The 72,089-nt window shown below is 37.8% G+C and overlaps 3 non-coding genes across 3 annotated transcripts; all 3 read right to left on the bottom strand.

The window, feature by feature from the left end:
- Window positions 1-42,077: 42,077 nt before the first annotated feature.
- Window positions 42,078-42,150, bottom strand: TRNAK-CUU (transfer RNA lysine (anticodon CUU)). The gene has a single exon. It is a non-coding gene; the product is annotated as a tRNA-Lys (tRNA).
- Window positions 42,151-42,517: 367 nt separating this feature from the next.
- TRNAI-GAU (transfer RNA isoleucine (anticodon GAU)) lies at window positions 42,518-42,590 on the bottom strand. Its single transcript has one exon. It is a non-coding gene; the product is annotated as a tRNA-Ile (tRNA).
- A 221-nt stretch (window positions 42,591-42,811) lies between these two features.
- TRNAK-CUU (transfer RNA lysine (anticodon CUU)) lies at window positions 42,812-42,884 on the bottom strand. The gene has a single exon. It is a non-coding gene; the product is annotated as a tRNA-Lys (tRNA).
- Between the last annotated feature and the right edge of the window lie 29,205 nt (window positions 42,885-72,089).

Here is a 72,089-nt window from a genome sequence, read left to right as displayed (position 1 = left end):
TTTGGGCTTCCGTGGCGCAATGGTTAGCGCGCTCGGCTGTTAACCAATAGGTTGGTGGTTCGAGCCCACCCGGGAGCGGTGTTGTGTGATCTCAAATGTAACGTAGAAAGCCAAAGTTTTTCCACAATACCTGACGACCATTTAATTTTTGGGCTTCCGTGGCGCAATGGTTAGCGCGTTCAGCTGCTATTCAAAAGACTGGTGGTTTGAGCTCTCCCGGGAGCGGTGTTGTGACGTCTCAAATGTAACATAAAATGTCAGAGTTTTTCCACAACACCTGTCGAACATTGAATTTTTGGGCTTCCGTGGCGCAATGGTTAGCGCGTTCAGCTGTTAATCGAGAGGTTGGTGGTTCGACCCCATCCGGGAGCGGTGTTGTGAGGTCTCAGATGTGACGTAAAAAGTCAAGGTTTTTACATAATACCTGACGAGCATTTAACTTTTGGGCTTCCGTGGCGCAATGGTTAGCGCGTTCGGCTGTTAACCAATAGGTTGGTGGTTCGAGCCCATCCGGGAGCGGTGTTGTGTGATCCCAAATGTAACGTAGAAAGCCAAAGTTTTTCCACAATACCTGACGACCATTTAATTTTTGGGCTTCCGTGGCGCAATGATTAGCGCGTTCAGCTGTTAATCGAAAGGTTGAAGGTTCGAGCCCACCCGGGAGAGGTGTTGTGGGGTCTCAGATGTAGCGTAAAAAGTCAAAACTTTTCCACAATACGTGACAACCATTTAATTTCTGAGCTTCCGTGGCTCAATGGTTAGCGCTTTCAGCTGTTAACCAATAGGTTGGTGGTTCGAGCCCATCCGGGAGCGGTGTTGTGGGGTCTCAGATGTGACGTAAAAAGTCAAGGTTTTTCCACAATACCTGACGAGCATTTAATTTTTGGGCTTCCGTGGCGCAATGGTTAGCGCGTTCAGCAGTTAACAAATAGGTTAGTGGTTCGAGCCCACCCGGGAGCGGCGTTGTGGGATCTCAAACGTAACGTAGAAAGCCAAAGTTTTTCCACAATACCTGACGACCATTTAATTTTTGGGCTTCCGTGGCGCAATGGTTAACGCGTTCGGCTGCTATTCAAAAGACTGGTGGTTTGAGCCCTTCCGGGAGCGGTGTTGTGACGTCTCAGATGTAACATAAAATGTCAGAGTTTTTCCACAATACCTGACGAATATTGAACTTTTGGGCTTCCGTGGCGCAATGGTTAGCGCGTTCGGCTGTTAACCAGTAGGTTGGTGGTTCGCGCCCATCCGGGAGCGGTGTTGTGAGGTCTCAGATGTGACGTAGAAAGCCAAAGTTTTTCCACAATACCTGACGACCATTTAATTTATGGGCTTCCGTGGCGCAATGGTTAGCGCGTTCAGCTGCTATTCAAAAGACTGGTGGTTTGAGCTCTCCCGGGAGCGGTGTTGTGACGTCTCAAATGTAACATAAAATGTCAGAGTTTTTCCACAACACCTGTCGAACATTGAATTTTTGGGCTTCCGTGGCGCAATGGTTAGCGCGTTCAGCTGTTAATCGAGAGGTTGGTGGTACGAGCCCACCCGGGAGAGGTGTTGTGGGGTCTCAGAGGTAGCGTAAAAAGTCAAAACTTTTCCACAATACGTGACAACCATTTAATTTCTGGGCTTCCGTGGCTCAATGATTAGCGCGTTCGGCTGTTAACCAATAGGTTTGTGGTTCGAGCCCACCCGGGATGCGGTGTTGTGAGGTCTCAGATGTAACGTAAAATGTCTGAGTTTTTCACAATACCTGACGAACATTTAATTTTTGGGCTTCCGTGGCGCAATGATTAGCGCGTTCAGCTGTTAATCGAAAGGTTGAAGGTTCGAGCCCACCCGGGAGAGGTGTTGTGGGGTCTCATATGTAGCGTAAAAAGTCAAAACTTATCCACAATACGTGACAATCATTTAATTTCTGAGCTTCCGTGGCTCAATGGTTAGCGCGTTCGGCTGTTAACCAATAGGTTGGTGGTTCGAGCTCATCCGGGAGCGGTGTTGTGAGGTCTCAGATGTGACGTAGAAAGCCAAAGTTTTTCCACAATACCTGACGACCATTTAATTTTTGGGCTTCCGTGGCGCAATGGTTAGCGCGTTCGGCTGTTAACCAATAGGTTGGTGGTTCGAGCCCATCCGGGAGCGGTGTTGTGAGGTCTCAGATGTGACGTAAAAAGTCAAGGTTTTTACACAATACCTGACGAGCATTTAATTTTTGGGATTCCGTGGCGCAATGGTTAGCGCGTTCAGCTGTTAATCGAAAGGTTGGTGGTTCGAGCCCACCCGGGAGAGGTGTTGTGGGGTCTCAAATGTAACGTAGAAAGCCAAAGTTTTTCCACAACACCTGACAACCATTTAATTTCTGAGCTTCCGTGGCTCAATGGTTAGCGCGTTCGGCTGTTAACCAATAGGTTGGTGGTTCGAGCCCATCCGGGAGCGGTGTTGTGAGGTTTCAGATGTGACGTAAAAAGTCAAGGTTTTTACACAATACCTGACAAGCATTTAACTTTTGGGCTTCCGTGGCGCAATGGTTAGCGCGTTCGGCTGTTAGCCAATAGGTTGGTGGTTCGAGCCCATCCGGGAGCGGTGTTGTGAGGTCTCAGATGTGACGTAAAAAGTCAAGTTTTTTGCACAATACCTGACGAGCATTTAGGTTTTGGGCTTCCGTGGCGCAATGGTTAGCGCGTTCGGCTGTTAAGCAATAGGTTGGTGGTTCGAGCCCATCCGGGAGCGGTGTTGTGAGGTCTCAGATGTGACGTAAAAAGTCAAGGTTTTCCACAATACCTGACAACCATTTAATTTCTGAGCTCTGTGGCTCAATGGTTAGCGCGTTCGGCTGTTAACCAATAGGTTGGTGGTTCGAGCCCACCCGGGAGCGGTGTTGTGGGATCTGAAATGTAACGTAGAAAGCCAAAGTTTTTGCACAATAAATGACGACCGTTTAATTTTTGGGCTTCCGTGGCGCAATGGTTAGCGCGTTCGGCTGTTAACCAATAGGTTGGTGGTTCGACCCCATCCGGGAGCGGTGTTGTGAGGTCTCAGATGTGACGTAAAAAGTCAAGGTTTTTACATAATACCTGACGAGCATTTAACTTTTGGGCTTCCGTGGCGCAATGGTTAGCGCGTTCGGCTGTTAACCAATAGGTTGGTGGTTCGAGCCCATCCGGGAGCGGTGTTGTGTGATCCCAAATGTAACGTAGAAAGCCAAAGTTTTTCCACAATACCTGACGACCATTTAATTTTTGGGCTTCCGTGGCGCAATGATTAGCGCGTTCAGCTGCTATTCAAAAGACTGGTGGTTTGAGCTCTCCCGGGAGCGGTGTTGTGACGTCTCAAATGTAACATAAAATGTCAGAGTTTTTCCACAACACCTGTCGAACATTGAATTTTTGGGCTTCCGTGGCGCAATGGTTACCGCGTTCAGCTGTTAATCGAGAGGTTGGTGGTTCGACCCCATCCGGGAGCGGTGTTGTGAGGTCTCAGATGTGACGTAAAAAGTCAAGGTTTTTACATAATACCTGACGAGCATTTAACTTTTGGGCTTCCGTGGCGCAATGGTTAGCGCGTTCGGCTGTTAACCAATAGGTTGGTGGTTCGAGCCCATCCGGGACCGGTGTTGTGTGATCCCAAATGTAACGTAGAAAGCCAAAGTTTTTCCACAATACCTGACGACCATTTAATTTTTGGGCTTCCGTGGCGCAATGATTAGCGCGTTCAGCTGTTAATCGAAAGGTTGAAGGTTCGAGCCCACCCGGGAGAGGTGTTGTGGGGTCTCAGATGTAGCGTAAAAAGTCAAAACTTTTCCACAATACGTGACAACCATTTAATTTCTGAGCTTCCGTGGCTCAATGGTTAGCGCTTTCAGCTGTTAACCAATAGGTTGGTGGTTCGAGCCCATCCGGGAGCGGTGTTGTGGGGTCTCAGATGTGACGTAAAAGGTCAAGGTTTTTCCACAATACCTGACGAGCATTTAATTTTTGGGCTTCCGTGGCGCAATGGTTAGCGCGTTCAGCAGTTAACAAATAGGTTAGTGGTTCGAGCCCACCCGGGAGCGGCGTTGTGGGATCTCAAACGTAACGTAGAAAGCCAAAGTTTTTCCACAATACCTGACGACCATTTAATTTTTGGGCTTCCGTGGCGCAATGGTTAACGCGTTCGGCTGCTATTCAAAAGACTGGTGGTTTGAGCCCTTCCGGGAGCGGTGTTGTGACGTCTCAGATGTAACATAAAATGTCAGAGTTTTTCCACAATACCTGACGAATATTGAACTTTTGGGCTTCCGTGGCGCAATGGTTAGCGCGTTCGGCTGTTAACCAGTAGGTTGGTGGTTCGCGCCCATCCGGGAGCGGTGTTGTGAGGTCTCAGATGTGACGTAGAAAGCCAAAGTTTTTCCACAATACCTGACGACCATTTAATTTTTGGGCTTCCGTGGCGCAATGGTTAGCGCGTTCAGCTGCTATTCAAAAGACTGGTGGTTTGAGCTCTCCCGGGAGCGGTGTTGTGACGTCTCAAATGTAACATAAAATGTCAGAGTTTTTCCACAACACCTGTCGAACATTGAATTTTTGGGCTTCCGTGGCGCAATGGTTAGCGCGTTCAGCTGTTAATCGAGAGGTTGGTGGTACGAGCCCACCCGGGAGAGGTGTTGTGGGGTCTCAGATGTAGCGTAAAAAGTCAAAACTTTTCCACAATACGTGACAACCATTTAATTTCTGGGCTTCCGTGGCTCAATGATTAGCGCGTTCGGCTGTTAACCAATAGGTTTGTGGTTCGAGCCCATCCGGGATGCGGTGTTGTGAGGTCTCAGATGTAACGTAAAATGTCTGAGTTTTTCACAATACCTGACGAACATTTAATTTTTGGGCTTCCGTGGCGCAATGATTAGCGCGTTCAGCTGTTAATCGAAAGGTTGAAGGTTCGAGCCCACCCGGGAGAGGTGTTGTGGGGTCTCATATGTAGCGTAAAAAGTCAAAACTTATCCACAATACGTGACAATCATTTAATTTCTGAGCTTCCGTGGCTCAATGGTTAGCGCGTTCGGCTGTTAACCAATAGGTTGGTGGTTCGAGCTCATCCGGGAGCGGTGTTGTGAGGTCTCAGATGTGACGTAGAAAGCCAAAGTTTTTCCACAATACCTGACGACCATTTAATTTTTGGGCTTCCGTGGCGCAATGGTTAGCGCGTTCGGCTGTTAACCAATAGGTTGGTGGTTCGAGCCCATCCGGGAGCGGTGTTGTGAGGTCTCAGATGTGACGTAAAAAGTCAAGGTTTTTACACAATACCTGACGAGCATTTAATTTTTGGGATTCCGTGGCGCAATGGTTAGCGCGTTCAGCTGTTAATCGAAAGGTTGGTGGTTCGAGCCCACCCGGGAGAGGTGTTGTGGGGTCTCAAATGTAACGTAGAAAGCCAAAGTTTTTCCACAACACCTGACAACCATTTAATTTCTGAGCTTCCGTGGCTCAATGGTTAGCGCGTTCGGCTGTTAACCAATAGGTTGGTGGTTCGAGCCCATCCGGGAGCGGCGTTGTGAGGTCTCAGATGTGACGTAAAAAGTCAAGGTTTTTACACAATACCTGACAAGCATTTAACTTTTGGGCTTCCGTGGCGCAATGGTTAGCGCGTTCGGCTGTTAACCAATAGGTTGGTGGTTCGAGCCCATCCGGGAGCGGTGTTGTGAGGTCTCAGATGTGACGTAAAAAGTCAAGTTTTTTGCACAATACCTGACGAGCATTTAGGTTTTGGGCTTCCGTGGCGCAATGGTTAGCGCGTTCGGCTGTTAAGCAATAGGTTGGTGGTTCGAGCCCATCCGGGAGCGGTGTTGTGAGGTCTCAGATGTGACGTAAAAAGTCAAGGTTTTCCACAATACCTGACAACCATTTAATTTCTGAGCTCTGTGGCTCAATGGTTAGCGCGTTCGGCTGTTAACCAATAGGTTGGTGGTTCGAGCCCACCCGGGAGCGGTGTTGTGGGATCTGAAATGTAACGTAGAAAGCCAAAGTTTTTGCACAATAAATGACGACCATTTAATTTTTGGGCTTCCGTGGCGCAATGGTTAGCGCGTTCGGCTGTTAACCAATAGGTTGGTGGTTCGACCCCATCCGGGAGCGGTGTTGTGAGGTCTCAGATGTGACGTAAAAAGTCAAGGTTTTTACATAATACCTGACGAGCATTTAACTTTTGGGCTTCCGTGGCGCAATGGTTAGCGCGTTCGGCTGTTAACCAATAGGTTGGTGGTTCGAGCCCATCCGGGAGCGGTGTTGTGTGATCCCAAATGTAACGTAGAAAGCCAAAGTTTTTCCACAATACCTGACGACCATTTAATTTTTGGGCTTCCGTGGCGCAATGATTAGCGCGTTCAGCTGTTAATCGAAAGGTTGAAGGTTCGAGCCCACCCGGGAGAGGTGTTGTGGGGTCTCAGATGTAGCGTAAAAAGTCAAAACTTTTCCACAATACGTGACAACCATTTAATTTCTGAGCTTCCGTGGCTCAATGGTTAGCGCTTTCAGCTGTTAACCAATAGGTTGGTGGTTCGAGCCCATCCGGGAGCGGTGTTGTGGGGTCTCAGATGTGACGTAAAAAGTCAAGGTTTTTCCACAATACCTGACGAGCATTTAATTTTTGGGCTTCCGTGGCGCAATGGTTAGCGCGTTCAGCAGTTAACAAATAGGTTAGTGGTTCGAGCCCACCCGGGAGCGGCGTTGTGGGATCTCAAACGTAACGTAGAAAGCCAAAGTTTTTCCACAATACCTGACGACCATTTAATTTTTGGGCTTCCGTGGCGCAATGGTTAACGCGTTCGGCTGCTATTCAAAAGACTGGTGGTTTGAGCCCTTCCGGGAGCGGTGTTGTGACGTCTCAGATGTAACATAAAATGTCAGAGTTTTTCCACAATACCTGACGAATATTGAACTTTTGGGCTTCCGTGGCGCAATGGTTAGCGCGTTCTGCTGTTAACCAGTAGGTTGGTGGTTCGCGCCCATCCGGGAGCGGTGTTGTGAGGTCTCAGATGTGACGTAAAAAGTCAAGGTTTTTCCACAATACCTGACGAGCATTTAATTTTTGGGCTTCCGTGGCGCAATGGTTAGCGCGTTCAGCAGTTAACAAATAGGTTAGTGGTTCGAGCCCACCCGGGAGCGGCGTTGTGGGATCTCAAACGTAACGTAGAAAGCCAAAGTTTTTCCACAATACCTGACGAACATTTAATTTTTGGGCTTCCATGGCGCAATGGTTAGCGCGTTCGGCTGTTAACCGAAAGGTTGGTGGTTCGAGCCCACCCGGGAGAGGTGTTGTGGGGTCTCAGATGTAGCGTTAAAAGTCAAAACGTTTCCACAATACGTGACAACCATTTAATTTCTGAGCCTCCGTGGCTCAATGGTTAGCGCGTTCGGCTGTTAACCAATAGGTTAGTGGTTCGAGCCCACCCGGGAGCGGCGTTGTGGGATCTCAAATGTAACGTAGAAAGCCAAAGTTTTTCCACAATACCTGACGATCATTTAATTTTTGGGCTTCCGTGGCGCAATGGTTAGGGCGTTCGGCTGTTAACCATTAGGTTGGTGGTTCGAGCCCACCCGGGCGCGGTGTTGTGGGATCTCAAACGTAACGTAGAAAGCCAATGTTTTTCCACAATACCTGACGACCATTTAATTTTTGGGCTTCCGTGGGGCAATGATTAGCGCGTTCAGCTGTTAATCGAAAGGTTGAAGATTCGAGCCCACCCGAGAGAGTTGTTGTGGGGTCTCAGATGTAGCGTAAAAAGTCAAAACTTTTCCGCAATACGTGAAAACTATTTAATTTCTGAGCTTCCGTGGCCCAATGGTTAGCGCGTTCGGCTGTTAACCAATAGGTTGGTGGTTCGAGCCCATCCGGGAGCGGTGTTGTGACGTCTCAGATGTGACGTAAAAAGTCCAGGTTTTTCCACAATACCGGACGACCATTTAATTTTGGGGCTTCCGTGGCGCAATCGTTAGCGCGTTCGTCTGTTAACAGAAAGGTTGGTGGTTCGAGCACACCCGGGAGCGGTGCTATGAGGTCTCAGATGTTACATAAAAAGTCCAGGTTTTTCCACAATACCGGACGACCATTTAATTTTTGGGCTTCCATGGCGCAATGGTTAGCGCGTTCAGCTGCTATTCAAAAGACTGGTGGTTTGAGCCCTTCCGGGAGCGGTGTTGTGACGTCTCAGATGTAACATAAAATGTCAGAGTTTTTCCACAATACCTGACGAATATTGAACTTTTGGGCTTCCGTGGCGCAATGGTTAGCAAGTTCGGCTGTTAACCAGTAGGTTGGTGGTTCGCGCCCATCCGGGAGCGGTGTTGTGAGGTCTCAGATGTGACGTAAAAAGTCAAGGTTTTTCCACAATACCTGACGACCATTTAATTTTTGGGCTTCCGTGGCGCAATGGTTAGGGCGTTCGGCTGTTAACCATTAGGTTGGTGGTTCGAGCCCACCCGGGAGCGGTGTTGTGAGGTCTCAGAAGTGACGTAAAAAGTCAAGGTTTTTACACAATACCTGACGAGCATTTAATTTTTGGGCTTCCGTGGCGCAATGGTTAGCGCGTTCAGCAGTTAACAAATAGGTTAGTGGTTCGAGCCCACCCGGGAGCGGCGTTGTGGGATCTCAAACGTAACGTAGAAAGCCAAAGTTTTTCCACAATACCTGACGACCATTTAATTTTTGGGCTTCCGTGGCGCAATGGTTAACGCGTTCGGCTGTTAACAAATAGGTTGGTGGTTCGAGCCCACCCGGGAGCGGTGTTGTGGGATCTCAAATGTAACGTAGAAAGCCAAAGTTTTTCCACAATACGTGACAACCATTTAATTTCTGAGCTTCCGTGGCTGAATGGTTAGCGCGTTCAGCTTTTAACCAATAGGGTGGGGGTTCGAGCCTACCCGGGAGCGGTGTTGTGGGATCTCAAATGTAACGTAGAAAGACAAAGTTTTTCCACAATACCTGACGACCATTTATTTTTTGGGCTTCCTTGGCGCAATGGTTAGCGCGTTCGGCTGTTAACCGAAAGGTTGGTGGTTCGAGCCAAACCGAGAGAGGTGTTGTAGGGTCTCAGATGTAACGTAATAAGTCATAACTTATCCACAACACCTGACAACCATTTAATCTCTGAGCTTCCGTGGCTCAATGGTTAGCGCGTTCAGCTGTTAACCAATAGGTTGGTGGTTCGAGCCCATCCGGGAGCGGTGTTGTGAGGTCTCAGATGTAACGTAAAATGTCAGAGTTTTTCCACAATACCTGACGAACATTTAATTTTTGGACTTCCGTGTCTCAAAGGTTAGCGCGTTCGGCTGTTAACTAATAGGTGTGTGGTTCGAGCCCATCCGGGAGCGGTGTTGTGACGTCTCAGATGTGATGTAAAAAGTCAAGGTTTTTTCCACAACACCTGACGACCATTTAAATTTTGGGCTTCCGTGGCGCAATGGTTAGCGCGTTCGGATGTTAACCAATAGGTTGGTGGTTCGAGCCCATCCGGGAGCGGTGTTGTGAGGTCTCAGATGTAACGTAAAATGTCAGAGTTTTTCCACAATACCTGACGAACATTTAATTTTTGGGCTTCCGTGGCGCAATGATTAGCGCGTTCAGCTGTTAATCGAAAGGTTGAAGGTTCGAGCCCACCCGGGAGAGGTGTTGTAGGGTCTCAGATGTAACGTAAAAAGTCTTAACTTATCTACAATACCTGACAACCATTTAATTTCTGAGCTTCCGTGGCTCAAAGGTTAGCGCGTTCGGCTGTTAACCAATAGGTGTGTGGTTCGAGCCCATCCGGGAGCGGTGTTGTGACGTATCAGATGTGAAGTAAAAAGTCAAGGTTTTTTCCACAACACCTGACGACCATTTAAATTCTGAGCTTCCGTTGCTCAATGGTTAGCGAATTCGGCTGTTAACAAATAGGTTGGTGGTTCGAGCCCACCCGGGAGCGGTGTTTTGGGATCTCAAATGTAACGTTGAAAGCCAAAATTTTTTCACAATACCTGACGACCATTTAATTTTTGGGCTTCCGTGGCGCAATGGTCTGCGCGTTCAGCTGTTAACCGAAAGGTTAATGTTCGAGCCCATCCGGGAGCGGTGTTGTGACGTCTCAGATGTAACGTAAAATGTCAGAGTTTTTCCACAATACCTGACGAACATTTAATTTTTGGGCTTCCTTGGCGCAATTATTAGCGCGTTCAACTGTTAATCGAAAGGCTGGTGGTTCAAGCGCACCCGGAAGAGGTGTTGTGGGGTCTCAGATGTAGCGTAAAAAGTCAAAACTTATCCACAATACGTGACAACCATTTAATTTCTGAGCTTCAGTGGCGCAATGGTCAGCGCGTTCAGCTGTTAACCGAAAGGTTGGTGGTTCGAGCCCTCCCGGGAGCGGTGTTGTGACGTCTCAGATGTAACGTAAAATGTCAGAGTTTTTCCACAATACCTGACGAACATTTAATTTTTGGCCTTCCGTGGCGCAATAATTAGCGCGTCGAGCACTTAATCGAAAGGTTGGTGGTTCGAGCCCACCGGAAGAGGTGTTGTGGGGTCTCAGATGTAACGTAAAATGTCAGAGTTTTTCCACAATACCTGACGAACATTTAATTTTTGGGCTTCCGTGGCGCAATGGTTAGCGCGTTCAGCTGTTAATCGAAAGGTTGGTGGTTCGAGCCCATCCGGAAGAGGTGATGTGGGGTCTCAGATGTAGCGTAAAAAGTCAAAACTTTTCCACAATACGTGACAACCATTTAATTTCTGAGCTTCCGAGGCTCAATGGTTAGCGCGTTCGGCTGTTAATCGAAAGGTTGGTGGTTCGAGCCCATCCGGGAGCGGTGTTGTGAGGTCTCGGATGTGAAGTAAAAAGTCAAAGAATTACCTCAATACCTGACGAGCATTTATTTTTTGGGCTTCCGTGGCGCAATGGTTAGCGCGTTCAGCTGTTAATCGAAAGGTTGGTGGTTCACGCTACATCTGAGACCCCACAAATCCTCTCTCGTTTGGGCTCGAACCACCAACCTTTCGGTTAACAGCTGAACGCACTAACCATTGCGCCACGGAAGCCCAAAAATTAAATGGTCGTCAGGTATTGTAGAAAAACTTTGGCTATTTACGTTACATTTGAGATCCAAAAACACCGCTCCCGGGTGGGCTCGAACCACCAAGCTATTGGTTAACAGCCGAACGCGCTAAGCATTGAGCCACGAAAGCTCAGAAATTAAATGGTTGTCACGTATTGTGGATAAGTTATGACTTATTAAGTTACATCTGAGACCCTACAACACCTCTCTCGGTTGGGCTCGAACCACCAACCTTTCGGTTAACAGCCGAACGCGCTAACCATTGCGCCAAGGAAGCCCAAAAAATAAATGGTCGTCAGGTATTGTGGAAAAACTTTGGCTTTCTACGTTACATTTGAGATCCCACAACACCGCTCCCGGGTGGGCTCGAACCACCAACCTATTGGCTAACAGCCGAACGCGCTAAGCATTGAGCCACGAAAGCTCAGAAATTAAATGGTTGTTACGTATTGTGGAAAAGTTTTGACATTTTACGCTACATCTGAGACCCCACAAAACCTCTCCCGGGTGGGCTCGAACCACCAACCTTTCGATTAACAGCTGAACGCGCTAAATATTGCGCCACGGAAGCCCAAAAAATTAAATGTTCGTCAGGTATTGTGGAAAAACTCTGACATTTTACGTTACATTCGAGACGTCACAACACCGCTCCCGGGAGGGCTCAAACCACCAGTCTTTTGAATAGCAGCTGAACGCGCTAACCATTTCGCCACGGAAGCCTAAATATTAAATGGTCGTCATGTATTGTGAAAAACTCTGACTTTTTACGTTACATCTGAGACCTCACAAAACGCTCCCGGATGGGCTCGAAAAACCAAAATTTCGGTTAAAAGCCGAAAGCGCTAGCCATTGAGCCACGGAAGCTCTGAAATTAAATGGTCGTCCGGTATTGTGGAAAAACTTTGACTTTTTACGTAACATACTTTTTGCTTTAATTCAAGCAATGTAACGATATTCATTCAAAAAACTGTTAAAATTCAATTTTAAATAAGTAATCGTTGTCACGGATTTTGTATCTTGAAGAAAAAAAAACATGCGATTTTTTCGGTACACTTTTGAATGCATTTTTTTCTGGAGAAATGTTTGACCGAATTCAGCTTAATTTCCTATAAAACACTCATTGAAAGTGATTTCATCTCGATTGAACAATAATTAAAAATTTACCTCGATTTTTAATAACATTTTCAAAATCGACGTTTCACGGCCAAAGAAGCTTACTTTGAGTATTTCTTCACTATTTTCAAATATGTTCACTGAAACCATTATTTTTATGCTTTTTGCTTTAATTCAAGCAAATGTAACGATATTCAATCAAAAAACTGTTAAAATTCAATTTTCAGTAAGAAATCGTATTCACGGATTTTGTGTCTTGAAAAAAAAAACATGCGATTTTTTCGGTACTTTTTTGAATGCATTTTTTTCTGGAGAAATTTTTGACCGAATTCAGCTTAATTCCCTATAAAACACTCAATAAAAGTGATTTCATCTCGATTGAACAATAAATAAAAATGTACCTCGATTTTTAATAACATTTTCACAATCGACGTAACTCGGCCTAAGAAAAACATTTTGAGTATTTGTTCACTATTTTCAAATATGTTCACTGAAACCATTATTTTTATGCTTTTTGCTTTAATCCAAGCAAATGTAACGATATTCAATCAAAAAACTGTTAAAATTCAATTTTAAATAAGAAATCGTTGTCACGGATTTTGTATCTTGAAGAAGAAAAACATGCGATTTTTTCGGTACTTTTTTGAAGGCATTTTTTTCTGGAGAAATTTTTGACCGAATTCAGCTTAATTCCCTATAAAACACTCATTAAAAGTGATTTCATCTCGATTGAACAATAAATAAAAATGTACCTCGATTTTTAATAACATTTTCAAAATCGACGTTTCACGGCCAAAGAAGCTTACTTTGAGTATTTCTTCACTATTTTCAAATATGTTCACTGAAACCATTATTTTTATGCTTTTTGCTTTAATTCAAGCAAATGTAACGATATTCAATCAAAAAACTGTTAAAATTCAATTTTAAATAAGAAATCGTTGTCACGGATTTTGTATCTTGAAGAAGAAAAACATGCGATTTTTTCGGTACTTTTTTGAATGCATTTTTTTCTGGAGAAATTTTTGACCGAATTCAGCTTAATTCCCTATAAAACACTCATTAAAAGTGATTTCATCTCGATTGAACAGTAAATAAAAATGTACCTCGATTTTTAATAACATTTTCAAAATCGACGTTTCACGGCCAAAGAAGCATATTTTGAGTATTTCTTCACTATTTTCAAAAATAACCACTGAAACCATTATTTTTATACTTTTTGCTTTAATTCAAGCAAATGTAACGATATTCATTTAACAAACTGTTAAAATTCAATTTTAAATAAGAAATCGTTGTCACGGATTTTGTATCTTGAAAAAAAAAACATGCGATTTTTTCGGTACTTTTTTGAATGCATTTTTTTCTGGAGAAATTTTTGACCGAATTCAGCTTAATTCCCTATAAAACACTCAATAAAAGTGATTTCATCTCGATTGAACAATAAATAAAAATGTACCTCGATTTTTAATAACATTTTCACAATCAACGTAACTCGGCCTAAGAAAAACATTTTGAGTATTTGTTCACTATTTTCAAATATGTTCACTGAAACCATTATTTTTATGCTTTTTGCTTTAATCCAAGCAAATGTAACGATATTCAATCAAAAAACTGTTAAAATTCAATTTTAAATAAGAAATCGTTGTCACGGATTTTGTATCTTGAAGAAGAAAAACATGCGATTTTTTCGGTACTTTTTTGAAGGCATTTTTTTCTGGAGAAATTTTTGACCGAATTCAGCTTAATTCCCTATAAAACACTCATTAAAAGTGATTTCATCTCGATTGAACAATAAATAAAAATGTACCTCGATTTTTAATAACATTTTCAAAATCGACGTTTCACGGCCAAAGAAGCTTACTTTGAGTATTTCTTCACTATTTTCAAATATGTTCACTGAAACCATTATTTTTATGCTTTTTGCTTTAATTCAAGCAAATGTAACGATATTCAATCAAAAAACTGTTAAAATTCAATTTTCAGTAAGAAATCGTATTCACGGATTTTGTGTCTTGAAAAAAAAAACATGCGATTTTTTCGGTACTTTTTTGAATGCATTTTTTTCTGGAGAAATTTTTGACCGAATTCAGCTTAATTCCCTATAAAACACTCAATAAAAGTGATTTCATCTCGATTGAACAATAAATAAAAATGTACCTCGATTTTTAATAACATTTTCACAATCGACGTAACTCGGCCTAAGAAAAACATTTTGAGTATTTGTTCACTATTTTCAAATATGTTCACTGAAACCATTATTTTTATGCTTTTTGCTTTAATCCAAGCAAATGTAACGATATTCAATCAAAAAACTGTTAAAATTCAATTTTAAATAAGAAATCGTTGTCACGGATTTTGTATCTTGAAGAAGAAAAACATGCGATTTTTTCGGTACTTTTTTGAAGGCATTTTTTTCTGGAGAAATTTTTGACCGAATTCAGCTTAATTCCCTATAAAACACTCATTAAAAGTGATTTCATCTCGATTGAACAATAAATAAAAATGTACCTCGATTTTTAATAACATTTTCAAAATCGACGTTTCACGGCCAAAGAAGCTTACTTTGAGTATTTCTTCACTATTTTCAAATATGTTCACTGAAACCATTATTTTTATGCTTTTTGCTTTAATTCAAGCAAATGTAACGATATTCAATCAAAAAACTGTTAAAATTCAATTTTAAATAAGAAATCGCTGTCACGGATTTTGTATCTTGAAGAAGAAAAACATGCGATTTTTTCGGTACTTTTTTGAATGCATTTTTTTCTGGAGAAATTTTTGACCGAATTCAGCTTAATTCCCTATAAAACACTCATTAAAAGTGATTTCATCTCGATTGAACAATAAATAAAAATGTACCTCGATTTTTAATAACATTTTCAAAATCGACGTTTCACGGCCAAAGAAGCATATTTTGAGTATTTCTTCACTATTTTCAAAAATAACCACTGAAACCATTATTTTTATACTTTTTGCTTTAATTCAAGCAAATGTAACGATATTCATTTAACAAACTGTTAAAATTCAATTTTAAATAAGAAATCGTTGTCACGGATTTTGTATCTTGAAAAAAAAAACATGCGATTTTTTCGGTACTTTTTTGAATGCATTTTTTTCTGGAGAAATTTTTGACCGAATTCAGCTTAATTCCCTATAAAACACTCAATAAAAGTGATTTCATCTCGATTGAACAATAAATAAAAATGTACCTCGATTTTTAATAACATTTTCACAATCAACGTAACTCGGCCTAAGAAAAACATTTTGAGTATTTGTTCACTATTTTCAAATATGTTCACTGAAACCATTATTTTTATGCTTTTTGCTTTAATCCAAGCAAATGTAACGATATTCAATCAAAAAACTGTTAAAATTCAATTTTAAATAAGAAATCGTTGTCACGGATTTTGTATCTTGAAGAAGAAAAACATGCGATTTTTTCGGTACTTTTTTGAAGGCATTTTTTTCTGGAGAAATGTTTGACCGAATTCAGCTTAATTTCCTATAAAACACTCATTGAAAGTGATTTCATCTCGATTGAACAATAATTAAAAATTTACCTCGATTTTTAATAACATTTTCAAAATCGACGTTTCACGGCCAAAGAAGCTTACTTTGAGTATTTCTTCACTATTTTCAAATATGTTCACTGAAACCATTATTTTTATGCTTTTTGCTTTAATTCAAGCAAATGTAACGATATTCAATCAAAAAACTGTTAAAATTCAATTTTCAGTAAGAAATCGTATTCACGGATTTTGTGTCTTGAAAAAAAAAACATGCGATTTTTTCGGTACTTTTTTGAATGCATTTTTTTCTGGAGAAATTTTTGACCGAATTCAGCTTAATTCCCTATAAAATACTCAATAAAAGTGATTTCATCTCGATTGAACAATAAATAAAAATGTACCTCGATTTTTAATAACATTTTCACAATCGACGTAACTCGGCCTAAGAAAAACATTTTGAGTATTTGTTCACTATTTTCAAATATGTTCACTGAAACCATTATTTTTATGCTTTTTGCTTTAATCCAAGCAAATGTAACGATATTCAATCAAAAAACTGTTAAAATTCAATTTTAAATAAGAAATCGTTGTCACGGATTTTGTATCTTGAAGAAGAAAAACATGCGATTTTTTCGGTACTTTTTTGAAGGCATTTTTTTCTGGAGAAATTTTTGACCGAATTCAGCTTAATTCCCTATAAAACACTCATTAAAAGTGATTTCATCTCGATTGAACAATAAATAAAAATGTACCTCGATTTTTAATAACATTTTCAAAATCGACGTTTCACGGCCAAAGAAGCTTACTTTGAGTATTTCTTCACTATTTTCAAATATGTTCACTGAAACCATTATTTTTATGCTTTTTGCTTTAATTCAAGCAAATGTAACGATATTCAATCAAAAAACTGTTAAAATTCAATTTTAAATAAGAAATCGTTGTCACGGATTTTGTATCTTGAAGAAGAAAAACATGCGATTTTTTCGGTACTTTTTTGAATGCATTTTTTTCTGGAGAAATTTTTGACCGAATTCAGCTTAATTCCCTATAAAACACTCATTAAAAGTGATTTCATCTCGATTGAACAGTAAATAAAAATGTACCTCGATTTTTAATAACATTTTCAAAATCGACGTTTCACGGCCAAAGAAGCATATTTTGAGTATTTCTTCACTATTTTCAAAAATAACCACTGAAACCATTATTTTTATACTTTTTGCTTTAATTCAAGCAAATGTAACGATATTCATTTAACAAACTGTTAAAATTCAATTTTAAATAAGAAATCGTTGTCACGGATTTTGTATCTTGAAAAAAAAAACATGCGATTTTTTCGGTACTTTTTTGAATGCATTTTTTTCTGGAGAAATTTTTGACCGAATTCAGCTTAATTCCCTATAAAACACTCAATAAAAGTGATTTCATCTCGATTGAACAATAAATAAAAATGTACCTCGATTTTTAATAACATTTTCACAATCAACGTAACTCGGCCTAAGAAAAACATTTTGAGTATTTGTTCACTATTTTCAAATATGTTCACTGAAACCATTATTTTTATGCTTTTTGCTTTAATCCAAGCAAATGTAACGATATTCAATCAAAAAACTGTTAAAATTCAATTTTAAATAAGAAATCGTTGTCACGGATTTTGTATCTTGAAGAAGAAAAACATGCGATTTTTTCGGTACTTTTTTGAAGGCATTTTTTTCTGGAGAAATTTTTGACCGAATTCAGCTTAATTCCCTATAAAACACTCATTAAAAGTGATTTCATCTCGATTGAACAATAAATAAAAATGTACCTCGATTTTTAATAACATTTTCAAAATCGACGTTTCACGGCCAAAGAAGCTTACTTTGAGTATTTCTTCACTATTTTCAAATATGTTCACTGAAACCATTATTTTTATGCTTTTTGCTTTAATTCAAGCAAATGTAACGATATTCAATCAAAAAACTGTTAAAATTCAATTTTCAGTAAGAAATCGTATTCACGGATTTTGTGTCTTGAAAAAAAAAACATGCGATTTTTTCGGTACTTTTTTGAATGCATTTTTTTCTGGAGAAATTTTTGACCGAATTCAGCTTAATTCCCTATAAAACACTCAATAAAAGTGATTTCATCTCGATTGAACAATAAATAAAAATGTACCTCGATTTTTAATAACATTTTCACAATCGACGTAACTCGGCCTAAGAAAAACATTTTGAGTATTTGTTCACTATTTTCAAATATGTTCACTGAAACCATTATTTTTATGCTTTTTGCTTTAATCCAAGCAAATGTAACGATATTCAATCAAAAAACTGTTAAAATTCAATTTTAAATAAGAAATCGTTGTCACGGATTTTGTATCTTGAAGAAGAAAAACATGCGATTTTTTCGGTACTTTTTTGAAGGCATTTTTTTCTGGAGAAATGTTTGACCGAATTCAGCTTAATTCCCTATAAAACACTCATTAAAAGTGATTTCATCTCGATTGAACAATAAATAAAAATGTACCTCGATTTTTAATAACATTTTCAAAATCGACGTTTCACGGCCAAAGAAGCTTACTTTGAGTATTTCTTCACTATTTTCAAATATGTTCACTGAAACCATTATTTTTATGCTTTTTGCTTTAATTCAAGCAAATGTAACGATATTCAATCAAAAAACTGTTAAAATTCAATTTTAAATAAGAAATCGCTGTCACGGATTTTGTATCTTGAAGAAGAAAAACATGCGATTTTTTCGGTACTTTTTTGAATGCATTTTTTTCTGGAGAAATTTTTGACCGAATTCAGCTTAATTCCCTATAAAACACTCATTAAAAGTGATTTCATCTCGATTGAACAATAAATAAAAATGTACCTCGATTTTTAATAACATTTTCAAAATCGACGTTTCACGGCCAAAGAAGCATATTTTGAGTATTTCTTCACTATTTTCAAAAATAACCACTGAAACCATTATTTTTATACTTTTTGCTTTAATTCAAGCAAATGTAACGATATTCATTTAACAAACTGTTAAAATTCAATTTTAAATAAGAAATCGTTGTCACGGATTTTGTATCTTGAAAAAAAAAACATGCGATTTTTTCGGTACTTTTTTGAATGCATTTTTTTCTGGAGAAATTTTTGACCGAATTCAGCTTAATTCCCTATAAAACACTCAATAAAAGTGATTTCATCTCGATTGAACAATAAATAAAAATGTACCTCGATTTTTAATAACATTTTCACAATCAACGTAACTCGGCCTAAGAAAAACATTTTGAGTATTTGTTCACTATTTTCAAATATGTTCACTGAAACCATTATTTTTATGCTTTTTGCTTTAATCCAAGCAAATGTAACGATATTCAATCAAAAAACTGTTAAAATTCAATTTTAAATAAGAAATCGTTGTCACGGATTTTGTATCTTGAAGAAGAAAAACATGCGATTTTTTCGGTACTTTTTTGAAGGCATTTTTTTCTGGAGAAATTTTTGACCGAATTCAGCTTAATTCCCTATAAAACACTCATTAAAAGTGATTTCATCTCGATTGAACAATAAATAAAAATGTACCTCGATTTTTAATAACATTTTCAAAATCGACGTTTCACGGCCAAAGAAGCTTACTTTGAGTATTTCTTCACTATTTTCAAATATGTTCACTGAAACCATTATTTTTATGCTTTTTGCTTTAATTCAAGCAAATGTAACGATATTCAATCAAAAAACTGTTAAAATTCAATTTTCAGTAAGAAATCGTATTCACGGATTTTGTGTCTTGAAAAAAAAAACATGCGATTTTTTCGGTACTTTTTTGAATGCATTTTTTTCTGGAGAAATTTTTGACCGAATTCAGCTTAATTCCCTATAAAACACTCAATAAAAGTGATTTCATCTCGATTGAACAATAAATAAAAATGTACCTCGATTTTTAATAACATTTTCACAATCGACGTAACTCGGCCTAAGAAAAACATTTTGAGTATTTGTTCACTATTTTCAAATATGTTCACTGAAACCATTATTTTTATGCTTTTTGCTTTAATCCAAGCAAATGTAACGATATTCAATCAAAAAACTGTTAAAATTCAATTTTAAATAAGAAATCGTTGTCACGGATTTTGTATCTTGAAGAAGAAAAACATGCGATTTTTTCGGTACTTTTTTGAAGGCATTTTTTTCTGGAGAAATTTTTGACCGAATTCAGCTTAATTCCCTATAAAACACTCATTAAAAGTGATTTCATCTCGATTGAACAATAAATAAAAATGTACCTCGATTTTTAATAACATTTTCAAAATCGACGTTTCACGGCCAAAGAAGCTTACTTTGAGTATTTCTTCACTATTTTCAAATATGTTCACTGAAACCATTATTTTTATGCTTTTTGCTTTAATTCAAGCAAATGTAACGATATTCAATCAAAAAACTGTTAAAATTCAATTTTAAATAAGAAATCGTTGTCACGGATTTTGTATCTTGAAGAAGAAAAACATGCGTTTTTTTCGGTACTTTTTTGAATGCATTTTTTTCTGGAGAAATTTTTGACCGAATTCAGCTTAATTCCCTATAAAACACTCATTAAAAGTGATTTCATCTCGATTGAACAATAAATAAAAATGTACCTCGATTTTTAATAACATTTTCAAAATCGACGTTTCACGGCCAAAGAAGCATATTTTGAGTATTTCTTCACTATTTTCAAAAATAACCACTGAAACCATTATTTTTATACTTTTTGCTTTAATTCAAGCAAATGTAACGATATTCATTTAACAAACTGTTAAAATTCAATTTTAAATAAGAAATCGTTGTCACGGATTTTGTATCTTGAAAAAAAAAACATGCGATTTTTTCGGTACTTTTTTGAATGCATTTTTTTCTGGAGAAATTTTTGACCGAATTCAGCTTAATTCCCTATAAAACACTCAATAAAAGTGATTTCATCTCGATTGAACAATAAATAAAAATGTACCTCGATTTTTAATAACATTTTCACAATCAACGTAACTCGGCCTAAGAAAAACATTTTGAGTATTTGTTCACTATTTTCAAATATGATCACTGAAACCATTATTTTTATGCTTTTTGCTTTAATCCAAGCAAATGTAACGATATTCAATCAAAAAACTGTTAAAATTCAATTTTAAATAAGAAATCGTTGTCACGGATTTTGTATCTTGAAGAAGAAAAACATGCGATTTTTTCGGTACTTTTTTGAAGGCATTTTTTTCTGGAGAGATTTTTGACCGAATTCAGCTTAATTCCCTATAAAACACTCATTAAAAGTGATTTCATCTCGATTGAACAATAAATAAAAATGTACCTCGATTTTTAATAACATTTTCAAAATCGACGTTTCACGGCCAAAGAAGCTTACTTTGAGTATTTCTTCACTATTTTCAAATATGTTCACTGAAACCATTATTTTTATGCTTTTTGCTTTAATTCAAGCAAATGTAACGATATTCAATCAAAAAACTGTTAAAATTCAATTTTAAATAAGAAATCGTTGTCACGGATTTTGTATCTTGAAGAAGAAAAACATGCGATTTTTTCGGTACTTTTTTGAATGCATTTTTTTCTGGAGAAATTTTTGACCGAATTCAGCTTAATTCCCTATAAAACACTCATTGAAAGTGATTTCATCTCGATTGAACAATAAATAAAAATGTACCTCGATTTTTAATAACATTTTCAAAATCGACGTAACTCGGCCTAAGAAAAACATTTTGAGTATTTGTTCACTGTTTTCAAATATAACCACTGAAACCATTATTTTTGTAATTTTTGCGTTAATTCAAGCAAATGTAACGATATTCATTCAACAAACTGTTAAAATTCAATTTTAAATAAGAAATCGTTGTCACGGATTTTGTATCTTGAAGAAAAAAAACATGCGATTTTTTCGGTACACTTTTGAATGCATTTTTTTCTGGAGAAATGTTTGACCGAATTCAGCCTAATTCCCTATAAAACACTCATTGAAAGTGATTTCATCTCGATTGAACAATAATTAAAAATTTACCTCGATTTTTAATAACATTTTCAAAATCGACGTTTCACGGCCAAAGAAGCTTACTTTGAGTATTTCTTCACTATTTTCAAATATGTTCACTGAAACCATTATTTTTATGCTTTTTGCTTTAATTCAAGCAAATGTAACGATATTCAATCAAAAAACTGTTAAAATTCAATTTTAAATAAGAAATCGTTGTCACGGATTTTGTATCTTGAAGAAGAAAAACATGCGATTTTTTCGGTACTTTTTTGAATGCATTTTTTTCTGGAGAAATTTTTGACCGAATTCAGCTTAATTCCCTATAAAACACTCATTAAAAGTGATTTCATCTCGATTGAACAATAAATAAAAATGTACCTCGATTTTTAATAACATTTTCAAAATCGACGTTTCACGGCCAAAGAAGCATATTTTGAGTATTTCTTCACTATTTTCAAAAATAACCACTGAAACCATTATTTTTATACTTTTTGCTTTAATTCAAGCAAATGTAACGATATTCATTTAACAAACTGTTAAAATTCAATTTTAAATAAGAAATCGTTGTCACGGATTTTGTATCTTGAAGAAGAAAAACATGCGATTTTTTCGGTACTTTTTTGAATGCATTTTTTTCTGGAGAAATTTTTGACCGAATTCAGCTTAATTCCCTATAAAACACTCATTGAAAGTGATTTCATCTCGATTGAACAATAAATAAAAATGTACCTCGATTTTTAATAACATTTTCAAAATCGACGTAACTCGGCCTAAGAAAAACATTTTGAGTATTTGTTCACTGTTTTCAAATATAACCACTGAAACCATTATTTTTGTAATTTTTGCGTTAATTCAAGCAAATGTAACGATATTCAATCAAAAAACTGTTAAAATTCAATTTTAAATAAGAAATCGTTGTCACGGATTTTGTATCTTGAAGAAGAAAAACATGCGATTTTTTCGGTACTTTTTTGAATGCATTTTTTTCTGGAGAAATTTTTGACCGAATTCAGCTTAATTCCCTATAAAACACTCATTGAAAGTGATTTCATCTCGATTGAACAATAAATAAAAATGTACCTCGATTTTTTATAACATTTTCAAAATCGACGTAACTCGGCCTAAGAAAAACATTTTGAGTATTTGTTCACTGTTTTCAAATATAACCACTGAAACCATTATTTTTGTAATTTTTGCCTTAATTCAAGCAAATGTAACGATATTCATTCAACAAACTGTTAAAATTCAATTTTAAATAAGAAATCGTTGTCACGGATTTTGTATCTTGAAGAAAAAAAACATGCGATTTTTTCGGTACACTTTTGAATGCATTTTTTTCTGGAGAAATGTTTGACCGAATTCAGCCTAATTCCCTATAAAACACTCATTGAAAGTGATTTCATCTCGATTGAACAATAATTAAAAATTTACCTCGATTTTTAATAACATTTTCAAAATCGACGTTTCACGGCCAAAGAAGCTTACTTTGAGTATTTCTTCACTATTTTCAAATATGTTCACTGAAACCATTATTTTTATCCTTTTTGCTTTAATTCAAGCAAATGTAACGATATTCAATCAAAAAACTGTTAAAATTAAATTTTTCAATAAGAAATCGTTGTCACGGATTTTGTATCTTGAAGAAGAAAAACATGCGATTTTTTCGGTACTTTTTTGAATGCATTTTTTTCAGGAGAAATTTTTGAACGAATTCAGCTTAATTCCCTATAAAACACTCAATAAAAGTGATTTCATCTCGATTGAACAATAAATAAAAATGTACCTCGATTTTTAATAACATTTTCAAAATCGACTTTTCACGGCCAAAGAAGCATATTTTGAGTATTTCTTCACTATTTTCAAAAATAACCACTGAAACCATTATTTTTATACTTTTTGCTTTAATGCAAGCAAATGTAACGATATTCATTCAACAAACTGTTAAAATTCAATTTTAAATAAGAAATCGTTGTCACGGATTTTGTATCTTGAAGATAAAAAACATGCGATTTTTTCGGTACTTTTTTGAATGCATTTTTTTCTGGAGAAATTTTTGACCGAATTCAGCTTAATTCCCAATAAAACACTCATTAAAAGTGATTTCATCTCGATTGAACAATAAATAAAAATGTACCTCGATTTTTAATAACATTTTCAAAATCGACGTAACTCGGCCTAAGAAAAACATTTTGAGTATTTGTTCACTATTTACAAATATATTCACTGAAACCATTATTTTTATACTTTTTGCTTTAATTCAAGCAAATGTAACGATATTCATTCAAAAAACTGTTAAAATTCAATTTTTCAATAAGAAATCGTTGTCACGGATTTTGTATCTTGAAGAAGAAAAAACATGCGATTTTTTCGGTACACTTTTGAATGCATTTTTTCTGGAGAAATGTTTGACTGAATTCAGCTTAATTGCCTATAAAACACTCATTGAAAGTGATTTCATCTCGATTGAACAATAATTAAAAATTAACTCGATTTTTAATAACATTTTCAAAATCGACGTTTCACGGCCAAAGAAGCATACTTTGAGTATTTCTTCACTATTTTCAAATATATTCATTGAAACCATTATTTTTATACTTTTTGCTTTAATTCAAGCAATGTAACGATATTCATTCAAAAAACTGTTAAAATTCAATTTTCAATAAGAAATCGTATTCACGGATTTTGTGTCTTGAAGAAGAAAAACCTGCGATTTTTTCGGTACTTTTTTGAATGAATTTTTTTCTGGAGAAATTTTTGACCGAATTCAGCTTAATTCCCTATAAAACACTCATTAAAAGTGATTTCATCTCGATTGAACAATAAATAAAAATGTACCTCGATTTTTAATAACATTTTCAAAATCGACGTTTCACGGCCAAAGAAGCATATTTTGAGTATTTCTTCACTATTTTCAAAAATAACCACTGAAACCATTATTTTTATACTTTTTGCTTTAATTCAAGCAAATGTAACGATATTCATTTAACAAACTGTTAAAATTCAATTTTAAATAAGAAATCGTTGTCACGGATTTTGTATCTTGAAAAAAAACATGCGATTTTTTCGGTACTTTTTTGAATGCATTTTTTTCTGGAAAAATTTTTGACCGAATTCAGCTTAATTCCCTATAAAACACTCAATAAAAGTGATTTCATCTCGATTGAACAATAAATAAAAATGTACCTCGATTTTTAATAACATTTTCACAATCAACGTAACTCGGCCTAAGAAAAACATTTTGAGTATTTGTTCACTATTTTCAAATATGTTCACTGAAACCATTATTTTTATGCTTTTTGCTTTAATCCAAGCAAATGTAACGATATTCAATCAAAAAACTGTTAAAATTCAATTTTAAATAAGAAATCGTTGTCACGGATTTTGTATCTTGAAGAAGAAAAACATGCGATTTTTTCGGTACTTTTTTGAAGGCATTTTTTTCTGGAGAAATTTTTGACCGAATTCAGCTTAATTCCCTATAAAACACTCATTAAAAGTGATTTCATCTCGATTGAACAATAATTAAAAATTTACCTCGATTTTTAATAACATTTTCAAAATCGACGTTTCACGGCCAAAGAAGCTTACTTTGAGTATTTCTTCACTATTTTCAAATATGTTCACTGAAACCATTATTTTTATCCTTTTTGCTTTAATTCAAGCAAATGTAACGATATTCAATCAAAAAACTGTTAAAATTAAATTTTTCAATAAGAAATCGTTGTCACGGATTTTGTATCTTGAAGAAGAAAAACATGCGATTTTTTCGGTACTTTTTTGAATGCATTTTTTTCAGGAGAAATTTTTGAACGAATTCAGCTTAATTCCCTATAAAACACTCAATAAAAGTGATTTCATCTCGATTGAACAATAAATAAAAATGTACCTCGATTTTTAATAACATTTTCAAAATCGACTTTTCACGGCCAAAGAAGCATATTTTGAGTATTTCTTCACTATTTTCAAAAATAACCACTGAAACCATTATTTTTATACTTTTTGCTTTAATGCAAGCAAATGTAACGATATTCATTCAACAAACTGTTAAAATTCAATTTTAAATAAGAAATCGTTGTCACGGATTTTGTATCTTGAAGATAAAAAACATGCGATTTTTTCGGTACTTTTTTGAATGCATTTTTTTCTGGAGAAATTTTTGACCGAATTCAGCTTAATTCCCAATAAAACACTCATTAAAAGTGATTTCATCTCGATTGAACAATAAATAAAAATGTACCTCGATTTTTAATAACATTTTCAAAATCGACGTAACTCGGCCTAAGAAAAACATTTTGAGTATTTGTTCACTATTTACAAATATATTCACTGAAACCATTATTTTTATACTTTTTGCTTTAATTCAAGCAAATGTAACGATATTCATTCAAAAAACTGTTAAAATTCAATTTTTCAATAAGAAATCGTTGTCACGGATTTTGTATCTTGAAGAAGAAAAAACATGCGATTTTTTCGGTACACTTTTGAATGCATTTTTTCTGGAGAAATGTTTGACTGAATTCAGCTTAATTGCCTATAAAACACTCATTGAAAGTGATTTCATCTCGATTGAACAATAATTAAAAATTAACTCGATTTTTAATAACATTTTCAAAATCGACGTTTCACGGCCAAAGAAGCATACTTTGAGTATTTCTTCACTATTTTCAAATATATTCATTGAAACCATTATTTTTATACTTTTTGCTTTAATTCAAGCAATGTAACGATATTCATTCAAAAAACTGTTAAAATTCAATTTTCAATAAGAAATCGTATTCACGGATTTTGTGTCTTGAAGAAGAAAAACCTGCGATTTTTTCGGTACTTTTTTGAATGAATTTTTTTCTGGAGAAATTTTTGACCGAATTCAGCTTAATTCCCTATAAAACACTCATTAAAAGTGATTTCATCTCGATTGAACAATAAATAAAAATGTACCTCGATTTTTAATAACATTTTCAAAATCGACGTTTCACGGCCAAAGAAGCATATTTTGAGTATTTCTTCACTATTTTCAAAAATAACCACTGAAACCATTATTTTTATACTTTTTGCTTTAATTCAAGCAAATGTAACGATATTCATTTAACAAACTGTTAAAATTCAATTTTAAATAAGAAATCGTTGTCACGGATTTTGTATCTTGAAAAAAAACATGCGATTTTTTCGGTACTTTTTTGAATGCATTTTTTTCTGGAAAAATTTTTGACCGAATTCAGCTTAATTCCCTATAAAACACTCAATAAAAGTGATTTCATCTCGATTGAACAATAAATAAAAATGTACCTCGATTTTTAATAACATTTTCACAATCAACGTAACTCGGCCTAAGAAAAACATTTTGAGTATTTGTTCACTATTTTCAAATATGTTCACTGAAACCATTATTTTTATGCTTTTTGCTTTAATCCAAGCAAATGTAACGATATTCAATCAAAAAACTGTTAAAATTCAATTTTAAATAAGAAATCGTTGTCACGGATTTTGTATCTTGAAGAAGAAAAACATGCGATTTTTTCGGTACTTTTTTGAAGGCATTTTTTTCTGGAGAAATTTTTGACCGAATTCAGCTTAATTCCCTATAAAACACTCATTAAAAGTGATTTCATCTCGATTGAACAATAAATAAAAATGTACCTCGATTTTTAATAACATTTTCAAAATCGACGTTTCACGGCCAAAGAAGCTTACTTTGAGTATTTCTTCACTATTTTCAAATATGTTCACTGAAACCATTATTTTTATGCTTTTTGCTTTAATTCAAGCAAATGTAACGATATTCAATCAAAAAACTGTTAAAATTCAATTTTAAATAAGAAATCGTTGTCACGGATTTTGTATCTTGAAGAAGAAAAACATGCGATTTTTTCGGTACTTTTTTGAATGCATTTTTTTCTGGAGAAATTTTTGACCGAATTCAGCTTAATTCCCTATAAAACACTCATTGAAAGTGATTTCATCTCGATTGAACAATAAATAAAAATGTACCTCGATTTTTAATAACATTTTCAAAATCGACGTAACTCGGCCTAAGAAAAACAATTTGAGTATTTGTTCACTGTTTTCAAATATAACCACTGAAACCATTATTTTTGTAATTTTTGCGTTAATTCAAGCAAATGTAACGATATTCATTCAACAAACTGTTAAAATTCAATTTTAAATAAGAAATCGTTGTCACGGATTTTGTATCTTGAAGAAAAAAAACATGCGATTTTTTCGGTACACTTTTGAATGCATTTTTTTCAGGAGAAATGTTTGACCGAATTCAGCCTAATTCCCTATAAAACACTCATTGAAAGTGATTTCATCTCGATTGAACAATAATTAAAAATTTACCTCGATTTTTAATAACATTTTCAAAATCGACTTTTCACGGCCAAAGAAGCATATTTTGAGTATTTCTTCACTATTTTCAAAAATAACCACTGAAACCATTATTTTTATACTTTTTGCTTTAATGCAAGCAAATGTAACGATATTCATTCAACAAACTGTTAAAATTCAATTTTAAATAAGAAATCGTTGTCACGGATTTTGTATCTTGAAGATAGAAAACATGCGATTTTTTCGGTACTTTTTTGAATGCATTTTTTTCTGGAGAAATTTTTGACCGAATTCAGCTTAATTCCCAATAAAACACTCATTAAAAGTGATTTCATCTCGATTGAACAATAAATAAAAATGTACCTCGATTTTTAATAACATTTTCAAAATCGACGTAACTCGGCCTAAGAAAAACATTTTGAGTATTTGTTCACTATTTACAAATATATTCACTGAAACCATTATTTTTATACTTTTTGCTTTAATTCAAGCAAATGTAACGATATTCATTCAAAAAACTGTTAAAATTCAATTTTTCAATAAGAAATCGTTGTCACGGATTTTGTATCTTGAAGAAGAAAAAACATGCGATTTTTTCGGTACACTTTTGAATGCATTTTTTCTGGAGAAATGTTTGACTGAATTCAGCTTAATTGCCTATAAAACACTCATTGAAAGTGATTTCATCTCGATTGAACAATAATTAAAAATTAACTCGATTTTTAATAACATTTTCAAAATCGACGTTTCACGGCCAAAGAAGCATACTTTGAGTATTTCTTCACTATTTTCAAATATATTCATTGAAACCATTATTTTTATACTTTTTGCTTTAATTCAAGCAATGTAACGATATTCATTCAAAAAACTGTTAAAATTCAATTTTCAATAAGAAATCGTATTCACGGATTTTGTGTCTTGAAGAAGAAAAACCTGCGATTTTTTCGGTACTTTTTTGAATGAATTTTTTTCTGGAGAAATTTTTGACCGAATTCAGCTTAATTCCCTATAAAACACTCATTAAAAGTGATTTCATCTCGATTGAACAATAAATAAAAATGTACCTCGATTTTTAATAACATTTTCAAAATCGACGTAACTCGGCCTAAGAAAAACAATTTGAGTATTTGTTCACTGTTTTCAAATATAACCACTGAAACCATTATTTTTGTAATTTTTGCGTTAATTCAAGCAAATGTAACGATATTCATTCAACAAACTGTTAAAATTCAATTTTAAATAAGAAATCGTTGTCACGGATTTTGTATCTTGAAGAAAAAAAACATGCGATTTTTTCGGTACACTTTTGAATGCATTTTTTTCTGGAGAAATGTTTGACCGAATTCAGCCTAATTCCCTATAAAACACTCATTGAAAGTGATTTCATCTCGATTGAACAATAATTAAAAATTTACCTCGATTTTTAATAACATTTTCAAAATCGACGTTTCACGGCCAAAGAAGCTTACTTTGAGTATTTCTTCACTATTTTCAAATATGTTCACTGAAACCATTATTTTTATGCTTTTTGCTTTAATTCAAGCAAATGTAACGATATTCAATCAAAAAACTGTTAAAATTCAATTTTAAATAAGAAATCGTTGTCACGGATTTTGTATCTTGAAGAAGAAAAACATGCGATTTTTTCGGTACTTTTTTGAATGCATTTTTTTCTGGAGAAATTTTTGACCGAATTCAGCTTAATTCCCTATAAAACACTCATTAAAAGTGATTTCATCTCGATTGAACAATAAATAAAAATGTACCTCGATTTTTAATAACATTTTCAAAATCGACGTTTCACGGCCAAAGAAGCATATTTTGAGTATTTCTTCACTATTTTCAAAAATAACCACTGAAACCATTATTTTTATACTTTTTGCTTTAATTCAAGCAAATGTAACGATATTCATTTAACAAACTGTTAAAATTCAATTTTAAATAAGAAATCGTTGTCACGGATTTTGTATCTTGAAGAAGAAAAACATGCGATTTTTTCGGTACTTTTTTGAATGCATTTTTTTCTGGAGAAATTTTTGACCGAATTCAGCTTAATTCCCTATAAAACACTCATTGAAAGTGATTTCATCTCGATTGAACAATAAATAAAAATGTACCTCGATTTTTAATAACATTTTCAAAATCGACGTAACTCGGCCTAAGAAAAACATTTTGAGTATTTGTTCACTGTTTTCAAATATAACCACTGAAACCATTATTTTTGTAATTTTTGCGTTAATTCAAGCAAATGTAACGATATTCAATCAAAAAACTGTTAAAATTCAATTTTAAATAAGAAATCGTTGTCACGGATTTTGTATCTTGAAGAAGAAAAACATGCGATTTTTTCGGTACTTTTTTGAATGCATTTTTTTCTGGAGAAATTTTTGACCGAATTCAGCTTAATTCCCTATAAAACACTCATTGAAAGTGATTTCATCTCGATTGAACAATAAATAAAAATGTACCTCGATTTTTTATAACATTTTCAAAATCGACGTAACTCGGCCTAAGAAAAACATTTTGAGTATTTGTTCACTGTTTTCAAATATAACCACTGAAACCATTATTTTTGTAATTTTTGCGTTAATTCAAGCAAATGTAACGATATTCATTCAACAAACTGTTAAAATTCAATTTTAAATAAGAAATCGTTGTCACGGATTTTGTATCTTGAAGAAAAAAAACATGCGATTTTTTCGGTACACTTTTGAATGCATTTTTTTCTGGAGAAATGTTTGACCGAATTCAGCCTAATTCCCTATAAAACACTCATTGAAAGTGATTTCATCTCGATTGAACAATAATTAAAAATTTACCTCGATTTTTAATAACATTTTCAAAATCGACGTTTCACGGCCAAAGAAGCTTACTTTGAGTATTTCTTCACTATTTTCAAATATGTTCACTGAAACCATTATTTTTATCCTTTTTGCTTTAATTCAAGCAAATGTAACGATATTCAATCAAAAAACTGTTAAAATTAAATTTTTCAATAAGAAATCGTTGTCACGGATTTTGTATCTTGAAGAAGAAAAACATGCGATTTTTTCGGTACTTTTTTGAATGCATTTTTTTCAGGAGAAATTTTTGAACGAATTCAGCTTAATTCCCTATAAAACACTCAATAAAAGTGATTTCATCTCGATTGAACAATAAATAAAAATGTACCTCGATTTTTAATAACATTTTCAAAATCGACTTTTCACGGCCAAAGAAGCATATTTTGAGTATTTCTTCACTATTTTCAAAAATAACCACTGAAACCATTATTTTTATACTTTTTGCTTTAATGCAAGCAAATGTAACGATATTCATTCAACAAACTGTTAAAATTCAATTTTAAATAAGAAATCGTTGTCACGGATTTTGTATCTTGAAGATAAAAAACATGCGATTTTTTCGGTACTTTTTTGAATGCATTTTTTTCTGGAGAAATTTTTGACCGAATTCAGCTTAATTCCCAATAAAACACTCATTAAAAGTGATTTCATCTCGATTGAACAATAAATAAAAATGTACCTCGATTTTTAATAACATTTTCAAAATCGACGTAACTCGGCCTAAGAAAAACATTTTGAGTATTTGTTCACTATTTACAAATATATTCACTGAAACCATTATTTTTATACTTTTTGCTTTAATTCAAGCAAATGTAACGATATTCATTCAAAAAACTGTTAAAATTCAATTTTTCAATAAGAAATCGTTGTCACGGATTTTGTATCTTGAAGAAGAAAAAACATGCGATTTTTTCGGTACACTTTTGAATGCATTTTTTCTGGAGAAATGTTTGACTGAATTCAGCTTAATTGCCTATAAAACACTCATTGAAAGTGATTTCATCTCGATTGAACAATAATTAAAAATTAACTCGATTTTTAATAACATTTTCAAAATCGACGTTTCACGGCCAAAGAAGCATACTTTGAGTATTTCTTCACTATTTTCAAATATATTCATTGAAACCATTATTTTTATACTTTTTGCTTTAATTCAAGCAATGTAACGATATTCATTCAAAAAACTGTTAAAATTCAATTTTCAATAAGAAATCGTATTCACGGATTTTGTGTCTTGAAGAAGAAAAACCTGCGATTTTTTCGGTACTTTTTTGAATGAATTTTTTTCTGGAGAAATTTTTGACCGAATTCAGCTTAATTCCCTATAAAACACTCATTAAAAGTGATTTCATCTCGATTGAACAATAAATAAAAATGTACCTCGATTTTTAATAACATTTTCAAAATCGACGTTTCACGGCCAAAGAAGCATATTTTGAGTATTTCTTCACTATTTTCAAAAATAACCACTGAAACCATTATTTTTATACTTTTTGCTTTAATTCAAGCAAATGTAACGATATTCATTTAACAAACTGTTAAAATTCAATTTTAAATAAGAAATCGTTGTCACGGATTTTGTATCTTGAAAAAAAACATGCGATTTTTTCGGTACTTTTTTGAATGCATTTTTTTCTGGAAAAATTTTTGACCGAATTCAGCTTAATTCCCTATAAAACACTCAATAAAAGTGATTTCATCTCGATTGAACAATAAATAAAAATGTACCTCGATTTTTAATAACATTTTCACAATCAACGTAACTCGGCCTAAGAAAAACATTTTGAGTATTTGTTCACTATTTTCAAATATGTTCACTGAAACCATTATTTTTATGCTTTTTGCTTTAATCCAAGCAAATGTAACGATATTCAATCAAAAAACTGTTAAAATTCAATTTTAAATAAGAAATCGTTGTCACGGATTTTGTATCTTGAAGAAGAAAAACATGCGATTTTTTCGGTACTTTTTTGAAGGCATTTTTTTCTGGAGAAATTTTTGACCGAATTCAGCTTAATTCCCTATAAAACACTCATTAAAAGTGATTTCATCTCGATTGAACAATAAATAAAAATGTACCTCGATTTTTAATAACATTTTCAAAATCGACGTTTCACGGCCAAAGAAGCTTACTTTGAGTATTTCTTCACTATTTTCAAATATGTTCACTGAAACCATTATTTTTATGCTTTTTGCTTTAATTCAAGCAAATGTAACGATATTCAATCAAAAAACTGTTAAAATTCAATTTTAAATAAGAAATCGTTGTCACGGATTTTGTATCTTGAAGAAGAAAAACATGCGATTTTTTCGGTACTTTTTTGAATGCATTTTTTTCTGGAGAAATTTTTGACCGAATTCAGCTTAATTCCCTATAAAACACTCATTGAAAGTGATTTCATCTCGATTGAACAATAAATAAAAATGTACCTCGATTTTTAATAACATTTTCAAAATCGACGTAACTCGGCCTAAGAAAAACAATTTGAGTATTTGTTCACTGTTTTCAAATATAACCACTGAAACCATTATTTTTGTAATTTTTGCGTTAATTCAAGCAAATGTAACGATATTCATTCAACAAACTGTTAAAATTCAATTTTAAATAAGAAATCGTTGTCACGGATTTTGTATCTTGAAGAAAAAAAACATGCGATTTTTTCGGTACACTTTTGAATGCATTTTTTTCTGGAGAAATGTTTGACCGAATTCAGCCTAATTCCCTATAAAACACTCATTGAAAGTGATTTCATCTCGATTGAACAATAATTAAAAATTTACCTCGATTTTTAATAACATTTTCAAAATCGACGTTTCACGGCCAAAGAAGCTTACTTTGAGTATTTCTTCACTATTTTCAAATATGTTCACTGAAACCATTATTTTTATCCTTTTTGCTTTAATTCAAGCAAATGTAACGATATTCAATCAAAAAACTGTTAAAATTAAATTTTTCAATAAGAAATCGTTGTCACGGATTTTGTATCTTGAAGAAGAAAAACATGCGATTTTTTCGGTACTTTTTTGAATGCATTTTTTTCAGGAGAAATTTTTGACCGAATTCAGCTTAATTCCCTATAAAACACTCAATAAAAGTGATTTCATCTCGATTGAACAATAAATAAAAATGTACCTCGATTTTTAATAACATTTTCAAAATCGACTTTTCACGGCCAAAGAAGCATATTTTGAGTATTTCTTCACTATTTTCAAAAATAACCACTGAAACCATTATTTTTATACTTTTTGCTTTAATGCAAGCAAATGTAACGATATTCATTCAACAAACTGTTAAAATTCAATTTTAAATAAGAAATCGTTGTCACGGATTTTGTATCTTGAAGATAGAAAACATGCGATTTTTTCGGTACTTTTTTGAATGCATTTTTTTCTGGAGAAATTTTTGACCGAATTCAGCTTAATTCCCAATAAAACACTCATTAAAAGTGATTTCATCTCGATTGAACAATAAATAAAAATGTACCTCGATTTTTAATAACATTTTCAAAATCGACGTAACTCGGCCTAAGAAAAACATTTTGAGTATTTGTTCACTATTTACAAATATATTCACTGAAACCATTATTTTTATACTTTTTGCTTTAATTCAAGCAAATGTAACGATATTCATTCAAAAAACTGTTAAAATTCAATTTTTCAATAAGAAATCGTTGTCACGGATTTTGTATCTTGAAGAAGAAAAAACATGCGATTTTTTCGGTACACTTTTGAATGCATTTTTTCTGGAGAAATGTTTGACTGAATTCAGCTTAATTGCCTATAAAACACTCATTGAAAGTGATTTCATCTCGATTGAACAATAATTAAAAATTAACTCGATTTTTAATAACATTTTCAAAATCGACGTTTCACGGCCAAAGAAGCATACTTTGAGTATTTCTTCACTATTTTCAAATATATTCATTGAAACCATTATTTTTATTCTTTTTGCTTTAATTCAAGCAATGTAACGATATTCATTCAAAAAACTGTTAAAATTCAATTTTCAATAAGAAATCGTATTCACGGATTTTGTGTCTTGAAGAAGAAAAACCTGCGATTTTTTCGGTACTTTTTTGAATGAATTTTTTTCTGGAGAAATTTTTGACCGAATTCAGCTTAATTCCCTATAAAACACTCATTAAAAGTGATTTCATCTCGATTGAACAATAAATAAAAATGTACCTCGATTTTTAATAACATTTTCAAAATCGACGTTTCACGGCCAAAGAAGCATATTTTGAGTATTTCTTCACTATTTTCAAAAATAACCACTGAAACCATTATTTTTATACTTTTTGCTTTAATTCAAGCAAATGTAACGATATTCATTTAACAAACTGTTAAAATTCAATTTTAAATAAGAAATCGTTGTCACGGATTTTGTATCTTGAAAAAAAACATGCGATTTTTTCGGTACTTTTTTGAATGCATTTTTTTCTGGAAAAATTTTTGACCGAATTCAGCTTAATTCCCTATAAAACACTCAATAAAAGTGATTTCATCTCGATTGAACAATAAATAAAAATGTACCTCGATTTTTAATAACATTTTCACAATCAACGTAACTCGGCCTAAGAAAAACATTTTGAGTATTTGTTCACTATTTTCAAATATGTTCACTGAAACCATTATTTTTATGCTTTTTGCTTTAATCCAAGCAAATGTAACGATATTCAATCAAAAAACTGTTAAAATTCAATTTTAAATAAGAAATCGTTGTCACGGATTTTGTATCTTGAAGAAGAAAAACATGCGATTTTTTCGGTACTTTTTTGAAGGCATTTTTTTCTGGAGAAATTTTTGACCGAATTCAGCTTAATTCCCTATAAAACACTCATTAAAAGTGATTTCATCTCGATTGAACAATAAATAAAAATGTACCTCGATTTTTAATAACATTTTCAAAATCGACGTTTCACGGCCAAAGAAGCTTACTTTGAGTATTTCTTCACTATTTTCAAATATGTTCACTGAAACCATTATTTTTATGCTTTTTGCTTTAATTCAAGCAAATGTAACGATATTCAATCAAAAAACTGTTAAAATTCAATTTTAAATAAGAAATCGTTGTCACGGATTTTGTATCTTGAAGAAGAAAAACATGCGATTTTTTCGGTACTTTTTTGAATGCATTTTTTTCTGGAGAAATTTTTGACCGAATTCAGCTAAATTCCCTATAAAAAACTCTGACATTTTACGTTACATCTGAGACGTCACAACACTTCTCTCGGATGGGCTCGAACCACCAACCTATTGCTTAACAGCTGAACGCGCTAACCATTGAGCCACGGAAGCTCAGAAATTAAACGGTTGTCAGGTATTGTGGAAAGACTTTGGCTTTCTACGTTACATTTGAGACCCCACAACACCCCTCCCGGGTGGGCTCGAACCACCAACCTTTCGGTTAACAGCTGAACGCGCTAACCATTGCGCCACTGAGGCCCAAAAATTAAATGGTCGTCAGGTATTGTGGAAAAACTTTGGCTATTTACGTTACATTTGAGATCCCAAAACACCGCTCCCGGGTGGGCTCGAACCACCAACCTATTGGTTAACAGCCGAACGCGCTAACCATTGCGCCACTGAAGCCCAAAAATTAAATTTTCGTCAGGTATTGAGGTAAAACTTTGACTTTTTACTTCACATCTGAGGCCTCACAACACCGCTGCCGGATGGGCTCGAACCACCAACCTTTCGGTTAACAGCCGAACGCGCTAACCATTGCGCCACGGAAGCCCAAAAATTAAATGGTCGTCAGGTATTGTGGAAAAACTTTGGCTTTCTACGTTACAATTGAGATCACACAACACCGCTCCCGGGTGGGCTCGAACCACCAACCTATTGGTTAACAGCTGAACGCGCTAACCATTGAGCCACGGAAGCTCAGAAATTAAACGGTTGTCAGGTATTGTGGAAAAACTTTGGCTTTCTACGTTACATTTGAGACCCCACAACACCTCTCCCGGGTGGGCTCGAACCACCAACCTTTCGATTAACAGCTGAACGCGCTAACCATTGCGCCACGGAAGCCCAAAAATTAGATGCTCGTCAGATATTGTGTAAAAACCTTGACTTTTTACGTCACATCTAAGACCTCACAACACCGCTCCCGGATGGGCTCGAACCACCAACCTATTGGTTAACAGCCGAACGCGCTAACCACTGCGCCACGGACGCCCAATAATTAAATGGTTGTCAGGTATTGTTGAAAAGTTACGACTTTTCACGCTACTTCTGAGACCCCACAAATCCTCTCTCGTTTGGGCTCGAACCACCAACCTATTGCTTAACAGCTGAACGCGCTAACCATTGAGCCACGGAAGCTCAGAAATTAAACGGTTGTCAGGTATTGTGGAAAGACTTTGGCTTTCTACGTTACATTTGAGACCCCACAACACCTCTCCCGGGTGGGCTCGAACCACCAACCTTTCGGTTAACAGCTGAACGCGCTAACCATTGCGCCACTGAGGCCCAAAAATTAAATGTTCGTCAGGTATTGTGGAAAAACTCTGACATTTTACGTTACATCTGAGACGTCACAACACTTCTCCCGGATGGGCTCGAACCACCAACCTATTGCTTAACAGCTGAACGCGCTAACCATTGAGCCACGGAAGCTCAGAAATTAAACGGTTGTCAGGTATTGTGGAAAGACTTTGGCTTTCTACGTTACATTTGAGACCCCACAACACCCCTCCCGGGTGGGCTCGAACCACCAACCTTTCGGTTAACAGCTGAACGCGCTAACCATTGCGCCACTGAGGCCCAAAAATTAAATGGTCGTCAGGTATTGTGGAAAAACTTTGGCTATTTACGTTACATTTGAGATCCCAAAACACCGCTCCCGGGTGGGCTCGAACCACCAACCTATTGGTTAACAGCCGAACGCGCTAACCATTGCGCCACTGAAGCCCAAAAATTAAATTTTCGTCAGGTATTGAGGTAAAACTTTGACTTTTTACTTCACATCCTAGGCCTCACAACACCGCTGCCGGATGGGCTCGAACCACCAACCTTTCGGTTAACAGCCGAACGCGCTAACCATTGCGCCACGGAAGCCCAAAAATTAAATGGTCGTCAGGTATTGTGGAAAAACTTTGGCTTTCTACGTTACAATTGAGATCACACAACACCGCTCCCGGGTGGGCTCGAACCACCAACCTATTGGTTAACAGCTGAACGCGCTAACCATTGAGCCACGGAAGCTCAGAAATTAAACGGTTGTCAGGTATTGTGGAAAAACTTTGGCTTTCTACGTTACATTTGAGACCCCACAACACCTCTCCCGGGTGGGCTCGAACCACCAACCTTTCGATTAACAGCTGAACGCGCTAACCATTGCGCCACGGAAGCCCAAAAATTAGATGCTCGTCAGATATTGTGTAAAAACCTTGACTTTTTACGTCACATCTAAGACCTCACAACACCGCTGCCGGATGGGCTCGAACCACCAACCTTTCGGTTAACAGCCGAACGCGCTAACCATTGCGCCACGGAAGCCCAAAAATTAAATGGTCGTCAGGTATTGTGGAAAAACTTTGGCTTTCTACGTTACAATTGAGATCACACAACACCGCTCCCGGGTGGGCTCGAACCACCAACCTATTGGTTAACAGCTGAACGCGCTAACCATTGAGCCACGGAAGCTCAGAAATTAAACGGTTGTCAGGTATTGTGGAAAAACTTTGGCTTTCTACGTTACATTTGAGACCCCACAACACCTCTCCCGGGTGGGCTCGAACCACCAACCTTTCGATTAACAGCTGAACGCGCTAACCATTGCGCCACGGAAGCCCAAAAATTAGATGCTCGTCAGATATTGTGTAAAAACCTTGACTTTTTACGTCACATCTAAGACCTCACAACACCGCTCCCGGATGGGCTCGAACCACCAACCTATTGGTTAACAGCCGAACGCGCTAACCATTGCGCCACGGACGCCCAATAATTAAATGGTTGTCAGGTATTGTTGAAAAGTTACGACTTTTCACGCTACTTCTGAGACCCCACAAATCCTCTCTCGTTTGGGCTCGAACCACCAACCTATTGCTTAACAGCTGAACGCGCTAACCATTGAGCCACGGAAGCTCAGAAGTTAAACGGTTGTCAGGTATTGTGGAAAGACTTTGGCTTTCTACGTTACATTTGAGACCCCACAACACCTCTCCCGGGTGGGCTCGAACCACCAACCTTTCGGTTAACAGCTGAACGCGCTAACCATTACGCCACTGAGGCCCAAAAATTAAATGGTCGTCAGGTATTGTGGAAAAACTTTGGCTATTTACGTTACATTTGAGATCCCAAAACACCGCTCCCGGGTGGGCTCGAACCACCAACCTATTGGTTAACAGCCGAACGCGCTAACCATTGAGCCACGGAAGCTCTGAAAATAAATGGTTATCACGTATTATGGAAAAAGTTTGACTTTTCACGCTACATCTGAGACCTCACAACACCGCTCCCGGATGGGCTCGAACCACCAACCTTTCGATTAACAGCCGAACGCGCTAACCATTGAGCCACGGAAGCTGAGAAATTAAATGGATGTCACGTATTGTGGAAAAGTTTTGACTTTTTACGCTACATCTGAGACCACACAATACCTCTTCCGGGCGGGCTCGAACCACCAACCTTTCGATTAACAGCTGAACGCGCTAACCATTGCGCCACGGAAGCCCAAAAGTTAAATGTTCGTCAGGTGTTTTGGAAAAACTCTGACATTTTACGTTACATCTGAGACGTCACAACACCGCTCCCGGGAGGGCTCGAACCATCAACCTTTCGGTTAACAGCTGAACGCGCTGACCATTGCGCCACTGTAGCCCAAAAATTAAATTTTCGTCAGGTATTGAGGTAAAACCTTGACTTTTTACTTCACATCTGAGACCTCACAACACCGCTCCCGGATGGGCTCGAACCACCAACCTTTCGGTTAACAGCCGAACGCGCTAACCATTCGCCACTGAGGCCCAAAAATTAAATGGTCGTCAGGTATTGTGGAAAAACTTTGGCTATTTACGTTACATTTGAGATCCAAAAACACCGCTCCCGGGTGGGCTCGAACCACCAACCTATTGGTTATCAGCCGAACGCGCTAACCTTTGAGCCACGGAAGATCAGAAATTAAATGGTTGTCACGTATTGTGGAAAAGTTTTGACTTTTAACGCTACATCTGAAACCCCACAACACCTCATCCGGGTGGGCTCGAACCACCAACCTTTCGATTAAGAGCTGGACGCGCTAATTACTGCGCCACGGAAGCTCCGAAATTAAATGGTTGTCAGGTATTGTGGAAAAACTCTGACATTTTACGTAACATCTGAGACGTCACAACACCGCTCCCGGATGGGCTCGAAAAAACCAACCTTTCGGTTAACAGCCGAACGCGCTAGCCATTGCGCCACGGACGCCCAAAAATTAAATGGTTGTCAGGTATTGTTGAAAAGTTACGACTTTTCACGCTACATCTGAGACCCCACAAAACCTCTCTCGTTTGGGCTCGAACCACCAACCTTTCGGTTAACAGCCGAACGCGCTAACCATTGCGCCACGGAAGCCCAAAAATTAAATGGTCGTCAGGTATTGTGGAAAAACTTTGGCTTTCTACGTTACATTTGAGATCACACAACACCGCTACCGGGTGGGCTCGAACCACCAACCTATTGGTTAACAGCTGAACGCGCTAACCATTGAGCCACGGAAGCTCATAAATTAAATGGTTGTCAGGTATTGTTGAAAAGTTACGACTTTTCACGCTACATCTGAGACCCCACAAAACCTCTCTCGTTTGGGCTCGAACCACCAACCCTTCGGTTAACAGCTGAACGCGCTGACCATTGCGCCACTGAAGCCCAAAAATTAAATGTTCGTCAGGTATTGTGGAAAAACTCTGACATTTTACGTTACATCTGAGACGTCACAACACTTCTCCCGGATGGGCTCGAACCACCAACCTATTGGTTAATAGCCGAACGCGCTAACCATTGCGCCACTGAAGCCCAAAAATTAAATTTTCGTCAGGTATTGAGGTAAAACTTTGACTTTTTACTTCACATCTGAGGCCTCACAACACCGCTGCCGGATGGGCTCGAACCACCAACCTATTGGTTAACAGCCGAACGCGCTAACCATTGCGCCACGGAAGCCCAAAAATTAAATGGTCGTCAGGTATTGTGGAAAAACTTTGGCTTTCTACGTTACATTTGAGATCACACATCACCGCTCCCGGGTGGGCTCGAACCACCAACCTATTGGTTAACAGCTGAACGCGCTAACCATTGAGCCACGGAAGCTCAGAAATTATACGGTTGTCAGGAATTGTGGAAAAACTTTGGCTTTCTACGTTACATTTGAGACCCCACAACACCTCTCCCGGGTGGGCTCGAACCACCAACCTTTCGGTTAACAGCTGAACGCGCTAACCATTGCGCCACTGAGGCCCAAAAATTAAATGGTCGTCAGGTATTGTGGAAAAACTTTGGCTATTTACGTTACATTTGAGATCCCAAAACACCGCTCCCGGGTGGGCTCGAACCACCAACCTATTGGTTAACAGCCGAACGCGCTAACCATTGAGCCACGGACGCCCAATAATTAAATGGTTGTCAGGTATTGTTGAAAAGTTACGACTCTTCACGCTACTTCTGAGACCCCACAAATCCTCTCTCGTTTGGGCTCGAACCACCAACCTATTGCTTAACAGCTGAACGCGCTAACCATTGAGCCACGGAAGCTCAGAAATTAAACGGTTGTCAGGTATTGTGGAAAGACTTTGGCTTTCTACGTTACATTTGAGACCCCACAACACCTCTCCCGGGTGGGCTCGAACCACCAACCTTTCGGTTAACAGCTGAACGCGCTAACCATTGCGCCACTGAGGCCCAAAAATTAAATGGTCGTCAGGTATTGTGGAAAAACTTTGGCTATTTACGTTACATTTGAGATCCCAAAACACCGCTCCCGGGTGGGCTCGAACCACCAACCTATTGGTTAACAGCCGAACGCGCTAACCATTGAGCCACGGAAGCTCTGAAAATAAATGGTTATCACGTATTATGGAAAAAGTTTGACTTTTCACGCTACATCTGAGACCTCACAACACCGCTCCCGGATGGGCTCGAACCACCAACCTTTCGATTAACAGCCGAACGCGCTAACCATTGAGCCACGGAAGCTGAGAAATTAAATGGTTGTCACGTATTGTGGAAAAGTTTTGACTTTTTACGCTACATCTGAGACCACACAATACCTCTTCCGGGCGGGCTCGAACCACCAACCTTTCGATTAAGAGCTGAACGCGCTAACCATTGCGCCACGGAAGCCCAAAAGTTAAATGTCCGTCAGGTGTTTTGGAAAAACTCTGACATTTTACGTTACATCTGAGACGTCACAACACCGCTCCCGGGAGGGCTCGAACCACCAACCTTTCGGTTAACAGCTGAACGCGCTGACCATTGCGCCACTGTAGCCCAAAAATTAAATTTTCGTCAGGTATTGAGGTAAAACCTTGACTTTTTACTTCACATCTGAGACCTCACAACACCGCTCCCGGATGGGCTCGAACCACCAACCTTTCGGTTAACAGCCGAACGCGCTAACCATTCGCCACTGAGGCCCAAAAATTAAATGGTCGTCAGGTATTGTGGAAAAACTTTGGCTATTTACGTTACATTTGAGATCCAAAAACACCGCTCCCGGGTGGGCTCGAACCACCAACCTATTGGTTATCAGCCGAACGCGCTAACCATTGAGCCACGGAAGCTCTGAAAATAAATGGTTATCACGTATTATGGAAAAAGTTTGACTTTTCACGCTACATCTGAGACCTCACAACACCGCTCCCGGATGGGCTCGAACCACCAACCTTTCGATTAACAGCCGAACGCGCTAACCATTGAGCCACGGAAGCTGAGAAATTAAATGGTTGTCACGTATTGTGGAAAAGTTTTGACTTTTTACGCTACATCTGAGACCACACAATACCTCTTCCGGGCGGGCTCGAACCACCAACCTTTCGATTAAGAGCTGAACGCGCTAACCATTGCGCCACGGAAGCCCAAAAGTTAAATGTTCGTCAGGTGTTTTGGAAAAACTCTGACATTTTACGTTACATCTGAGACGTCACAACACCGCTCCTGGGAGGGCTCGAACCACCAACCTTTCGGTTAACAGCTGAACGCGCTGACCATTGCGCCACTGTAGCCCAAAAATTAAATTTTCGTCAGGTATTGAGGTAAAACCTTGACTTTTTACTTCACATCTGAGACCTCACAACACCGCTCCCGGATGGGCTCGAACCACCAACCTTTCGGTTAACAGCCGAACGCGCTAACCATTCGCCACTGAGGCCCAAAAATTAAATGGTCGTCAGGTATTGTGGAAAAACTTTGGCTATTTACGTTACATTTGAGATCCAAAAACACCGCTCCCGGGTGGGCTCGAACCACCAACCTATTGGTTATCAGCCGAACGCGCTAACCTTTGAGCCACGGAAGATCAGAAATTAAATGGTTGTCACGTATTGTGGAAAAGTTTTGACTTTTTACGCTACATCTGAGACCCCACATCACCTCTTCCGGGTGGGCTCGAACCACCAAACTTTCGATTATGAGCTGGACGCGCTAATTACTGCGCCACGGAAGCTCCGAAATTAAATGGTTGTCAGGTATTGTGGAAAAACTCTGACATTTTACGTAACATCTGAGACGTCACAACACCGCTCCCGGATGGGCTCGAACCACCAACCTTTCGGTTAACAGCCGAACGCGCTAGCCATTGCGCCACGGACGCCCAAAAATTAAATGGTTGTCAGGTATTGTTGAAAAGTTACGACTTTTCACGCTACATCTGAGACCCCACAAAACCTCTCTCGTTTGGGCTCGAACCACCAACCTTTCGGTTAACAGCTGAACGCGCTGACCATTGCGCCACTGAAGCCCAAAAATTAAATGTTCGTCAAGTATTGTGGAAAAACTCCGACATTTTACGTTACATCTGAGACGTCACAACACTTCTCCCGAATGGGCTCGAACCACCAACCTATTGGTTAATAGCCGAACGCGCTAACCATTGCGTCACTGAAGCAGAAAAATTAAATTTTCGTCAGGTATTGAGGTAAAACTTTGACTTTTTACTTCACATCTGAGGCCTCACAACACCGCTCCCGGATGGGCTCGAACCACCAACCTTTCGGTTAACAGCCGAACGCGCTAACCATTGCGTCACTGAAGCAGAAAAATTAAATTTTCGTCAGGTATTGAGGTAAAACTTTGACTTTTTACTTCACATCTGAGGCCTCACAACACCGCTCCCGGATGGGCTCGAACCACCAACCTTTCGGTTAACAGCCGAACGCGCTAACCATTGCGCCACGGACGCCCAAAAAAAATGGTCGTCAGGTATTGCGGAAAAACTTTGGCTATTTACGCTACATCTGAGACCACACAATACCTCTTCCGGGCGGGCTCGAACCACCAACCTTTCGATTAACAGCTGAACGCGCTAACCATTGCGCCGCGGAAGCCCAAAAGTTAAATGTTCGTCAGGTGTTTTGGAAAAACTCTGACATTTTACGTTACATCTGAGACGTCACAACACCGTTCCCGGGAGGGCTCGAACCACCAACCTTTCGGTTAACAGCTGAACGCGCTGACCATTGCGCCACTGTAGCCCAAAAATAAAATTTTCGTCAGGTATTGAGGTAAAACTTTGACTTTTTACTTCACATCTGAGGCCTCACAACACCGCTGCCGGATGGGCTCGAACCACCAACCTATTGGTTAACAGCCGAACGCCCTAACCATTGCGCCACGGAAGCCCAAAAATTAAATGATCGTCAGGTATTGTGGAAAAACTTTGGCTTTCTACGTTACATTTGAGATCCCACAACGCCGCTCCCGGGTGGGCTCGAACCACTAACCTATTAGTTAACAGCCGAACGCGCTAACCATTGAAAATAAATTTTGCAGGCTCGTAACTCTGTTTCTACTGGAGATACGGGGATGTCCTTTGAGTATGTTATAGACCAATTTGTCCTTCATCTAGCCATACCAAGAATTAGGGCTACGACAAACAGTAGTCGAGTAATTAAGCTAAACGTAAACAAACAACCCGTCCATAGCAAATGCATTAGACTATATTTTGCAGGCCCATAACTCTGTGGCTACTAGAGATACGGGGATGTCCTTAGGATATGTTATAGTCCAAATTGTCCCCCATCTAACCATACTAAAAACATTGAGCTAGGACAAACAGGGTCCGAGATATTAAGCAAAATGTTCGTCAACTTTTGTATCGTCTCTCTTATTTTTATTATGTTACTTATGATTTTTGCACTAAACTTTGGAGGCTCATAACTCTTGTTCTACAAGAGATACTGGGATCTCCTTTGGATATGTTATAGTACTCTTTGCTCCCCATACAAGGATACTTTAAACTTGAGGCTACCGCAATATCGTCGTCAACTTATTTTTTGTCTCACTTATTGTTAGAAGGTTACTTTTGATTTTTGAAAATAAACTTTGCAGGCTCGTAACTCTGTTTCTACTGGAGATACGGGGATGTCCATTGAGTATGTTATAGACCAATTTGTCCTTCATCTAGCCATACCAAGAATTAGGGCTACGACAAACAGTAGTCGAGTAATTAAGCTAATCGTAAACAAACAAACCCCCTCCATAGGAAATACATTAGACTAAATTCTGGAGGCTCGTAACTCTGGTTCTACCAGAGATACGGGGATGTAAATAATGTGACCTTGACACAAATGTTCGGATAATTATAAAAAAAAACTTCGCGGTTTCGAACCTGTGGCCTTCCGGGAGTGAGGCGGATGCGATAACCGCTACACTAAAGATATGTTATTATTTTTAATCGAAAGATCAGGGTCAAGTAATTAAGCAATACGTGAAAAAACAAACCCCTCCATAGAAAATGCATTAGACTATACTTTGCAGGCTCCTAACTCTGTTTCTACTGGAGATACGGGGATGTCCTTAGGATATGTTATAGTCCAAATTGTCCCCCATCTAACCATAATAAAAACTTTGGGCTACGACAAACAGGGGCCGAGTACTTAAGCAAAACGTAACGAAACAAACCCCCTCCATAGGAAATGCATTAGACTATAGTTTGCAGGCTCGTAACTCTGTTTCTATTGGAGATACGGGGATGTCCTTTGAGTATGTTATAGTCCAATTTGTCCCCCATCTAACCATACTAAAAACATTGAGCTACGACAAACAGTAGTCGAGTAATTAAGCTAATCGTAAACAAACAAACCCCTCCATAGGAAATGCATTAGACTATACTTTGCAGGCCCATAACTCTGTGTCTACTAGAGATACGGGGATGTCCTTAGGATATGTTATAGTCCAAATTGTCCCCCATCTAACCATACTAAAAACTTTGGGCTACGACAAACAGGGGCCGAGTACTTAAGCAAAACGTAACGAAACAAACCCCCTCCAAAGGAAATGCATTAGACTATAGTTTGCAGGCTCGTAACTCTGTTTCTATTGGAGATACGGGGATGTCCTTTGAGTATGTTATAGTCCAATTTGTCCCCCATCTAACTATACTAAAAACATTGAGCTACGACAAAAAGGGGCCGAGTAATTAAGCTAAACGTAAACAAACAACCCGTCCATAGCAAATGCATTAGACTATATTTTGCAGGCCCATAACTCTGTGTCTACTAGAGATACGGGGATGTCCTTAGGATATGTTATAGTCCAAATTGTCCCCCATCTAACCATACTAAAAACATTGAGCTAGGACAAACAGGGTCCGAGATATTAAGCAAAATGTTCGTCAACTTTTGTATCGTCTCTCTTATTTTTATTATGTTACTTATGATTTTTGCACTAAACTTTGGAGGCTCATAACTCTTGTTCTACAAGAGATACTGGGATCTCCTTTGGATATGTTATAGTACTCTTTGCTCCCCATACAAGGATACTTTAAACTTGAGGCTACCGCAATATCGTCGTCAACTTATTTTTTGTCTCACTTATTGTTAGAAGGTTACTTTTGATTTTTGAAAATAAACTTTGCAGGCTCGTAACTCTGTTTCTACTGGAGATACGGGGATGTCCTTTGAGTATGTTATAGACCAATTTGTCCTTCATCTAGCCATACCAAGAATTAGGGCTACGACAAACAGTAGTCGAGTAATTAAGCTAATCGTAAACAAACAAACCCCCTCCATAGGAAATACATTAGACTAAATTCTGGAGGCTCGTAACTCTGGTTCTACCAGAGATACGGGGATGTAAATAATGTGACCTTGACACAAATGTTCGGATAATTATAAAAAAAACTTCGCGGTTTCGAACCTGTGGCCTTCCGGGAGTGAGGCGGATGCGATAACCGCTACACTAAAGATATGTTATTATTTTTAATCGAAAGAACAGGGTCAAGTAATTAAGCAATACGTGAAAAAACAAACCCCTCCATAGAAAATGCATTAGACTATACTTTGCAGGCTCCTAACTCTGTTTCTACTGGAGATACGGGGATGTCCTTAGGATATGTTATAGTCCAAATTGTCCCCCATCTAACCATACTAAAAACTTTGGGCTACGACAAACAGGGGCCGAGTACTTAAGCAAAACGTAACGAAACAAACCCCCTCCATAGGAAATGCATTAGACTATAGTTTGCAGGCTCGTAACTCTGTTTCTATTGGAGATACGGGGATGTCCTTTGAGTATGTTATAGTCCAATTTGTCCCCCATCTAACCATACTAAAAACATTGAGCTACGACAAAAAGGGGCCGAGTAATTAAGCTAAACGTAAACAAACAACCCGTCCATAGCAAATGCATTAGACTATATTTTGCAGGCCCATAACTCTGTGTCTACTAGAGATACGGGGATGTCCTTAGGATATGTTATAGTCCAAATTGTCCCCCATCTAACCATACTAAAAACATTGAGCTAGGACAAACAGGGTCCGAGATATTAAGCAAAATGTTCGTCAACTTTTGTATCGTCTCTCTTATTTTTATTATGTTACTTATGATTTTTGCACTAAACTTTGGAGGCTCATAACTCTTGTTCTACAAGAGATACTGGGATCTCCTTTGGATATGTTATAGTACTCTTTGCTCCCCATACAAGGATACTTTAAACTTGAGGCTACCGCAATATCGTCGTCAACTTATTTTTTGTCTCACTTATTGTTAGAAGGTTACTTTTGATTTTTGAAAATAAACTTTGCAGGCTCGTAACTCTGTTTCTACTGGAGATACGGGGATGTCCTTTGAGTATGTTATAGACCAATTTGTCCTTCATCTAGCCATACCAAGAATTAGGGCTACGACAAACAGTAGTCGAGTAATTAAGCTAATCGTAAACAAACAAACCCCTCCATAGGAAATGCATTAGACTATACTTTGCAGGCCCATAACTCTGTGTCTACTAGAGATACGGGGATGTCCTTAGGATATGTTATAGTCCAAATTGTCCCCCATGTAACCATACTAAAAACTTTGGGCTACGACAAACAGGGGCCGAGTACTAAAGCAAAACGTAACGAAACAAACCCCCTCCATAGGAAATGCATTAGACTATAGTTTGCAGGCTCGTAACTCTGTTTCTATTGGAGATACGGGGATGTCCTTTGAGTATGTTATAGTCCAATTTGTCCCCCATCTAACCATACTAAAAACATTGAGCTACGACAAACAGGGGCCGAGTAATTAAGCTAAACGTAAACAAACAACCCGTCCATAGCAAATGCATTAGACTATATTTTGCAGGCCCATAACTCTGTGGCTACTAGAGATACGGGGATGTCCTTAGGATATGTTATAGTCCAAATTGTCCCCCATCTAACCATACTAAAAACATTGAGCTAGGACAAACAGGGTCCGAGATATTAAGCAAAATGTTCGTCAACTTTTGTATCGTCCCTCTTATTTTTATTATGTTACTTATGATTTTTGCACTAAACTTTGGAGGCTCATAACTCTTGTTCTACAAGAGATACTTCGATCTCCTTTGGATATGTTATAGTACTCTTTGCTCCCCATACAAGGATTTTTTAAACTTGAGGCTACCGCAATATGGTCGTCAACTTATTTTTTGTCTCACTTATTGTTAGAAGGTTACTTTTGATTTTTGAAAATAAACTTTGCAGGCTCGTAACTCTGTTTCTACTGGAGATACGGGGATGTCCTTTGAGTATGTTATAGACCAATTTGTCCTTCATCTAGCCATACCAAGAATTAGGGCTACGACAAACAGTAGTCGAGTAATTAAGCTAATCGTAAACAAACAAACCCCCTCCATAGGAAATACATTAGACTAAATTCTGGAGGCTCGTAACTCTGGTTCTACCAGAGATACGGGGATGTAAATAATGTGACCTTGACACAAATGTTCGGATAATTATAAAAAAAAACTTCGCGGTTTCGAACCTGTGGCCTTCCGGGAGTGAGGCGGATGCGATAACCGCTACACTAAAGATATGTTATTATTTTTAATCGAAAGATCAGGGTCAAGTAATTAAGCAATACGTGAAAAAACAAACCCCTCCATAGAAAATGTATTAGACTATACTTTGCAGGCTCCTAACTCTGTTTCTACTGGAGATACGGGGATGTCCTTAGGATATGTTATAGTCCAAATTGTCCCCCATCTAACCATAATAAAAACTTTGGGCTACGACAAACAGGGGCCGAGTACTTAAGCAAAACGTAACGAAACAAACCCCCTCCATAGGAAATGCATTAGACTATAGTTTGCAGGCTCGTAACTCTGTTTCTATTGGAGATACGGGGATGTCCTTTGAGTATGTTATAGTCCAATTTGTCCCCCATCTAACCATACTAAAAACATTGAGCTACGACAAACAGTAGTCGAGTAATTAAGCTAATCGTAAACAAACAAACCCCTCCATAGGAAATGCATTAGACTATACTTTGCAGGCCCATAACTCTGTGTCTACTAGAGATACGGGGATGTCCTTAGGATATGTTATAGTCCAAATTGTCCCCCATCTAACCATACTAAAAACTTTGGGCTACGACAAACAGGGGCCGAGTACTTAAGCAAAACGTAACGAAACAAACCCCCTCCATAGGAAATGCATTAGACTATAGTTTGCAGGCTCGTAACTCTGTTTCTATTGGAGATACGGGGATGTCCTTTGAGTATGTTATAGTCCAATTTGTCCCCCATCTAACCATACTAAAAACATTGAGCTACGACAAACAGGGGCCGAGTAATTAAGCTAAACGTAAACAAACAACCCGTCCATAGCAAATGCATTAGACTATATTTTGCAGGCCCATAACTCTGTGTCTACTAGAGATACGGGGATGTCCTTAGGATATGTTATAGTCCAAATTGTCCCCCATCTAACCATACTAAAAACATTGAGCTAGGACAAACAGGGTCCGAGATATTAAGCAAAATGTTCGTCAACTTTTGTATCGTCTCTCTTATTTTTATTATGTTACTTATGATTTTTGCACTAAACTTTGGAGGCTCATAACTTTTGTTCTACAAGAGATACTGGGATCTCCTTTGGATATGTTATAGTACTCTTTGCTCCCCATACAAGGATACTTTAAACTTGAGGCTACCGCAATATCGTCGTCAACTTATTTTTTGTCTCACTTATTGTTAGAAGGTTACTTTTGATTTTTGAAAATAAACTTTGCAGGCTCGTAACTCTGTTTCTACTGGAGATACGGGGATGTCCTTTGAGTATGTTATAGACCAATTTGTCCTTCATCTAGCCATACCAAGAATTAGGGCTACGACAAACAGTAGTCGAGTAATTAAGCTAATCGTAAACAAACAAACCCCCTCCATAGGAAATACATTAGACTAAATTCTGGAGGCTCGTAACTCTGGTTCTACCAGAGATACGGGGATGTAAATAATGTGACCTTGACACAAATGTTCGGATAATTATAAAAAAAAACTTCGCGGTTTCGAACCTGTGGCCTTCCGGGAGTGAGGCGGATGCGATAACCGCTACACTAAAGATATGTTATTATTTTTAATCGAAAGATCAGGGTCAAGTAATTAAGCAATACGTGAAAAAACAAACCCCTCCATAGAAAATGTATTAGACTATACTTTGCAGGCTCCTAACTCTGTTTCTACTGGAGATACGGGGATGTCCTTAGGATATGTTATAGTCCAAATTGTCCCCCATCTAACCATAATAAAAACTTTGGGCTACGACAAACAGGGGCCGAGTACTTAAGCAAAACGTAACGAAACAAACCCCCTCCATAGGAAATGCATTAGACTATAGTTTGCAGGCTCGTAACTCTGTTTCTATTGGAGATACGGGGATGTCCTTTGAGTATGTTATAGTCCAATTTGTCCCCCATCTAACCATACTAAAAACATTGAGCTACGACAAACAGTAGTCGAGTAATTAAGCTAATCGTAAACAAACAAACCCCTCCATAGGAAATGCATTAGACTATACTTTGCAGGCCCATAACTCTGTGTCTACTAGAGATACGGGGATGTCCTTAGGATATGTTATAGTCCAAATTGTCCCCCATCTAACCATACTAAAAACTTTGGGCTACGACAAACAGGGGCCGAGTACTTAAGCAAAACGTAACGAAACAAACCCCCTCCATAGGAAATGCATTAGACTATAGTTTGCAGGCTCGTAACTCTGTTTCTATTGGAGATACGGGGATGTCCTTTGAGTATGTTATAGTCCAATTTGTCCCCCATCTAACCATACTAAAAACATTGAGCTACGACAAACAGGGGCCGAGTAATTAAGCTAAACGTAAACAAACAACCCGTCCATAGCAAATGCATTAGACTATATTTTGCAGGCCCATAACTCTGTGTCTACTAGAGATACGGGGATGTCCTTAGGATATGTTATAGTCCAAATTGTCCCCCATCTAACCATACTAAAAACATTGAGCTAGGACAAACAGGGTCCGAGATATTAAGCAAAATGTTCGTCAACTTTTGTATCGTCTCTCTTATTTTTATTATGTTACTTATGATTTTTGCACTAAACTTTGGAGGCTCATAACTTTTGTTCTACAAGAGATACTGGGATCTCCTTTGGATATGTTATAGTACTCTTTGCTCCCCATACAAGGATACTTTAAACTTGAGGCTACCGCAATATCGTCGTCAACTTATTTTTTGTCTCACTTATTGTTAGAAGGTTACTTTTGATTTTTGAAAATAAACTTTGCAGGCTCGTAACTCTGTTTCTACTGGAGATACGGGGATGTCCTTTGAGTATGTTATAGACCAATTTGTCCTTCATCTAGCCATACCAAGAATTAGGGCTACGACAAACAGTAGTCGAGTAATTAAGCTAATCGTAAACAAACAAACCCCCTCCATAGGAAATACATTAGACTAAATTCTGGAGGCTCGTAACTCTGGTTCTACCAGAGATACGGGGATGTAAATAATGTGACCTTGACACAAATGTTCGGATAATTATAAAAAAAAACTTCGCGGTTTCGAACCTGTGGCCTTCCGGGAGTGAGGCGGATGCGATAACCGCTACACTAAAGATATGTTATTATTTTTAATCGAAAGATCAGGGTCAAGTAATTAAGCAATACGTGAAAAAACAAACCCCTCCATAGAAAATGTATTAGACTATACTTTGCAGGCTCCTAACTCTGTTTCTACTGGAGATACGGGGATGTCCTTAGGATATGTTATAGTCCAAATTGTCCCCCATCTAACCATAATAAAAACTTTGGGCTACGACAAACAGGGGCCGAGTACTTAAGCAAAACGTAACGAAACAAACCCCCTCCATAGGAAATGCATTAGACTATAGTTTGCAGGCTCGTAACTCTGTTTCTATTGGAGATACGGGGATGTCCTTTGAGTATGTTATAGTCCAATTTGTCCCCCATCTAACCATACTAAAAACATTGAGCTACGACAAACAGTAGTCGAGTAATTAAGCTAATCGTAAACAAACAAACCCCTCCATAGGAAATGCATTAGACTATACTTTGCAGGCCCATAACTCTGTGTCTACTAGAGATACGGGGATGTCCTTAGGATATGTTATAGTCCAAATTGTCCCCCATCTAACCATACTAAAAACTTTGGGCTACGACAAACAGGGGCCGAGTACTTAAGCAAAACGTAACGAAACAAACCCCCTCCATAGGAAATGCATTAGACTATAGTTTGCAGGCTCGTAACTCTGTTTCTATTGGAGATACGGGGATGTCCTTTGAGTATGTTATAGTCCAATTTGTCCCCCATCTAACCATACTAAAAACATTGAGCTACGACAAACAGGGGCCGAGTAATTAAGCTAAACGTAAACAAACAACCCGTCCATAGCAAATGCATTAGACTATATTTTGCAGGCCCATAACTCTGTGTCTACTAGAGATACGGGGATGTCCTTAGGATATGTTATAGTCCAAATTGTCCCCCATCTAACCATACTAAAAACATTGAGCTAGGACAAACAGGGTCCGAGATATTAAGCAAAATGTTCGTCAACTTTTGTATCGTCTCTCTTATTTTTATTATGTTACTTATGATTTTTGCACTAAACTTTGGAGGCTCATAACTTTTGTTCTACAAGAGATACTGGGATCTCCTTTGGATATGTTATAGTACTCTTTGCTCCCCATACAAGGATACTTTAAACTTGAGGCTACCGCAATATCGTCGTCAACTTATTTTTTGTCTCACTTATTGTTAGAAGGTTACTTTTGATTTTTGAAAATAAACTTTGCAGGCTCGTAACTCTGTTTCTACTGGAGATACGGGGATGTCCTTTGAGTATGTTATAGACCAATTTGTCCTTCATCTAGCCATACCAAGAATTAGGGCTACGACAAACAGTAGTCGAGTAATTAAGCTAATCGTAAACAAACAAACCCCCTCCATAGGAAATACATTAGACTAAATTCTGGAGGCTCGTAACTCTGGTTCTACCAGAGATACGGGGATGTAAATAATGTGACCTTGACACAAATGTTCGGATAATTATAAAAAAAAACTTCGCGGTTTCGAACCTGTGGCCTTCCGGGAGTGAGGCGGATGCGATAACCGCTACACTAAAGATATGTTATTATTTTTAATCGAAAGATCAGGGTCAAGTAATTAAGCAATACGTGAAAAAACAAACCCCTCCATAGAAAATGTATTAGACTATACTTTGCAGGCTCCTAACTCTGTTTCTACTGGAGATACGGGGATGTCCTTAGGATATGTTATAGTCCAAATTGTCCCCCATCTAACCATAATAAAAACTTTGGGCTACGACAAACAGGGGCCGAGTACTTAAGCAAAACGTAACGAAACAAACCCCCTCCATAGGAAATGCATTAGACTATAGTTTGCAGGCTCGTAACTCTGTTTCTATTGGAGATACGGGGATGTCCTTTGAGTATGTTATAGTCCAATTTGTCCCCCATCTAACCATACTAAAAACATTGAGCTACGACAAACAGTAGTCGAGTAATTAAGCTAATCGTAAACAAACAAACCCCTCCATAGGAAATGCATTAGACTATACTTTGCAGGCCCATAACTCTGTGTCTACTAGAGATACGGGGATGTCCTTAGGATATGTTATAGTCCAAATTGTCCCCCATCTAACCATACTAAAAACTTTGGGCTACGACAAACAGGGGCCGAGTACTTAAGCAAAACGTAACGAAACAAACCCCCTCCATAGGAAATGCATTAGACTATAGTTTGCAGGCTCGTAACTCTGTTTCTATTGGAGATACGGGGATGTCCTTTGAGTATGTTATAGTCCAATTTGTCCCCCATCTAACCATACTAAAAACATTGAGCTACGACAAACAGGGGCCGAGTAATTAAGCTAAACGTAAACAAACAACCCGTCCATACCAAATGCATTAGACTATATTTTGCAGGCCCATAACTCTGTGTCTACTAGAGATACGGGGATGTCCTTAGGATATGTTATAGTCCAAATTGTCCCCCATCTAACCATACTAAAAACATTGAGCTAGGACAAACAGGGTCCGAGATATTAAGCAAAATGTTCGTCAACTTTTGTATCGTCTCTCTTATTTTTATTATGTTACTTATGATTTTTGCACTAAACTTTGGAGGCTCATAACTTTTGTTCTACAAGAGATACTGGGATCTCCTTTGGATATGTTATAGTACTCTTTGCTCCCCATACAAGGATACTTTAAACTTGAGGCTACCGCAATATCGTCGTCAACTTATTTTTTGTCTCACTTATTGTTAGAAGGTTACTTTTGATTTTTGAAAATAAACTTTGCAGGCTCGTAACTCTGTTTCTACTGGAGATACGGGGATGTCCTTTGAGTATGTTATAGACCAATTTGTCCTTCATCTAGCCATACCAAGAATTAGGGCTACGACAAACAGTAGTCGAGTAATTAAGCTAATCGTAAACAAACAAACCCCCTCCATAGGAAATACATTAGACTAAATTCTGGAGGCTCGTAACTCTGGTTCTACCAGAGATACGGGGATGTAAATAATGTGACCTTGACACAAATGTTCGGATAATTATAAAAAAAAACTTCGCGGTTTCGAACCTGTGGCCTTCCGGGAGTGAGGCGGATGCGATAACCGCCACACCAAAGATATGTTATTATTTTTAATCGAAAGAACAGGGTCAAGTAATTAAGCAATACGTGAAAAAACAAACCCCTCCATAGAAAATGCATTAGACTATACTTTGCAGGCTCCTAACTCTGTTTCTACTGGAGATACGGGGATGTCCTTAGGATATGTTATAGTCCAAATTGTCCCCCATCTAACCATACTAAAAACTTTGGGCTACGACAAACAGGGGCCGAGTACTTAAGCAAAACGTAACGAAACAAACCCCCTCCATAGGAAATGCATTAGACTATAGTTTGCAGGCTCGTAACTCTGTTTCTATTGGAGATACGGAGATGTCCTTTGAGTATGTTATAGTCCAATTTGTCCCCCATCTAACCATACTAAAAACATTGAGCTACGACAAACAGGGGCCGAGTAATTAAGCTAAACGTAAACAAACAACCCGTCCATAGCAAATGCATTAGACTATATTTTGCAGGCCCATAACTCTGTGTCTACTAGAGATACGGGGATGTCCTTAGGATATGTTATAGTCCAAATTGTCCCCCATCTAACCATACTAAAAACATTGAGCTAGGACAAACAGGGTCCGAGATATTAAGCAAAATGTTCGTCAACTTTTGTATCGTCTCTCTTATTTTTATTATGTTACTTATGATTTTTGCACTAAACTTTGGAGGCTCATAACTCTTGTTCTACAAGAGATACTGGGATCTCCTTTGGATATGTTATAGTACTCTTTGCTCCCCATACAAGGATACTTTAAACTTGAGGCTACCGCAATATCGTCGTCAACTTATTTTTTGTCTCACTTATTGTTAGAAGGTTACTTTTGATTTTTGAAAATAAACTTTGCAGGCTCGTAACTCTGTTTCTACTGGAGATACGGGGATGTCCTTTGAGTATGTTATAGACCAATTTGTCCTTCATCTAGCCATACCAAGAATTAGGGCTACGACAAACAGTAGTCGAGTAATTAAGCTAATCGTAAACAAACAAACCCCCTCCATAGGAAATACATTAGACTAAATTCTGGAGGCTCGTAACTCTGGTTCTACCAGAGATACGGGGATGTAAATAATGTGACCTTGACACAAATGTTCGGATAATTATAAAAAAAAACTTCGCGGTTTCGAACCTGTGGCCTTCCGGGAGTGAGGCGGATGCGATAACCGCCACACTAAAGATATGTTATTATTTTTAATCGAAAGAACAGGGTCAAGTAATTAAGCAATACGTGAAAAAACAAACCCCTCCATAGAAAATGCATTAGACTATACTTTGCAGGCTCCTAACTCTGTTTCTACTGGAGATACGGGGATGTCCTTAGGATATGTTATAGTCCAAATTGTCCCCCATCTAACCATACTAAAAACTTTGGGCTACGACAAACAGGGGCCGAGTACTTAAGCAAAACGTAACGAAACAAACCCCCTCCATAGGAAATGCATTAGACTATAGTTTGCAGGCTCGTAACTCTGTTTCTATTAAAGATACGGGGATGTCCTTTGAGTATGTTATAGTCCAATTTGTCCCCCATCTAACCATACTAAAAACATTGAGCTACGACAAACAGGGGCCGAGTAATTAAGCTAAACGTAAACAAACAACCCGTCCATAGCAAATGCATTAGACTATATTTTGCAGGCCCATAACTCTGTGTCTACTAGAGATACGGGGATGTCCTTAGGATATGTTATAGTCCAAATTGTCCCCCATCTAACCATACTAAAAACATTGAGCTAGGACAAACAGGGTCCGAGATATTAAGCAAAATGTTCGTCAACTTTTGTATCGTCTCTCTTATTTTTATTATGTTACTTATGATTTTTGCACTAAACTTTGGAGGCTCATAACTCTTGTTCTACAAGAGATACTGGGATCTCCTTTGGATATGTTATAGTACTCTTTGCTCCCCATACAAGGATACTTTAAACTTGAGGCTACCGCAATATCGTCGTCAACTTATTTTTTGTCTCACTTATTGTTAGAAGGTTACTTTTGATTTTTGAAAATAAACTTTGCAGGCTCGTAACTCTGTTTCTACTGGAGATACGGGGATGTCCTTTGAGTATGTTATAGACCAATTTGTCCTTCATCTAGCCATACCAAGAATTAGGGCTACGACAAACAGTAGTCGAGTAATTAAGCTAATCGTAAACAAACAAACCCCCTCCATAGGAAATACATTAGACTAAATTCTGGAGGCTCGTAACTCTGGTTCTACCAGAGATACGGGGATGTAAATAATGTGACCTTGACACAAATGTTCGGATAATTATAAAAAAAAACTTCGCGGTTTCGAACCTGTGGCCTTCCGGGAGTGAGGCGGATGCGATAACCGCCACACTAAAGATATGTTATTATTTTTAATCGAAAGAACAGGGTCAAGTAATTAAGCAATACGTGAAAAAACAAACCCCTCCATAGAAAATGCATTAGACTATACTTTGCAGGCTCCTAACTCTGTTTCTACTGGAGATACGGGGATGTCCTTAGGATATGTTATAGTCCAAATTGTCCCCCATCTAACCATACTAAAAACTTTGGGCTACGACAAACAGGGGCCGAGTACTTAAGCAAAACGTAACGAAACAAACCCCCTCCATAGGAAATGCATTAGACTATAGTTTGCAGGCTCGTAACTCTGTTTCTATTGGAGATACGGGGATGTCCTTTGAGTATGTTATAGTCCAATTTGTCCCCCATCTAACCATACTAAAAACATTGAGCTACGACAAACAGGGGCCGAGTAATTAAGCTAAACGTAAACAAACAACCCGTCCATAGCAAATGCATTAGACTATATTTTGCAGGCCCATAACTCTGTGTCTACTAGAGATACGGGGATGTCCTTAGGATATGTTATAGTCCAAATTGTCCCCCATCTAACCATACTAAAAACATTGAGCTAGGACAAACAGGGTCCGAGATATTAAGCAAAATGTTCGTCAACTTTTGTATCGTCTCTCTTATTTTTATTATGTTACTTATGATTTTTGCACTAAACTTTGGAGGCTCATAACTCTTGTTCTACAAGAGATACTGGGATCTCCTTTGGATATGTTATAGTACTCTTTGCTCCCCATACAAGGATACTTTAAACTTGAGGCTACCGCAATATCGTCGTCAACTTATTTTTTGTCTCACTTATTGTTAGAAGGTTACTTTTGATTTTTGAAAATAAACTTTGCAGGCTCGTAACTCTGTTTCTACTGGAGATACGGGGATGTCCTTTGAGTATGTTATAGACCAATTTGTCCTTCATCTAGCCATACCAAGAATTAGGGCTACGACAAACAGTAGTCGAGTAATTAAGCTAATCGTAAACAAACAAACCCCCTCCATAGGAAATACATTAGACTAAATTCTGGAGGCTCGTAACTCTGGTTCTACCAGAGATACGGGGATGTAAATAATGTGACCTTGACACAAATGTTCGGATAATTATAAAAAAAAACTTCGCGGTTTCGAACCTGTGGCCTTCCGGGAGTGAGGCGGATGCGATAACCGCTACACTAAAGATATGTTATTATTTTTAATCGAAAGAACAGGGTCAAGTAATTAAGCAATACGTGAAAAAACAAACCCCTCCATAGAAAATGCATTAGACTATACTTTGCAGGCTCCTAACTCTGTTTCTACTGGAGATACGGGGATGTCCTTAGGATATGTTATAGTCCAAATTGTCCCCCATCTAACCATAATAAAAACTTTGGGCTACGACAAACAGGGGCCGAGTACTTAAGCAAAACGTAACGAAACAAACCCCCTCCATAGGAAATGCATTAGACTATAGTTTGCAGGCTCGTAACTCTGTTTCTATTGGAGATACGGGGATGTCCTTTGAGTATGTTATAGTCCAATTTGTCCCCCATCTAACCATACTAAAAACATTGAGCTACGACAAACAGTAGTCGAGTAATTAAGCTAATCGTAAACAAACAAACCCCTCCATAGGAAATGCATTAGACTATACTTTGCAGGCCCATAACTCTGTGTCTACTAGAGATACGGGGATGTCCTTAGGATATGTTATAGTCCAAATTGTCCCCCATCTAACCATACTAAAAACTTTGGGCTACGACAAACAGGGGCCGAGTACTAAAGCAAAACGTAACGAAACAAACCCCCTCCATAGGAAATGCATTAGACTATAGTTTGCAGGCTCGTAACTCTGTTTCTATTGGAGATACGGGGATGTCCTTTGAGTATGTTATAGTCCAATTTGTCCCCCATCTAACCATACTAAAAACATTGAGCTACGACAAACAGGGGCCGAGTAATTAAGCTAAACGTAAACAAACAACCCGTCCATAGCAAATGCATTAGACTATATTTTGCAGGCCCATAACTCTGTGGCTACTAGAGATACGGGGATGTCCTTAGGATATGTTATAGTCCAAATTGTCCCCCATCTAACCATACTAAAAACATTGAGCTAGGACAAACAGGGTCCGAGATATTAAGCAAAATGTTCGTCAACTTTTGTATCGTCCCTCTTATTTTTATTATGTTACTTATGATTTTTGCACTAAACTTTGGAGGCTCATAACTCTTGTTCTACAAGAGATACTTCGATCTCCTTTGGATATGTTATAGTACTCTTTGCTCCCCATACAAGGATACTTTAAACTTGAGGCTACCGCAATATGGTCGTCAACTTATTTTTTGTCTCACTTATTGTTAGAAGGTTACTTTTGATTTTTGAAAATAAACTTTGCAGGCTCGTAACTCTGTTTCTACTGGAGATACGGGGATGTCCTTTGAGTATGTTATAGACCAATTTGTCCTTCATCTAGCCATACCAAGAATTAGGGCTACGACAAACAGTAGTCGAGTAATTAAGCTAATCGTAAACAAACAAACCCCCTCCATAGGAAATACATTAGACTAAATTCTGGAGGCTCGTAACTCTGGTTCTACCAGAGATACGGGGATGTAAATAATGTGACCTTGACACAAATGTTCGGATAATTATAAAAAAAAACTTCGCGGTTTCGAACCTGTGGCCTTCCGGGAGTGAGGCGGATGCGATAACCGCTACACTAAAGATATGTTATTATTTTTAATCGAAAGATCAGGGTCAAGTAATTAAGCAATACGTGAAAAAACAAACCCCTCCATAGAAAATGTATTAGACTATACTTTGCAGGCTCCTAACTCTGTTTCTACTGGAGATACGGGGATGTCCTTAGGATATGTTATAGTCCAAATTGTCCCCCATCTAACCATAATAAAAACTTTGGGCTACGACAAACAGGGGCCGAGTACTTAAGCAAAACGTAACGAAACAAACCCCCTCCATAGGAAATGCATTAGACTATAGTTTGCAGGCTCGTAACTCTGTTTCTATTGGAGATACGGGGATGTCCTTTGAGTATGTTATAGTCCAATTTGTCCCCCATCTAACCATACTAAAAACATTGAGCTACGACAAACAGTAGTCGAGTAATTAAGCTAATCGTAAACAAACAAACCCCTCGATAGGAAATGCATTAGACTATACTTTGCAGGCCCATAACTCTGTGTCTACTAGAGATACGGGGATGTCCTTAGGATATGTTATAGTCCAAATTGTCCCCCATCTAACCATACTAAAAACTTTGGGCTACGACAAACAGGGGCCGAGTACTAAAGCAAAACGTAACGAAACAAACCCCCTCCATAGGAAATGCATTAGACTATAGTTTGCAGGCTCGTAACTCTGTTTCTATTGGAGATACGGGGATGTCCTTTGAGTATGTTATAGTCCAATTTGTCCCCCATCTAACCATACTAAAAACATTGAGCTACGACAAACAGGGGCCGAGTAATTAAGCTAAACGTAAACAAACAACCCGTCCATAGCAAATGCATTAGACTATATTTTGCAGGCCCATAACTCTGTGGCTACTAGAGATACGGGGATGTCCTTAGGATATGTTATAGTCCAAATTGTCCCCCATCTAACCATACTAAAAACATTGAGCTAGGACAAACAGGGTCCGAGATATTAAGCAAAATGTTCGTCAACTTTTGTATCGTCCCTCTTATTTTTATTATGTTACTTATGATTTTTGCACTAAACTTTGGAGGCTCATAACTCTTGTTCTACAAGAGATACTTCGATCTCCTTTGGATATGTTATAGTACTCTTTGCTCCCCATACAAGGATACTTTAAACTTGAGGCTACCGCAATATGGTCGTCAACTTATTTTTTGTCTCACTTATTGTTAGAAGGTTACTTTTGATTTTTGAAAATAAACTTTGCAGGCTCGTAACTCTGTTTCTACTGGAGATACGGGGATGTCCTTTGAGTATGTTATAGACCAATTTGTCCTTCATCTAGCCATACCAAGAATTAGGGCTACGACAAACAGTAGTCGAGTAATTAAGCTAATCGTAAACAAACAAACCCCCTCCATAGGAAATACATTAGACTAAATTCTGGAGGCTCGTAACTCTGGTTCTACCAGAGATACGGGGATGTAAATAATGTGACCTTGACACAAATGTTCGGATAATTATAAAAAAAAACTTCGCGGTTTCGAACCTGTGGCCTTCCGGGAGTGAGGCGGATGCGATAACCGCTACACTAAAGATATGTTATTATTTTTAATCGAAAGATCAGGGTCAAGTAATTAAGCAATACGTGAAAAAACAAACCCCTCCATAGAAAATGTATTAGACTATACTTTGCAGGCTCCTAACTCTGTTTCTACTGGAGATACGGGGATGTCCTTAGGATATGTTATAGTCCAAATTGTCCCCCATCTAACCATAATAAAAACTTTGGGCTACGACAAACAGGGGCCGAGTACTTAAGCAAAACGTAACGAAACAAACCCCCTCCATAGGAAATGCATTAGACTATAGTTTGCAGGCTCGTAACTCTGTTTCTATTGGAGATACGGGGATGTCCTTTGAGTATGTTATAGTCCAATTTGTCCCCCATCTAACCATACTAAAAACATTGAGCTACGACAAACAGTAGTCGAGTAATTAAGCTAATCGTAAACAAACAAACCCCTCGATAGGAAATGCATTAGACTATACTTTGCAGGCCCATAACTCTGTGTCTACTAGAGATACGGGGATGTCCTTAGGATATGTTATAGTCCAAATTGTCCCCCATCTAACCATACTAAAAACTTTGGGCTACGACAAACAGGGGCCGAGTACTAAAGCAAAACGTAACGAAACAAACCCCCTCCATAGGAAATGCATTAGACTATAGTTTGCAGGCTCGTAACTCTGTTTCTATTGGAGATACGGGGATGTCCTTTGAGTATGTTATAGTCCAATTTGTCCCCCATCTAACCATACTAAAAACATTGAGCTACGACAAACAGGGGCCGAGTAATTAAGCTAAACGTAAACAAACAACCCGTCCATAGCAAATGCATTAGACTATATTTTGCAGGCCCATAACTCTGTGGCTACTAGAGATACGGGGATGTCCTTAGGATATGTTATAGTCCAAATTGTCCCCCATCTAACCATACTAAAAACATTGAGCTAGGACAAACAGGGTCCGAGATATTAAGCAAAATGTTCGTCAACTTTTGTATCGTCCCTCTTATTTTTATTATGTTACTTATGATTTTTGCACTAAACTTTGGAGGCTCATAACTCTTGTTCTACAAGAGATACTTCGATCTCCTTTGGATATGTTATAGTACTCTTTGCTCCCCATACAAGGATACTTTAAACTTGAGGCTACCGCAATATGGTCGTCAACTTATTTTTTGTCTCACTTATTGTTAGAAGGTTACTTTTGATTTTTGAAAATAAACTTTGCAGGCTCGTAACTCTGTTTCTACTGGAGATACGGGGATGTCCTTTGAGTATGTTATAGACCAATTTGTCCTTCATCTAGCCATACCAAGAATTAGGGCTACGACAAACAGTAGTCGAGTAATTAAGCTAATCGTAAACAAACAAACCCCCTCCATAGGAAATACATTAGACTAAATTCTGGAGGCTCGTAACTCTGGTTCTACCAGAGATACGGGGATGTAAATAATGTGACCTTGACACAAATGTTCGGATAATTATAAAAAAAAACTTCGCGGTTTCGAACCTGTGGCCTTCCGGGAGTGAGGCGGATGCGATAACCGCTACACTAAAGATATGTTATTATTTTTAATCGAAAGATCAGGGTCAAGTAATTAAGCAATACGTGAAAAAACAAACCCCTCCATAGAAAATGTATTAGACTATACTTTGCAGGCTCCTAACTCTGTTTCTACTGGAGATACGGGGATGTCCTTAGGATATGTTATAGTCCAAATTGTCCCCCATCTAACCATAATAAAAACTTTGGGCTACGACAAACAGGGGCCGAGTACTTAAGCAAAACGTAACGAAACAAACCCCCTCCATAGGAAATGCATTAGACTATAGTTTGCAGGCTCGTAACTCTGTTTCTATTGGAGATACGGGGATGTCCTTTGAGTATGTTATAGTCCAATTTGTCCCCCATCTAACCATACTAAAAACATTGAGCTACGACAAACAGTAGTCGAGTAATTAAGCTAATCGTAAACAAACAAACCCCTCCATAGGAAATGCATTAGACTATACTTTGCAGGCCCATAACTCTGTGTCTACTAGAGATACGGGGATGTCCTTAGGATATGTTATAGTCCAAATTGTCCCCCATCTAACCATACTAAAAACTTTGGGCTACGACAAACAGGGGCCGAGTACTAAAGCAAAACGTAACGAAACAAACCCCCTCCATAGGAAATGCATTAGACTATAGTTTGCAGGCTCGTAACTCTGTTTCTATTGGAGATACGGGGATGTCCTTTGAGTATGTTATAGTCCAATTTGTCCCCCATCTAACCATACTAAAAACATTGAGCTACGACAAACAGGGGCCGAGTAATTAAGCTAAACGTAAACAAACAACCCGTCCATAGCAAATGCATTAGACTATATTTTGCAGGCCCATAACTCTGTGGCTACTAGAGATACGGGGATGTCCTTAGGATATGTTATAGTCCAAATTGTCCCCCATCTAACCATACTAAAAACATTGAGCTAGGACAAACAGGGTCCGAGATATTAAGCAAAATGTTCGTCAACTTTTGTATCGTCCCTCTTATTTTTATTATGTTACTTATGATTTTTGCACTAAACTTTGGAGGCTCATAACTCTTGTTCTACAAGAGATACTTCGATCTCCTTTGGATATGTTATAGTACTCTTTGCTCCCCATACAAGGATACTTTAAACTTGAGGCTACCGCAATATGGTCGTCAACTTATTTTTTGTCTCACTTATTGTTAGAAGGTTACTTTTGATTTTTGAAAATAAACTTTGCAGGCTCGTAACTCTGTTTCTACTGGAGATACGGGGATGTCCTTTGAGTATGTTATAGACCAATTTGTCCTTCATCTAGCCATACCAAGAATTAGGGCTACGACAAACAGTAGTCGAGTAATTAAGCTAATCGTAAACAAACAAACCCCCTCCATAGGAAATACATTAGACTAAATTCTGGAGGCTCGTAACTCTGGTTCTACCAGAGATACGGGGATGTAAATAATGTGACCTTGACACAAATGTTCGGATAATTATAAAAAAAAACTTCGCGGTTTCGAACCTGTGGCCTTCCGGGAGTGAGGCGGATGCGATAACCGCTACACTAAAGATATGTTATTATTTTTAATCGAAAGATCAGGGTCAAGTAATTAAGCAATACGTGAAAAAACAAACCCCTCCATAGAAAATGTATTAGACTATACTTTGCAGGCTCCTAACTCTGTTTCTACTGGAGATACGGGGATGTCCTTAGGATATGTTATAGTCCAAATTGTCCCCCATCTAACCATAATAAAAACTTTGGGCTACGACAAACAGGGGCCGAGTACTTAAGCAAAACGTAACGAAACAAACCCCCTCCATAGGAAATGCATTAGACTATAGTTTGCAGGCTCGTAACTCTGTTTCTATTGGAGATACGGGGATGTCCTTTGAGTATGTTATAGTCCAATTTGTCCCCCATCTAACCATACTAAAAACATTGAGCTACGACAAACAGTAGTCGAGTAATTAAGCTAATCGTAAACAAACAAACCCCTCCATAGGAAATGCATTAGACTATACTTTGCAGGCCCATAACTCTGTGTCTACTAGAGATACGGGGATGTCCTTAGGATATGTTATAGTCCAAATTGTCCCCCATCTAACCATACTAAAAACTTTGGGCTACGACAAACAGGGGCCGAGTACTTAAGCAAAACGTAACGAAACAAACCCCCTCCATAGGAAATGCATTAGACTATAGTTTGCAGGCTCGTAACTCTGTTTCTATTGGAGATACGGGGATGTCCTTTGAGTATGTTATAGTCCAATTTGTCCCCCATCTAACCATACTAAAAACATTGAGCTATGACAAACAGGGGCCGAGTAATTAAGCTAAACGTAAACAAACAACCCGTCCATAGCAAATGCATTAGACTATATTTTGCAGGCCCATAACTCTGTGTCTACTAGAGATACGGGGATGTCCTTAGGATATGTTATAGTCCAAATTGTCCCCCATCTAACCATACTAAAAACATTGAGCTAGGACAAACAGGGTCCGAGATATTAAGCAAAATGTTCGTCAACTTTTGTATCGTCTCTCTTATTTTTATTATGTTACTTATGATTTTTGCACTAAACTTTGGAGGCTCATAACTCTTGTTCTACAAGAGATACTGGGATCTCCTTTGGATATGTTATAGTACTCTTTGCTCCCCATACAAGGATACTTTAAACTTGAGGCTACCGCAATATCGTCGTCAACTTATTTTTTGTCTCACTTATTGTTAGAAGGTTACTTTTGATTTTTGAAAATAAACTTTGCAGGCTCGTAACTCTGTTTCTACTGGAGATACGGGGATGTCCTTTGAGTATGTTATAGACCAATTTGTCCTTCATCTAGCCATACCAAGAATTAGGGCTACGACAAACAGTAGTCGAGTAATTAAGCTAATCGTAAACAAACAAACCCCCTCCATAGGAAATACATTAGACTAAATTCTGGAGGCTCGTAACTCTGGTTCTACCAGAGATACGGGGATGTAAATAATGTGACCTTGACACAAATGTTCGGATAATTATAAAAAAAAACTTCGCGGTTTCGAACCTGTGGCCTTCCGGGAGTGAGGCGGATGCGATAACCGCTACACTAAAGATATGTTATTATTTTTAATCGAAAGATCAGGGTCAAGTAATTAAGCAATACGTGAAAAAACAAACCCCTCCATAGAAAATGTATTAGACTATACTTTGCAGGCTCCTAACTCTGTTTCTACTGGAGATACGGGGATGTCCTTAGGATATGTTATAGTCCAAATTGTCCCCCATCTAACCATAATAAAAACTTTGGGCTACGACAAACAGGGGCCGAGTACTTAAGCAAAACGTAACGAAACAAACCCCCTCCATAGGAAATGCATTAGACTATAGTTTGCAGGCTCGTAACTCTGTTTCTATTGGAGATACGGGGATGTCCTTTGAGTATGTTATAGTCCAATTTGTCCCCCATCTAACCATACTAAAAACATTGAGCTATGACAAACAGGGGCCGAGTAATTAAGCTAAACGTAAACAAACAACCCGTCCATAGCAAATGCATTAGACTATATTTTGCAGGCCCATAACTCTGTGTCTACTAGAGATACGGGGATGTCCTTAGGATATGTTATAGTCCAAATTGTCCCCCATCTAACCATACTAAAAACATTGAGCTAGGACAAACAGGGTCCGAGATATTAAGCAAAATGTCCGTCAACTTTTGTATCGTCTCTCTTATTTTTATTATGTTACTTATGATTTTTGCACTAAACTTTGGAGGCTCATAACTCTTGTTCTACAAGAGATACTGGGATCTCCTTTGGATATGTTATAGTACTCTTTGCTCCCCATACAAGGATACTTTAAACTTGAGGCTACCGCAATATCGTCGTCAACTTATTTTTTGTCTCACTTATTGTTAGAAGGTTACTTTTGATTTTTGAAAATAAACTTTGCAGGCTCGTAACTCTGTTTCTACTGGAGATACGGGGATGTCCTTTGAGTATGTTATAGACCAATTTGTCCTTCATCTAGCCATACCAAGAATTAGGGCTACGACAAACAGTAGTCGAGTAATTAAGCTAATCGTAAACAAACAAACCCCCTCCATAGGAAATACATTAGACTAAATTCTGGAGGCTCGTAACTCTGGTTCTACCAGAGATACGGGGATGTAAATAATGTGACCTTGACACAAATGTTCGGATAATTATAAAAAAAAACTTCGCGGTTTCGAACCTGTGGCCTTCCGGGAGTGAGGCGGATGCGATAACCGCCACACTAAAGATATGTTATTATTTTTAATCGAAAGAACAGGGTCAAGTAATTAAGCAATACGTGAAAAAACAAACCCCGCCATAGAAAATGCATTAGACTATACTTTGCAGGCTCCTAACTCTGTTTCTACTGGAGATACGGGGATGTCCTTAGGATATGTTATAGTCCAAATTGTCCCCCATCTAACCATACTAAAAACTTTGGGCTACGACAAACAGGGGCCGAGTACTTAAGCAAAACGTAACGAAACAAACCCCCTCCATAGGAAATGCATTAGACTATAGTTTGCAGGCTCGTAACTCTGTTTCTATTGGAGATACGGGGATGTCCTTTGAGTATGTTATAGTCCAATTTGTCCCCCATCTAACCATACTAAAAACATTGAGCTACGACAAACAGGGGCCGAGTAATTAAGCTAAACGTAAACAAACAACCCGTCCATAGCAAATGCATTAGACTATATTTTGCAGGCCCATAACTCTGTGTCTACTAGAGATACGGGGATGTCCTTTGAGTATGTTATAGACCAATTTGTCCCCCATCTAGCCATACTAAGAATTAGGGCTACGACAAACAGTAGTCGAGTAATTAAGCTAATCGTAAACAAACAAACCCCTTCATAGGAAATACATTAGACTAAATTCTGGAGGCTCGTAACTCTGGTTCTACCAGAGATACGGGGATGTAAATAATGTGACCTTGACACAAATGTTCGGATAATTATAAAGGTCTTTGCATGTTCCAAGCAAAAAAAAAAACTTCGCGGTTTCGAACCTGTGGCCTTCCGGGAGTGAGGCGGATGCGATAACCGCTACACTAAAGATATGTTATTATTTTTAATCGAAAGAACAGGGTCAAGTAACTAAGCAATACGTGAACAAACAAACCCCTCCATAGAAAATGCATTAGACTATACTTTGCAGGCTCGTAACTCTGTTTCTACTGGAGATACGAGGATGTCCTTAGGGTATGTTATAGTCCAAATTGTCCCCCATCTAACCATACTAAAAACGTTGGGCTACGACAAACAGGGGCCGAGTAATTAAGTTAAACATGAACAAACAAACCCCTCCATAGAAAATGCATTAGACTATACTTTGCAGGCTCGTAACTCTGTTTCTACTGGAGATACGGGGATGTCCTTTGAGTATGTTATAGTCCAATTTGTCCCCCATCTAACCATACTAAAAACATTGAGCTACGACAAACAGTAGTCGAGTAATTAAGCTAATCTAAAACAAACAAACCCCTCCATAGGAAATGCATTAGACTATACTTTGCAGGCCCATAACTCTGTGTCTACTAAAGATAAGGGGATGACCTTAGGATATGCTATAGTCCAAATTGTCCCCCATCTAACCATACTAAAAATATTGAGCTACGACAAACAAGGGCCGAGATATTAAGCAAAATGTTCGTCAACTTTGGTATCGTCTCACTTATTTTTATTATGTTACTTATGATTTTTGCACTAAACTTTGGAGGCTCATAACTCTTGTTCTACAAGAGGTACTGGGATCTCCTTTGGATATGTTATAGTACTCTTTGCTCCCCATACAAGGATACTTTAAACTTGAGGCTACCTCAATATCGTCGTCAACTTACTTTTTGTCTCACTTATAGTTAGAAGGTTACTTTTGATTTTTGAAAATAAACTTTGCAGGCTCGTAACTCTGTTTCTACTGGAGATACGGGGATGTCCTTTGAGTATGTTATAGACCAATTTGTCCCCCATCTAGCCATACTAAGAATTAGGGCTACGACAAACAGTAGTCGAGTAATTAAGCTAATCGTAAACAAACAAACCCCTTCATAGGAAATACATTAGACTAAATTCTGGAGGCTCGTAACTCTGGTTCTACCAGAGATACGGGGATGTAAATAATGTGACCTTGACACAAATGTTCGGATAATTATAAAGGTCTTTGCATGTTCCAAGCAAAAAAAAAACTTCGCGGTTTCGAACCTGTGGCCTTCCGGGAGTGAGGCGGATGCGATAACCGCTACACTAAAGATATGTTATTATTTTTAATCGAAAGAACAGGGTCAAGTAACTAAGCAATACGTGAACAAACAAACCCCTCCATAGAAAATGCATTAGACTATACTTTGCAGGCTCGTAACTCTGTTTCTACTGGAGATACGAGGATGTCCTTAGGGTATGTTATAGTCCAAATTGTCCCCCATCTAACCATACTAAAAACGTTGGGCTACGACAAACAGGGGCCGAGTAATTAAGTTAAACATGAACAAACAAACCCCTCCATAGAAAATGCATTAGACTATACTTTGCAGGCTCGTAACTCTGTTTCTACTGGAGATACGGGGATGTCCTTTGAGTATGTTATAGTCCAATTTGTCCCCCATCTAACCATACTAAAAACATTGAGCTACGACAAACAGTAGTCGAGTAATTAAGCTAATCTAAAACAAACAAACCCCTCCATAGGAAATGCATTAGACTATACTTTGCAGGCCCATAACTCTGTGTCTACTAAAGATAAGGGGATGACCTTAGGATATGCTATAGTCCAAATTGTCCCCCATCTAACCATACTAAAAATATTGAGCTACGACAAACAAGGGCCGAGATATTAAGCAAAATGTTCGTCAACTTTGGTATCGTCTCACTTATTTTTATTATGTTACTTATGATTTTTGCACTAAATTTTGGAGGCTCATAACTCTTGTTCTACAAGAGGTACTGGGATCTCCTTTGGATATGTTATAGTACTCTTTGCTCCCCATACAAGGATACTTTAAACTTGAGGCTACCTCAATATCGTCGTCAACTTACTTTTTGTCTCACTTATTGTTAGAAGGTTACTTTTGATTTTTGAAAATAAACTTTGCAGGCTCGTAACTCTGTTTCTACTGGAGATACGGGGATGTCCTTTGAGTATGTTATAGACCAATTTGTCCCCCATCTAGCCATACTAAGAATTAGGGCTAAGACAAACAGTAGTTGAGTAATTAAGCTAATCGTAAACAAACAAACCCCTTCATAGGAAATACATTAGACTAAATTCTGGAGGCTCGTAACTCTGGTTCTACCAAGGATACGGGGATGTAAATAATGTGACCTTGACACAAATGTTCGGATAATTATAAAGGTCTTTGCATGTTCCAAGCAAAAAAAAAAACTTCGCGGTTTCGAACCTGTGGCCTTCCGGGAGTGAGGCGGATGCGATAACCGCTACACTAAAGATATGTTATTATTTTTAATCGAAAGAACAGGGTCAAGTAACTAAGCAATACATGAACAAACAAACCCCTCCATAGAAAATGCATTAGACTATACTTTGCAGGCTCGTAACTCTGTTTCTACTGGAGATACGAGGATGTCCTTAGGGTATGTTATAGTCCAAATTGTCCCCCATCTAACCATACTAAAAACGTTGGGCTACGACAAACAGGGGCCGAGTAATTAAGTTAAACGTGAACAAACAAACCCCTCCATAGAAAATGCATTAGACTATACTTTGCAGGCTCGTAACTCTGTTTCTACTGGAGATACGGGGATGTCCTTTGAGTATGTTATAGTCCAATTTGTCCCCCATCTAACCATACTAAAAACATTGAGCTACGACAAACAGTAGTCGAGTAATTAAGCTAATCGTAAACAAACAAACCCCTCCATAGGAAATGCATTAGACTATACTTTGCAGGCCCATAACTCTGTGTCTACTAAAGATAAGGGGATGACCTTAGGATATGCTATAGTCCAAATTGTCCCCCATCTAACCATACTAAAAATATTGAGCTACGACAAACAAGGGCCGAGATATTAAGCAAAATGTTCGTCAACTTTGGTATCGTCTCACTTATTTTTATTATGTTACTTATGATTTTTGCACTAAACTTTGGAGGCTCATAACTCTTGTTCTACAAGAGGTACTGGGATCTCCTTTGGATATGTTATAGTACTCTTTGCTCCCCATACAAGGATACTTTAAACTTGAGGCTACCTCAATATCGTCGTCAACTTACTTTTTGTCTCACTTATTGTTAGAAGGTTACTTTTGATTTTTGAAAATATACTTTGCAGGCTCGTAACTCTGTTTCTGCTGGAGATACGGGGATGTCCTTTGAGTATGTTATAGACCAATTTGTCCCCCATCTAGCCATACTAAGAATTAGGGCTTCGACAAACAGTAGTCGAGTAATTAAGCTAATCGTAAACAAACAAACCCCTCCATAGGAAAAACATTAGACTAAATTCTGGAGGCTGGTAACTCTGGTTCTACCAGAGATACGGGGATGTAAATAATGTGACCTTGACACAAATGTTCGGATAATTATAAAAAAAACTGCGCGGTTTCGAACCTGTGGCCTTCCGGGAGTGAGGCGGAT

The sequence above is a fragment of the Phalangium opilio genome, unplaced genomic scaffold (assembly GCF_054372755.1).
Source record: "Phalangium opilio isolate 3A_F unplaced genomic scaffold, DU_Popi_V2 ptg000056l_1, whole genome shotgun sequence".
Classification (NCBI taxonomy): domain Eukaryota; kingdom Metazoa; phylum Arthropoda; class Arachnida; order Opiliones; family Phalangiidae; genus Phalangium; species Phalangium opilio.
The sequence above is the reverse complement of the archived record's forward strand: the minus strand, read 5'-3'. Positions and strand labels throughout refer to the sequence as shown.